Source organism: Salmo salar, chromosome 01 (assembly GCF_965601325.2).
Source record: "Salmo salar chromosome 01, fSalSal1, whole genome shotgun sequence".
In the NCBI taxonomy this organism is placed as follows: Eukaryota; Metazoa; Chordata; class Actinopteri; order Salmoniformes; family Salmonidae; genus Salmo; species Salmo salar.
This window is the reverse complement of record NC_138291.1, coordinates 161,328,686-161,400,774: the sequence shown is the minus strand read 5'-3', so window position 1 is coordinate 161,400,774 and position 72,089 is coordinate 161,328,686. Positions and strand designations below refer to the sequence as shown.

The 72,089-nt window shown below is 43.3% G+C and overlaps 2 protein-coding genes across 5 annotated transcripts; one reads left to right on the top strand and one right to left on the bottom strand.

The window, feature by feature from the left end:
• Positions 1-113: 113 nt before the first annotated feature.
• Positions 114-8,118, top strand: acty (Beta-centractin). Its single transcript, NM_001165405.1, is given in 11 exon segments — positions 114-244; positions 1,785-1,849; positions 1,966-2,041; positions 2,130-2,255; positions 2,498-2,622; positions 2,729-2,945; positions 5,207-5,299; positions 5,449-5,623; positions 5,737-5,798; positions 5,947-5,987; positions 6,071-8,118. Coding segments are annotated over 11 exon segments (1,131 nt in total). The 5' UTR covers positions 114-196; the 3' UTR covers positions 6,174-8,118.
• Positions 8,119-26,628: 18,510 nt separating this feature from the next.
• Positions 26,629-70,643, bottom strand: LOC106567981 (neuropeptide Y receptor type 1). Of its 4 annotated transcripts, none has more exons than XM_045692164.2 (9): positions 70,484-70,643; positions 55,401-55,501; positions 54,796-54,875; positions 53,896-54,015; positions 39,209-39,800; positions 38,806-39,047; positions 37,345-37,491; positions 36,578-36,794; positions 26,629-27,726 (listed from the first exon to the last, which is right to left on the bottom strand). In XM_045692164.2, exons 5-9 carry the CDS (start codon positions 39,515-39,517, stop codon positions 27,511-27,513), a joined length of 1,131 nt encoding a protein of 376 aa, XP_045548120.2. In that variant the 5' UTR covers positions 39,518-39,800; positions 53,896-54,015; positions 54,796-54,875; positions 55,401-55,501; positions 70,484-70,643; the 3' UTR covers positions 26,629-27,510. The 4 variants fall into 4 exon arrangements, with proteins under 4 accessions (XP_045548120.2, XP_045548121.2, XP_045548122.2 ...); XM_045692165.2 differs by having other exon boundaries at positions 54,796-54,872; XM_045692166.2 differs by having other exon boundaries at positions 53,896-54,875.
• Between the last annotated feature and the right edge of the window lie 1,446 nt (positions 70,644-72,089).

Genomic DNA, 72,089 nt, shown 5'->3' with positions numbered 1-72,089 from the left:
GCCATTGGCTGTTGCCAATGTCAGTCTACTCTAGAGACAACCGCATACCTACTGGGTTGGGTTGTGATCAACGCAAGCAGCAGCGACCACTGGTCTGAAACCAGAGGACAGGGCGTTATTTACATGATTAAAATATCAAATAGGCAAGATTGTATCAAAGGAGTAATAGAAACATATCTTAAACAATCAGTTCGTCATGGAGTCCTATGACATTATAGCTAACCAGCCGGTTGTGATCGATAATGTAAGTATGATGTCACTCATCCACACCCTTGCCTAGCTAACGACTAGCAAGGGAGGTTAGCTAGCTAGTGTTGTAGGCTTTGATCGAAGATTTTTTATAACTAAACCAAGATAGGCCACAGGCTGTCGTTTCCAATGGAAACAAAGTCATAGTGGGCAGAGCCAAGTACGAGCTAGCGAGATCCTATTGGCCTGTTCTAGCACACATCTGCATATTTCCGTCAGGGAATGCCTATTCTGAAGTGCGCGTGTGCAATAACTCAATTCGCCTTTGCACCCCTTCTAAACGCCATTTGTTTTTACTTTGGCAAATGGGAAAGTCTACAACAGATTCTAGTTTTGGGAAAAGATAACTGTATTGAGATCAAATGCTTAATCAATAGGACATTTGCATAATGTTTGCCAAAATCCATCTTCTCCCACTGCCCGCCACTGTGCTTCCTCTCACTACCATATTTGGTAGTGAGTGGAAACGCCAAGCGGATGATTCCCATTTATACATCCGGTGAAATATCTGTCTTATTGTTCTAGCTGTGCTTTGATAGCTGACATTACTGAATACATTGTACTAGCTGACTATTCATCAATATATTCCAGTTGCGCTTAGCCAGCTCTTTCCACGTGCACCTCGTGTTGTAAAATGTCTCTTTGTCAAATATGTATGTTGCTGTGTGTGCTGCAGAATCAGCCAACGTTAGTTAGCCAGCTTACGTTGTTATTTTTCATCCAAACACTGGTTTGCCTGTATCGTCTCCATCATATATGTTCTGTTCTGGAAGAATAACTATCTAGCTAGATTTAAATGACACATTCACAGTTAACGTCAGGCACTAGCTATGTAACTAGCTGCAACACCGGCTAGAAACAGTTGTGTCGCCGGGAGACAAACTCCACCTTGCGAACGGCTAGCCATCTATGCGAAATGCGTTGGCCGAGAAAGAAGTTAGCTATTGCCACCTGTCACTGATTATGCGCACTACACTAGAAATAAACTACTTAATTCCAAAATGAGCTTCTTTGTTAAATAATTGGTCCTGAATGAGTGTAGCGGACCTTACAGGTGATAACTGTTGTTGTCAACATAATACTGCCTGTGTCATCTGTTGCCCTGTTATGAGCCCAGAGGCCTTTCATGGGCTAATGTTTTACTCAAACCCTTATAACTATTAATTATAAGGAAACACTAGGCATGTTAAAGCCCAGTGATGCTGCCATAACCCAGCAGATAGGTGCTGTCTCAGACAGAGTGGGATAATGCCTTCCGCTGCCTCAGGCTGTGTCTTATGACTCAACACACACGAGGAGTGTTAATTGTGGTGGGTTGGGACAGACAACTTAAGTAGTAATAGCTTGATATGAATAACTTTCTTTCCTGTCCTATCTCTCCTAATTTTCCCTCTACCTCCATCTGTCTCGATTCCCACGGGGGGCCAGCACAGAAAAAAAAAATGTATGAAATGTATGCATTCACTACTGTAAGTCGCTCTGGATAAGAGCGTCTGCTAAATGACTAAAATGTAAATGTAAATGTCTCTCCCCAGGGTTCAGGTGTTGTCAAAGCTGGCTTTGCTGGAGACCAGATCCCCAAATACTGCTTCCCCAACTAGTAAGACCTCCTTTATTTGTACCTATCCTACATCAATAAGACACAGCTGTGATTCAGATCGATAACATACATGGGGTTGTTTTTAACTGTGTTGTGTTCTGCTGTGTGTGATCCAGTGTGGGCCGTCCCAAGCACGTGCGCGTGATGGCAGGAGCCCTGGAGGGGGACCTCTTCATTGGACCCAAAGCAGAGGTAGGCATCATACCATAGCCTTACACACACACTATGAAGGGGCCTGTTTCAACAAGCCTCTAACCCTTCTCTTATCCCTCCCTCCCAGGAGCACAGAGGGTTGCTGTCAGTAAGGTATCCTATGGAGCATGGTATAGTGAAGGACTGGAACGATATGGAGAGGATCTGGCAGTACGTCTACTCTAAGGAACAGCTGCAGACCTTCTCAGAGGAGGTGGGCTCTCCTCTCACTTCCTTATTCTCCTCCTCCCCTTTTCCTGTCTCTAATCTCCTCACTGTGTGAACAGTTAACCATTGTTGTAAATGTTAGGCTTCTTGATTTATTGAATTGTATAAAAAATTATGGATGTTGTGAGTGTGTGAAAAGTATTTAACAGACAAGGGAGCTAGTATGACTAAGAAAGCGATTTTCAGCCTTCTGGCTCGCATGCTAACTGGATCTGTCTTCCCTTCCAGCACCCTGTCCTGCTGACTGAAGCCCCTCTGAACCCCAGTAAGAACAGGGAGAAGGCGGCTGAGGTGTTCTTTGAGACCTTCAACGTTCCCGCCCTCTTTATCTCCATGCAGGCAGTCCTCAGTCTGTGAGTACGCACACTGTTTGTGTGTTTGTGTACATACCGTGTGTGTTAGTGTGTGCAGGCACGCTTTTGTGTGTTTGTTATACTCATGCCCCTTTTTCTGGTCCAGCTATGCGACAGGGCGTACCACAGGTGTGGTGTTGGATGCGGGCGACGGGGTGACCCATGCGGTGCCCATCTACGAGGGCTTTGCCATTCCCCACTCCATCATGAGGGTGGACATCGCTGGAAGGGACGTGTCCCGTTACCTCCGGCTGTTGCTACGCAAGGAGGGCTATGACTTCCATACCTCCGCAGAGTTTGAGGTGGTCCGCACCATCAAAGAGGTAAGGGACGGACAGTGTGTGACCTAACTAGAAGAAAATGAAGGGCTCAGTAGGAATTGCTGTCAATTAGGACTGGGCGATATGGTTTAAAAATCACATCTCGATTTTTTTCAAACTTATGGGTGATTCACAATATATGTATCTCTATTATAATAAAAAAATAATGTTCTCTCTAAATAAGCATTGTTGTACAATTAAAGGTAAATGCACTGCATTTCAAACAGTCAGCAATAATCTAATGAATTCAGGGCTTGTGAAGTTATACCTAGGATAAATGTAAGCCTTCCACAACCATAAGACACACTAATAATTATTTATCAAAATAATTCAACCTGCTTTTTAACATTTTTATAATCACTGATCCAGCTTTCAAGTCTGTCTATGAAATTGCCCTTTTTTGTTGCAAATGTAACCAGAACCATGCATAATGCACATTCACTAATAATGACTAACTTCTTAAAGAAGCCATTAGGCTATAGAACATTAACACAGGACTCATCAACAATCTCTCCAGCCCACGTGCTAGTGATTAGCCAGCTAATTTTATATTTCAAGTTTAGCCAACTTGGATGTATTTGCTAGCTAACAAGGCTAAACAGTTGAATAGTTGTAAACACACCCTGCTGTCCGTCTCCAGCTGTTTGAACAGCGTGCTAGCATGTCCACTTTGTTCACATGCTTTATCTTGGTCAGGTCGCAGTTGTAAATGAGAACTTGTTCTCAACTTGCCTACCTGGTTAAATAAAGGTGAAATAAAGTAAAAAAGTGGTCTACCTTATTTCTCAGAATGACAACGAGTTGCCAATTCCTTATATAATTGCGTTTTATGCTTATTGCACATTTATAAAACACAGACTAGAAAGTATAAGACTTTGTCTATAATGCTGCTAGCGGTACTGCAATGCCACGAGCGACAAACTGAGCCTTTTTCCACAATCAATGTTCATTGATACTCCTGTTTTAGTAATGTCTGCTCTCGCAATGTGAGGAGTTGAGACATAAAAAGGGCATCGTCAGAAAGGTTAACTTGTCCTTTATTACAGTTAAATAATGTCTCAATGTGTTTCAGTGTCCATATGACTGATTCTGTTGGACCAAACCTCAAATTGAAATAGCGATTTCAAACCGCTTGTCAGAGAGACAAGCGGGCTTATTTTCTTTGGGCTTATTTTGGACCTAAGTTTGTCATCTGACTTTGGGACAACGACTCCCATTGTTAGGGCAGAGACATGAGCATCTCATCATTATATACAGATCTCTGGTGTAAATGGGGAGGTGCACACAGCACAGGAGGAGCAAAAGAGACGGGGCCAAAAATACAACACGAGAACAAGCGGACAGAAACGCTCATAAAGACAAAATGCGATACAGGCGTTTGGAATATCGCAGAAAAACATATATTCAAATGAATCTAATTACCGTAAATTCCGGACTATAAGCCGCAACTTTTTTCCCAGCTTTGAACCTCGCGGCTTAAACAATGACGCAGCTAATATATGGATTTTTCCCGCTTTCAATTTTTTTTTCTCCAAAATAACACATTCTGTGACATGCTCAGTTTTTTGGCGGCATGAAGCTTTCATTAGACCAATGAAATTGCCGAACGGGTTAAGGTCAAACAACTTTTTTGTTTACTGTTTAGATTAAATCGAGCGCTCTCAAACTTCCCATCATTCTGATTACGGTAGTCATTTTGTCACCCTCATCATGGCAAAGACACGGAGAAATGCATATGATGCAGCTTTCAAGTTGAAGGCGATTGATCTGGCTGTTGGAAAAGGAAATAGAGCTGCTGCACGGGAGCTTGGTCTTAATGAGTCGATGATAAGACGTTGGAAACAGCAGCGTGAGGAATTGACTCAGTGCAAAAAGACAACTAAAGCTTACTGCTAATTTTTTTATTTTTTGTTACAAGCCGTGTTTCGTTAAAGCCTATTTATTTTTGTTATAAGCCGTGTTTCGTTAAAGCATATTTATTTTTGTTATAAGCCGTGTTTCATTAAAGCCTATTTATTTTTGTTATAAGCCGTATTTCGTTAAAGCCTGTGTAAAGTTCATTTGTTTCAATGTACCGGTAGGCACCTGCGGCTTATAGACATGTGCGGCTTATTTATGTTCAAAATATATATATTTTTTAAATTCAGTGGGTGCGGCTTATATTCAGGTGCGCTTAATAGTCCGGAAATTACGGTAATTGAATATATTGGCCAGCCTAACTGTCAATAGGGCTGTGTTGGTAATGTGTGTGTTTCTGTCCTCAGAGAGCCTGCTACCTGTCCCTGAACCCCCAGAAGGATGAGACTCTGGAGACCGAGAAGGCCCAGTACACCCTCCCCGACGGTAGCACGCTGGATGTGAGTCAAACACCACACACACACACACACACACACGCACACACACACACACACACACCTTTGTTTTATTTTGAGGGACTACAAACATCAACATCATCATCACTCTGACACCCAGTTGACCCTAACTCTGACCTCTGCCCCCTGTCCAGATTGGTCCAGCCAGGTTCCGCGCCCCAGAGCTGCTGTTCAGGCCAGACTTGATTGGAGACGAGAGCGAGGGGATACACGAGGTGCTGGCCTTCGCTATCCAGAAGTCTGACATGGACCTCCGACGCACACTCTTCTCCAACATCGTACTGTCTGGAGGATCCACACTGCTCAAAGGTTACACACACACACACACACTGACCAACAACAACTAATACTAGTGTGTTGTGAAAGTGGGTGTTTTCTCATGTGGTTTAAGGCTCCTTAGCTAACAGTCTTTTCTGCTGCAGGCTTCGGGGACAGGTTACTAAGCGAAGTGAAGAAGCTCGCTCCCAAAGACGTTAAGATCAAGGTACAGTAACTAATGACCCAACTTTTCACCTCTTCTTGGCCAGAGCTCAGCATGTTGCTATATGAGTCTGTTTTTAGCATGTGTGGGCAGGATGTCTCCTCAGCAAGTCCCTGCTGACTTTCTGTCTCTCTCTGTGTTTCCTGTCCAGATTTCCGCCCCTCAGGAGAGGCTCTACTCCACGTGGATCGGGTAAGAGATCACCACACAGACTCACTCTCACTCACGCATCTCTCTATTCCCTAATCCCTCTCTCCTCTCCTCCCTCTGCGTAGTGGCTCCATCCTGGCGTCGTTGGACACCTTTAAGAAAATGTGGGTCAGCAAGAAGGAGTATGAGGAGGACAGAGCACGGGCCATCCACAGGAAGACCTTCTAACACCGCTGCCCTTAAACTGACCTCAACATGACCTATCTGCCCTGTGCTGCCCCAACCTGTCATGACACTACCCTCCAATGCTCCTGTATTTGCTCTGTTGCCCCACATTACTGATTTGCCCCAACATCTGGAACTATCCCCACAGCCCAAAGTCTGCCCCAGTCTCCCCCTCTCCTTAAGGCCTCCCCCATCCTCTGGCCAGGGGACTTTCCATATACTCCCTCCCTCAATTCAGCATGCCTTCTGTTACCAGCCATGTGGGAGAGAGCAGGGTGGCCCTTCAGGCAAGCCTGTGGCCCTCTCACCTCCTCCCTCCTCACACACCCAGGGCTGCTGGGCATCTGACAATACTGTGGACTGTTCTTTCTGTTCTTAAAGGGGCAATGCTATACTCTACTCAACCCTGAAGTATTTATATTAGTCTCCTATCTACCCTGCCCTGTACGATACCTTGCATCATATCATCCAATGACAAAGAAGGTTAATGTTTTTCGATTCTGTAAGAATTCCATTCCAAACCGAAGAGATTGATTAAATTTTTTTGCGTTCTTTACAGTTACAAATCACCATGTTAATGTCAATGGTTGAATTCGCCATTGTTTTATTACATTCTTTGTTTCCATTTGTTGAATTAGATGGTGTTGAGGGTCAGGGTTAGGATAGTCTGCTACAGGAATAGATCATGCTACTCTCTGTAGATGGGTAAAGAATACCACTGGGTTTTACATTGGCTCATCAAATATTCAAGGAATTCATTGGAAAACATTCAAAGAACTTCTCTTTCCACCAACCCTCCCACATGTGTTCTTCAACAATGACTAATGGACATGCTTAGATGACAGCAATGTTTAACGCTTCCTTATGATGTGTAAAGTATCTCCATTCAGCTAGCTGTGTTTTTTTTCTCTTTGTTTGAAAATGACATTAGTGGAAATGGTTTGATAACGAAGGACGGGTGAGATGTATCCTGCTCACTCGGTACCAAATCCAACGGTGGGATTTCAACTTTAAATAACCATTAGATGACCATTGCTATTTCTAAATGACCGTTTAAGATATAACAGTTAAACTTTGGGACCAGTTGAATGGGACACTTGAATGCCTTGTAAAGATTAAACATGACAAAGTGCTGTCCATAAAACATGTTAGTGTTCTGTACTGCACAGAGAGACTGATCTGAGAGCTGTATGCCTGGACAGGATCATCTCTGAGGAGGTCCAAGTCTCCACTAACCATTGATACAGGTTCATATTTAATAATCACCTTTCTGGTTAACCTTCAGATTGATGAAGGCTTATCTGATCCTAGATCTGTGGTTATGGGCAGCTACAACCTGGAGTGATCTCTGATCTCAGTGTTAGTCAAGGGTCAGGCACTAGCTGAATATTGGGTGAAAGGCCACAGAGATCATCGTTTTATTTCTCTCCAAAGACTCCATATTTGGCTCCATTTAAAGGATGGTGGAGATCACCTGTTAAATGTTCCCTGTGAGTTCTTTTAAAACACCGTAAGTGTATGGGTTAGAACATTTGAGAGAGAGCTAGGTTTAGTTGCTATAGACTGTAGTAGGACCATTCTCATAATAAGCATGTAGAAGCACAAGATGGTGGATTATTATCAGTTAGTTTTCTACCCTCTATTCCCCCCTCGTGTACCACTAGAAGTCTGGGTGTTATTATGGCTAAGCTGATTTCCCTACGTCTCAGTGGCAGTAAAGGGGTTGTGTCCAAATCTGCGTCCGCCTTGCTCCTGTGCCCTGGCACCGGAAAGTCCACTTCAGATTCTGGGTGTTTTTTAAAAGGTTCTAAACTTCATCAGCCTTGTGTACAGTGGACCGCTTTTCAAAACGTCAAAAAATCAAATAAATGTACAATACTGTTTATTCAAGTGTTGCTTTTACTTTTCATTTTGTAAATTCAGTATAATAAATAAGTTAATGACTGCTGTTAGGTCTCTGGTCTTTGTAATTAATTCATCTTTATGATAATCATAACCAACAGGATGCTATGAATTGTTTCATACCCACTTCAGTTACACTCTGGTGACTTTGGTCACATATTAAACTAACTTATAAAGGCTTTATAAGGCATTCATTCAGAAGTACTACACATGCTTTACAATGAAAGCCATACCACATTCATAAGCAAGTCATATAAGATAAACTGAGAATGCTCTTGGGATCTTTTCTCGGTCACTCAATAAGAACATCACTATCGTCTGCTGGCTGGATATTACGGTTGAAGTTGATAGCACCATATTGTCTATGTTGGCAGAAATCCACTTTCCAAAAAGCAGAGAAGAATATAGGGGGAGGAGTTTACTCCCAAGTAGCTGTGTATAGCCTACCTGTGCAAAGGAGAAATTAAAACTTTAGCTTATTCTGTAGATTTCCTGTGCAGTGTGTTCTCGAAACGTTGTGTAGATACAGTATGTGTGTTTTATAGATTTATGGAGTAGATCCTTGGGGATGGTTGTTGGGGACACACTGTGATTCTATTCACCCATGATGATGGCCTGAAAAAGCAGAACATTGATGAGTTTCTCCAAGCAGGGAGTCAGGACCTCCAGCAGCTTGTAGAGAAATGTGGGAGCAGGTACCAGGTCCTCAACATTTAGGACAGGGCCCATGGTACTCAGGTTCCAGAGCTGCTGGAGCAGGTACCAGGTCCTCAACATTTAGGACAGTACCCATGGTACTCAGGTTCCAGAGCTGCTGGAGCAGGTACCAGGTCCTCAACATTTAGGACAGGACCCATGGTACTCAGGTTCCAGAGCTGCTGGAGCAGGTACCACATCCTCAACATTTAGGACAGGGCCCATGGTACTCAGGTTCCAGAGCTGCTGGAGCAGGTACCAGGTCCTCAACATTTAGGACAGTACCCATGGTACTCAGGTTCCAGAGCTGCTGGAGCAGGTACCAGGTCCTCAACATTTAGGACAGGACCCATGGTACTCAGGTTCCAGAGCTGCTGGAGCAGGTACCAGGTCCTCAACATTTAGGACAGGACCCATGGTACTCAGGTTCCAGAGCTGCTGGAGCAGGTACCACATCCTCAACATTTAGGACAGGGCCCATGGTACTCAGGTTCCAGAGCTGCTGGAGCAGGTACCAGGTCCTCAACATTTAGGACAGGGCCCATGGTACTCAGGTTCCAGAGCTGCTGGAGCAGGTACCAGGTCCTCAACATTTAGGACAGGGCCCATGGTACTCAGGTTCCAGAGCTGCTGGATCAGGTAGAGGAGATGGTGGTAAGAAACAGAGAGAGATTCTACAGCAGTCAGACCTACCAGGAGGCGGAAGACCAGGTCAAAGAGATGGAGGGAAAGATCTAGAGAGAGGAAGAGGAGAGGAAACAAAGGGAGGAGTGGAACTTGAAAGAGAGGCTTGAGGAGTTGCAGGACTCTCTGATACAGATAGAGTGATCCAGGAGCATGAGGGAGATATTAGTACACTCAGTGAAAGAACCACTGAACTGGAGAGACAGGCGAAAGAAGAGAGGGATGATGTAACGGTCGTCGTACGTAGTGGACCAAGGCGCAGTGGGTCAAGTGCTCATAGTGACTTTTATTGAACACAAAATTAAACAAATGATCGAACGAACAAATCAAATCATTAACAATGTGAGATCAAAAGTGGCCGTCTTACTATTTCAGCAGTGTCATTTTTTCTATTTGTATAAGTGGTTATGTTACATGTTGAAACTTGAAATATAAGTATCTCTACAGTGAAGGATTTATTAGTAATTCATTTATTTATGTTGTCATGCATAGTTTATTAGTTCAAAGAAACCCTTTAATAATGAGTGATTTGAATGACACGTCCATTGTGAATTTACTCCCACATTAACAATCAGACTCCCAATGACAACCACCACCTGAGATGGCTATTATTGCAATAAAGAAAATAAACTTAGTAAAGAGTCAGTGGGAATTTCTTGTCTTGAATGATTCAATCTCAGGAGACCAGAGGAAGTTATGGAGCATCAGCCTGAATGGAGGTGTCCATATGAATGACAGGTGAGGAGTTAAAAAGAATGCAGTAACCTTCTCTGGCCACTAGATGTCCCTGTTTCACCACCAGAGGAGCAGGAGGAACCATGAGGAGTATAGGAGCAGGAGAAAGCTACAGATAACTGCGAAAATAAAGGAAACACCAACATAAAACATCTCAACAGGGCGTTGGGCCACCACAATCCAGAACAGAGTCAATGCATCTTGGCATAGATTCTACAAGTGTATGGAACTTGGAGGTATACGACACCATTCTTCCACAAGAAATTCCATCATTTGATGTTTTGTTGATGGAAAACGCTGTCTCAGTCACCGCTCCAGAATCTCCCATAAGTGTTCAATTGGGTTGAGATCTGGTGACTGAGACAGCCAATGCATATGGCTAACATAATTTTCATGCTCATCAAACCATTCAGTGACCACTCATGCCTTGCGGATGGGGCGTTGTCATCCTATGGGGGCATAGCCATGGTAGCCAAAATAATGACCTGCCCAGCATTTTTATACATGACCCTAAGCATGATGGGATGTTAATTGCTTAATTAACTCAGGAACCACACCTGTGTGGAATAACCTGCTTTCAATATACTTTGTATCCATCATTTACTTGTGTTTCCATTATTTTGGCAGTTACCTGTACACTAACTGTGGTTGTCTCGATTCTTCTATGAGGAAGAGAGATAGGAAACCTGTTTTCTTTATCTTCTATATGGTATGTTTGCTCTCAGCTCATTGAGCCCAAAGGGACAGATATTAATACACATATCAGTCGAGGGCCACCGTAGTGTAGGGACAGTTCGAGTGTTAATGTGTATGTGTGTGTATCTGTATTGTGTTAACACAGTTGCTATGCAGTTATCTTTGCTGTGGCATTGTGTGCGTGACTGTGTGAATGTCTCCTGCCCAGATCCCCAGTCACCAACACACAGAGCACAGAGAGAGAAAGTTATAAAAGAGATGTGATACCAGTGGTTGGCATATACACTTTCACCTGGCAGTGTGTGTGAGTGTGTGGGCATGCCTGTGTCTGCTTGTGCACATGGTTTTGTGAGTGTGTGTGTTTGTGTGTGTGTGTGTGTGGGGGGGGGGGTGTAAGGGTGTGTGTGTGTGTGGGGGGGGGGGTGTGGATGTGTGTGGGTGTGTGTAAGGGTGTGTGTGGGTGTGTGTGGGGTGTGGGTGTGGGGGTGTGAGTGTGGGTGTGTGTGTGTGTGTGGGGTGGGGGGGGGCTGGTGTGTGTGTGTGTGTGTAAGGGTGTGTGTGTGGGGTGTGAGTGTGGGGGTGTGACTGTGGGTGTGTGTGTGGGGGGTGTGAGTGTGTGGGGGTGTGACTGTGGGTGTGTGTGTGGGGGTGTGTGTGGGGGTGTGTGTGGGGGTTGTGAGTGTGTGGGGGGGGGTATGTGTGTGAGTCACAGAAAGGATGATGGCTCATAATAATGGCTGGTATGGCGTGAATGGAATGGTATCAAACCATGTGTTTGATACCATTCCATTAATTCCGTTCCAGCCATTACTACGACCCCATCATACCCAATTAAGGTTCTACCAGCCAACTGTGGTGTGTATGATAGTGAGAGTGTAGGTGTGTGTCTCCCCCATGGTGTTGCTATGGTATTTATGGAACAAGAGAATATAAATAGAGAGTATAAATAAAGTACTAGTCTGGCACGTCTCTGATGTTTTCTGTCTTTATTTGGAAGGAAAATAAAATAATGAATAATGGATGAGTTATCAAGAGATAAATGAGGAGAGAGCAAAATGTGGGGCCAGGGGAAAGAGAAAGCAAAGAGGAGGGTAGGGGGAGGGGAAAGAGAAAGCAAAGAGAAGGGGAGGGGAGGGGGAGGGGAAAGAGAAAGCAAAGAGGAGGGGAGGGGGAGGGGGAGATGGAGCAAAGAGGATGGGAGGATAAGTGGAGGGGGAGAGGGAGCAAAGAGGATGGGATGATAAGGGGAGGGGGAGAGGGAGTAAAGAAGATGGCAGGATAAGTGGAGGGGAAGAGGGAGCAAAGAAGATGGGAGGATAAGGGGAGGGGGAGAGGGAGTAAAGAGGAGGGGAGGGGGAGAGGAAGTAAAGAGGAGGGGAGGGTAAGGGGAGGGGAGAGGGAGCAAAGAGGAGGGGAGGGGGAGAGGGAGTAAAGAGGAGGGGAGGGTAAGGGGAGGGGGAGAGGGAGTAAAGAGGAGGGGAGGGTAAGGGGAGGGGGAGAGGGAGCAAAGAGGAGGGGAGGATAAGGGGAGAGGGAGTAAAGAGGAGGGGAGGATAAGGGGAGAGGGATTAAAGAGGAGGGGGGGATAAGGGGAGGGGGAGAGGGAGTAAAGAGGAGGGGAGGGTAAGGGGAGGGGGAGTAAAGAGGAGGGGAGGATAAGGGGAGAGGGATTAAAGAGGAGGGGGGGATAAGGGGAGGGGGAGAGGGAGTAAAGAGGAGGGGAGGGTAAGGGGAGGGGGAGTAAAGAGGAGGGGAGGATAAGGGGAGAAAGAAGAAAGTGAAGTCAAGGAAATTGCATTGCATCAGTTATTGCTAGGTTTCTCTCTCTCTCTCTTGCACCACACGTGAGGAGGAAAGGACCACTGAAATGTATAAAAATATCAAGGACAGAACACACAAACAGGACAGAGTAACACCCTAACACACACACACACACACACACAGTAATCTGCTCCCAGGAGTCTCTCAGATCTGCAGCAATTACATAAGAGGGAACAAAAACTAGCAGGTGGCAACAATCTCTCAGACATGATGATCCTGTTTCTTTAAGCCCTGACTCCTCTCTCATCCTCCTCTGACCTTATGTGACATTACAGCAAAAAAAGCAGAGACAGAGAGATGGGAAGTGGAGAGAAGAGGGGAGAGGGAAGGATAGGAGATGAGAGAGGAGAGGGAAGGGGAGGGGAGAGGAGAGAGGGGAGTAGAGAATAGGATAGGAGATGAAGAGAAAGAAGAGGAGAGGGGAGCAGAGGATAGGAGATGAGAGAGGAGAGGGGAGGGGAGGAGAAAGGAGAGGAGAGGGGAGGAGAGGATAGTAGATGAGAGAGGAGAGGGGAGGAGAGGATAGGAGATGAGAGAGGAGAGGGGAGGAGAGGATAGGAGATGAGAGAGGAGAGGGGAGGGGAGGAGAAGATAGGAGATTAGAGAGGAGAGGATAGGAGATGAGAGAGGAGAGGGGAGGAGAGGATAGGAGATGAGAGAGGAGAGGGGAGGGGAGGATAGGAGATTAGAGAGGAGAGGATAGGAGATGAGAGAGGAGAGGGGAGGAGAGGATAGGAGATGAGAGAGGAGAGGGGAGGAGAGGATAGGAGATGAGAGAGGAGAGGATAGGAGATGAGAGAGGAGAGGGGAGGAGAGGATAGGAGAGGATAGGAGATGAGAGAGGAGAGGGGAGGAGAGGATAGTAGATGAGAGAGCAGAGGGGAGGAGAGGATAGGAGATGAGAGAGCAGAGGGGAGGAGAGGATAGGAGATGAGAGAGGAGAGGGGAGGAGAGGATAGGAGATGAGAGAGGAGAGGGGAGGAGAGGATAGGAGATGAGAGAGGAGAGGGGAGAGGGGAGGAGAGGATTGGAGATGAGAGAGGAGAGGGGAGGAGAGGATTGGAGATGAGAGAGGAGAGGGGAGGAGAGGATAGGAGATGAGAGAGGAGAGGGGAGGGGAGGAGAAGATAGGAGATTAGAGAGGAGAGGATAGGAGATGAGAGAGGAGAGGGGAGGAGAGGATAGGAGATGAGAGAGGAGAGGGGAGGGGAGGATAGGAGATTAGAGAGGAGAGGATAGGAGATGAGAGAGGAGAGGGGAGGAGAGGATAGGAGATGAGAGAGGAGAGGGGAGGAGAGGATAGGAGATGAGAGAGGAGAGGATAGGAGATGAGAGAGGAGAGGGGAGGAGAGGATAGGAGATGAGAGAGGAGAGGGGAAGAGAGGATAGTAGATGAGAGAGCAGAGGGGAGGAGAGGATAGGAGATGAGAGAGCAGAGGGGAGGAGAGGATAGGAGATGAGAGAGGAGAGGGGAGGAGAGGATAGGAGATGAGAGAGGAGAGGGGAGGAGAGGATAGGAGATGAGAGAGGAGAGGGGAGAGGGGAGGAGAGGATTGGAGATGAGAGAGGAGAGGGGAGGAGAGGATTGGAGATGAGAGAGGAGAGGGGAGGAGAGGAAAGGAGATGAAAGAGGAGAGGGGAGGAGAGGATAGGAGATGAGAGAGGAGAGGGGAGGATAGGAGATGAGAGAGGAGAGGATAGGAGATGAGAGAGGAGAGGGGAGGAGAGGATAGGAGAGGATAGGAGATGAGAGAGGAGAGGGGAGGAGAGGATTGGAGATGAGAGAGGAGAGGGGAGGAGAGGATTGGAGATGAGAGAGGAGAGGGGAGGAGAGGATAGGAGATGAAAGAGGGGAGGAGAGGATAGGAGATGAGAGAGGAGAGGGGAGGAGAGGATAGGAGATGAGAGAGGAGAGGATAGGAGATGAGAGAGGAGAGGGGAGGAGAGGATAGTAGATGAGAGAGGAGAGGGGAGGAGAGGATTGGAGATGAGAGAGGAGAGGGGAGGAGAGGATAGGAGATGAGAGAGGAGAGGGGAGGAGAGGATAGGAGATGAGAGAGGAGAGGGGAGGAGAGGATAGGAGATGAGAGAGGAGAGGGGAGGAGAGGATAGGAGATGAGAGAGGAGAGGGGAGGAGAGGAGATGAGAGAGGAGAGGGGAGGATAGGAGATGAGAGAGGAGAGGGGAGGAGAGGATAGGAGATGAGAGAAGAGAGGGGAGGGAGGGGAGGGGAGGGGAGGGGAGGGGAGGGGAGGGGAGGGGAGGGGAGGGGAGGGGAGGGGAGGAGAGGATAGGAGATGAGAGAGGAGAGGGGAGGAGAGGAGATGAGAGAGGAGAGGGGAGGATAGGAGATGAGAGAGGAGAGGGGAGGAGAGGATAGGAGATGAGAGAAGAGAGGGGAGGGGAGGGGAGGGGAGGGGAGGGGAGGGGAGGGGAGGGGAGGGGAGGGGAGGGGAGGGGAGGATAGGAGATGAGAGAGGAGAGGGGAGGATAGGAGATGAGAGAGGAGAGGGGAGGGGAGGGGAGGATAGGAGATGAGAGAGGAGAGGGGAGGAGAGGATAGGAGATGAGAGAGGAGAGGGGAGGAGAGGATAGGAGATGAGAGAGGAGAGGGGAGGAGAGGATAGGAGATGAGAGAGGAGAGGGGAGGAGAGGATAGGATAGGAGATGAGAGAGGAGAGGGGAGGATAGGAGATGAGAGAGGAGAGGGGAGGAGAGGATAGGAGATGAGAGAGGATAGGAGATGAGAGGAGAGCTCAAGTTTCTCTTGACTCATGTTGATCTATTCGTCTTAGAAAGAACAGACAACCACAGAGATACAGGTTGGACTCTTGTATTCAAACACATTTACAGAACATTACAGAAATATCAATATGGAAATTATAGTAGGAATCAATGAAGAGGTCACAGGCTATATCTGCTTGAGGCTTGCTACATAGATCAGAGAACAGAAGAAGAGACAGAAAAAAGAGAAAGATAAAAGGTTTAAAAAATAGAACGTCTGGACTCGTTAGAGAAGATCTAGAGGGCGATGTTTACAGGTTGTACTATCCAGTGATTGGCCATCGGCTCAGAGACATGAATCACCTCACAACATCGCTAACGAGCTCCGGTAACGGTTACCCTGGAATCCAGAGACCATTCTGAACAATCATATTCCGGAGCAGACAGAAATAGTTCTCAAAGAAAACATTTCCAGATTGAGAGAAATTATCATTCAGTTCAATAATCAGTTGAATCACATATCACCGTTTTTGTTTAAAGTGCATTTCAACATAAAAAACTGCCCTTAAATCTGCGGTACAGACACAGTGAAAAGCACCCCCCCACCCCCACCTCCACACACAGACCAAATCCATTTTCCAGATCCATTTTCCAGTCTTGTAGTCATGTCCAGCACACTGTAGGGTCATTAGATGTCTGTGTTTGTTGTACCTGTAATCTATGTGAGGGTCCCTGTATATATAGTGTGTGATCATTAGTGAGGTCAAACACACTTAGGGTGGTGATTATGCACACACACACACACACACACACACACACACACACACACACACACACACACACACACACACACACACACACACACACACACACACACACACACACACACACACACACACACACACACACACACACACACACACACACACACCATTCATAAATGCATGGTTATAAGTGTTCAAACACACATTAGTTGATGATTTTGTATGTTATCACTCATACAGCCTTAACCACCTGTTGTCTACGTTTTGTGTGTGTGTGTGTGTGTGTGTGTGTGTGTGTGTGTGTGTGTGTGTGTGTGTGTGTGTGTGTGTGTGCATGTGTCAAATTGGCCAGTAACATGCATCAGCCTACTAAACACTCCTCTACAACAGACATTTACATTTACGTCATTTAGCAGACGCTCTTATCCAGATTGACGCATTCACCTTATGATATCCAGTGGAACAACCACTTTACAATAGTACATCTATATATTTTTCGGGGGGGGGGGGGTTAGAAGGATTACTTAATCCTATCCTTGTCACGTCCTGGCCAGTATAAGGTTAATTGTTTTTGTAGTTTGGTCAGGACGTGGCAGAGGGTATTTGTTTTATGTGGTTCAGGGTGGTGTGTTTTGTTAAAAGACTGTTTGATTTAGTAATTCCGGGTTTTGGTTTATGTTTAGGTATTTCTATGTGGAGTCTAGTGAGTGTATGTCTATGTTTGGTTAATTTGGGTTGGGACTCTCAGTTGAAGGCAGGTGTTGTCTATCTGCCTTTGATTGAGAGTCCCATATAGTAGGGTGTGTTTGTGTTTGGTATTTGTGGGTGATTGTTCTGTGTTAGCCTTGTGCCTTGCAGACTGTCAGTGAATCGTTCGTTTTCTTGTTTGTTGTTTTGTATTCGTTTTGAAGTGAATAAATGTTCAAAATGAACAATCACATACCTGCTGCGTATTGGTCTACCTTTTCTGATGACGATTTCGTTATATCGTCCTCCGACGAAGAAATCCCTGACAGAATCACCCACCACTCAAGGACCAAGCAGCAGAGGAAGGAGCAGAGGGAATTCGAGTTGGACTGGCGGGAGAAGTGGACCTGGGAGGAAATTCTGGACGGGGCCGGACCTTGGCACCAGGCTGGGGATTATCGCCGCCCGCAGTGGGAAATTGAGGCAGCCAAGGCAGAGAGGCGGAGGTACGAGGCCATGGACGCGCTGAGGGAGAAGCACGAGAGGCACCCCCAATAATTTTTTTGGGGGGGGCACACGGGTAGTTTGGCTAGGTGTAGGAACAGCCGGAAGCCAGCTACCCGTGGTTATATGGAGGAGCGTATGGGGTGGAGAGCGCCATGTTTCGCTGAGGAGCGCACTATCTCACCCATACGCACGCACAGTCCGGTGCGCGTTGTTCCAGCCCCTCGCAGGTGCCGTGCTAGAGCGGGCATCCAGCCTGGTAGGAGGATGCCTGCGCAGCGCATCTGGTCGCCGGTACGCCTCCGAGGACCAGGCTACCCAACTCCCGCTCTACGCACAGCTACCATCAGGCCCCTGCACAGCCCAGTCTGCCCTGTACCAGCACCCCGCTCGTACAGGGCTACTAGTTCCATCCAGCCAAGACGGGTTGTGCAGGAGGTAAGATCAAGACCGACTGTGCGCCTCCATAGCCCTGGGTTTCCAGCTCCTGTCTCTCGTGCGGACCCGGAAGTGCGTCAACCCAGTCCGACTCGTCCTGTTCCCGCTCCCCGCACTAGCCTGGAGGTGCGTGTTCATAATCTGGTAAGCCCAGTACCAGCACCACGCACCAGGCTACAAGTGCGTAAACCCAGCCTCACCAGTCAACAGTCATCAGAGCTGCCCGCCAGTCAACAGTCGTCATCAGAGCTGCCCGCCAGTCAACAGTCGTCATCAGAGCTGCCTGCCAGTCAACAGTCGTCATCAGAGCTGCCCGCCAGTCAACAGTCGTCATCAGAGCTGCCCGCCAGTCAACAGTCGTCATCAGAGCTGCCCGCCAGTCAACAGTCGTCATCAGAGCTGCCCGCCAGTCAACAGTCGTCATCAGAGCTGCCCGCCAGTCAACAGTCGTCATCAGAGCTGCCCGCCAGTCAACAGTCGTCGGAGCTGCCCGCCAGTCAACAGTCGTCGGAGCTGCCCGCCAGTCAACAGTCGCCGGAGTGGCCAGACTGCGCTGAACTGCCGGAGTGGCCAGACTGCGCTGAACTGCCGGAGTGGCCAGACTGCGCTGAACTGCCGGAGTGGCCAGACTGCGCTGAACTGCCCCGAGTTGCCAGACTGCGCTGAACTGCCCCGAGTTGCCAGACTGCGCTGAACTGCCCCGAGTTGCCAGACTGCGCTGAACTGCCCCGAGTTGCCAGACTGCCCTGAACTGTCCCGAGTTGCCAGACTGCCCAGACTGTCCCGAGTTGCCAGACTGCCCCGAGTTGCCAGACTGCCCAGACTGTCCCGAGTTGCCAGACTGCCCAGACTGTCCCGAGTTGCCAGACTGCCCAGACTGTCCCGAGTTGCCAGACTGCCCAGACTGTCCCGAGTTGCCAGACTGCCCAGACTGTCCCGAGTTGCCAGACTGCCCAGACTGTCCCGAGCTGCCAGACTGTCCCGAGCTGCCAGACTGCCCCGACAGCCTGGAACGGCCTGAGCCGGAGCCACCTCCAGAAATAGGTGGGTTCGGGAGGGGGGGTGTAGCACAGTGCCGTCGTTGACGGCAGCCACCCTCCCTCCCTTTAGAAAAGGGGAATTTTTCTTTTGGTGTTGCTTGGGGTTATTTTTTGTTAAGGTGCTTCCGGGGTTAGCACCTTTAAGGGGGGGGGGGGGGTACTGTCACGTCCTGGCCAGTATAAGGTTAATTGTTTTTGTAGTTTGGTCAGGACGTGGCAGAGGGTATTTGTTTTATGTGGTTCAGGGTGGTGTGTTTTGTTAAAAGGGTGTTTGATTTAGTAATTCCGGGTTTTGGTTTATGTTTAGGTATTTCTATGTGGAGTCTAGTGAGTGTATGTCTATGTTTGGTTAATTTGGGTTGGGACTCTCAGTTGAAGGCAGGTGTTGTCTATCTGCCTTTGATTGAGAGTCCCATATAGTTTGTGTTTGGTATTTGTGGGTGATTGTTCTGTGTTAGCCTTGTGCCTTGCAGACTGTCAGTGAATCGTTCGTTTTCTTGTTTGTTGTTTTGTATTCGTTTTGAAGTGAATAAATGTTCAAAATGAACAATCACATACCTGCTGCGTATTGGTCTACCTTTTCCGACGACCATTTCGCAATATCGTCAGAAGACGAAGATAAGTGTGACAATCCTAGGTATTCCTTAAAGAGGTGGGGTTTCAGGTGTCTCCGGAAGGTGGTGATTGACAGAGTGAGGTGTCATGGGGCACCAAGGCAACAGAAAGGAACGTCACATCACAGACAGAAATACAGACATAACATCACAGTCACACTGCTAGTTTGCACCTCTTCTTTTCACATGAATAAAAATAAATGGAAACAAAAACAGACATAAACCCTGATTCTGTCATCACCTAGCTGTAAAATGGCTGCATGTGTGTCAGTGTGCCTATGTGTTACTGTGTGCCTGTGTGTCAGTGTGTGTCAGTGTGTGACTGTGTGTCTATGTGTTACTGTGTGTCTATGTGTTACTGTGTGTCTATGTGTTACTGTGTGTCTATGTGTGACTGTGTGTCAGTGTGTGTCAGTGTGTGACTGTGTGTCAGTGTGACTGTGTGTCTATGTGTTACTGTGTGTCTATGTGTGACTGTGTGTCAGTGTGACTGTGTGTCTGTGTGTGTCAGTGTGTGACTGTGTGTGACTGTGTGTGTCAGTGTGTGACTGTGTGTCAGTGTGTGACTCTGTGTCAGTGTGTGACTCTGTGTCAGTGTGTGACTCTGTGTCAGTGTGACTGTGTGTCAGTGTGTGACAGTGTGACTCTGTGTCAGTGTGACTGTGTGACTGTGTGTCTGTGTTACTGTGTGTCTATGTGACTGTGTGTGACTGTGTGTCAGTGTGTGACTGTGTGTGACTGTGTGTCAGTGTGTGACTGTGTGTCAGTGTGACTATGTGTCAGTGTGTGACTGTGTGTCAGTGTGACTATGTGTCAGTGTGTGACTGTGCGTCAGATTGTGACTGTGTGTGACTGTGTGTCAGTGTGACTATGTGTGACTGTGTGTCAGATTGTGACTGTGTGTCAGATTGTGACTGTGTGTCAGATTGTGACTGTGTGTGTGTGACTGTGTGTCAGTGTGACTGTGTGTGACTGTGTGTCAGTGTGACTATGTGTGACTGTGTGTCAGATTGTGACTGTGTGTCAGTGTGACTGTGTGTCAGTGTGTGACTGTGTGTGACTGTGAGTCAGATTGTGACTGTGTGTCAGATTGTGACTGTGTGTGTGTGTCAGTGTGACTATGTGTGACTGTGTGTCAGTGTGACTATGTGTGACTGTGTGTGACTGTGTGTCAGTGTGACTATGTGTGACTGTGTGTCAGTGTGACTATGTGTGACTGTGTGTCAGTGTGTGACTGTGTGTCAGATTGTGACTGTGTGTCAGATTGTGACTGTGTGTGTGTGTGTGTGACTATGTGTCAGATTGTGACTATGTGTCAGTGTGTGACTGTGTGTCAGTGTGTGACTGTGTGTCAGATTGTGACTGTGTGTGTGTGTGACTGTTTGTCAGATTGTGACTGTGTGTCAGATTGTGACTGTGTGTCAGTGTGTGACTGTGTGTGACTGTGTGACTGTGTGTGACTGTGTGTCAGTGTGTGACTGTGTGTCAGTGTGTGACTGTGTGTCAGTGTGTGACTGTGTGTCAGATTGTGACTGTGTGTGTGTTTAGCCCTTGGAGTTTAGGGTTTAAACAGTATCTTGCTGGCAAGGAAATCATCCAGAGATGTCGAATCAAATTTGTCATGTCGAGTTGCTGTGATGTTTTGGGGCACTAAACACCCTCTCATGGGAGTTGAACAGCTGGTGAGAGCAGTCCTATCTCCTGTGTGTGTGTGTGTGTGTGTGTGTGTGTGTGTGTGTGTGTGTGTGTGTGTGTGTGTGTGTGTGTTTGCCCGTGTGTAGTGTTTACTCTGTGAAGTTTGTTGGAAGTGCATACACTATAATGATATATATTCTGAACAATGAATTTCAATTCCGGATTTCTTATTTAGACATATGAACATAAACAACAACTATGATGCCGGGGCATTCCCAGCAAATGAAAATACCATGCTCAGATTCCAAATTAAGTCTCTGATTTAATTATTTGCATACAGGGCCAGTTTTGTTGCAAACAAGACTAACATGATTTGGCATTGGAGGAATATGATAAGATGAACACATAGGCCTATCTCTCTGTCCATTATTAGCCTGTCAGATGAACACATAGGCCTATCTCTCTGTCCATTATTAGCCTGTCAGATGAACACATAGGCCTATCTCTCTGTCCATTATTAGCCTGTCAGATGAACACATAGGCCTATCTCTCTGTCCATTATTAGCCTGTCAGATGAACACATAGGCCTATCTCTCTGTCCATTATTAGCCTGTCAGATGAACACATAGGCCTATCTCTTTGTCCATTATTAGCCTGTCAGATGAACACATAGGCCTATCTCTTTGTCCATTATTAGCCTGTCAGATGAACACATAGGCCTATCTCTTTGTCCATTATTAGCCTGTCAGATGAACACATAGGCCTATCTCTCTGTCCATTATTAGCCTGTCAGATGAACACATAGGCCTATCTCTCAGTCCATTATTAGCCTGTCAGATGAACACATAGGCCTATCTCTCTGTCCATTATTAGCCTATAATTTCGGTAATTTATGTGGCATTAAAAAAATATTCTGCTAATATGTAAAATTATGGACAATTGCATGAACTGTTTATAAAAGGTATTTTTTTCTTGGACCTGCAAATACAATGATAGATTCATGCAATGCTTTTACTATAAAGGAGATATTTCATTTACATTTTAGTCATTTAGCAGACGCTCTTATCCAGAGCGACTTACAGTAGTGAATGCATACATTTCATACATTTTTTTCTCCATACTGGGCCCCTGTGGGAATCAAACCCACAACCCTGGCGTTGCAAACACCATGCTCTACCAACTGAGCCACATGGGACTATTTCCACCGCTACGCTTGTCCATGGATGTCTGCAAACCCACAACCTTCTGGCCCGCAGCCTTATACGCTATAAAAACCTCTTCGTTGCAATGTAATACTTACAAGACGAAAAATGAAAACTGCATATCTAAGGCTCTGGTCTGTCCATGAAGTGAGGGTAAAAGATAGACATGTTCTCTGCTATCCACATTGTTTAATTGTTATTTTGGGTTTAGGGGAGGGTCACTTTTTTTTTCAAGCGTTCAGGGAGGGTTTAGGTCATATATATTTTGATGAAGGGAGGGCCTCCATTTTCATTTCAGAAGTCAGATTTTCTCCATGTAACCCTTATTATAAATAACATTCACTCCCTTACATTTAGAATGCTCAGGCAGGACAGAAATATGGTCCAGTTCACACACCTACCAATATAACCCATTGTCATCCCTACTGCCTCGGATCTGTCGAACTCACTAAACACAAATGCTGCATTTATAAATGTCTGTTTTGGAGTGTGCCCCTGTCTGTCTGTATAAAAAAAAAGGAAAGAAAAAAAGAAATCCGTGATGTCTGGTTTGCTTCATGAAATGATGTATAGCATTTACTTTAACTTTTAACTTTTAATTAAGTATGACAAATTTGTTATTTTTCCACCACTGTCCTTAAGTACATTTAAAACCAGATACTTACATACTTTTACTCAAGTAGTGTTTTACTTGATGACTTTCACTTTTACTTGAGTAATTTTCTATTAAGGTATCTTTAGTTTCACTCAAGTATGACCAAAGCCTACTTTTTCCACCACTGATTTACGGTAGTAGCGTTTTTTCATCCTTATAACTATCTGTGAACATTTAGACTCTCTTCATACATTCAGATTCCTATATGTTATCCTGAAAGCCCAATCACCATGACATTAAAGAGTATTGGAGCTATGTGAGTATGTGATCTAGGAGTATTGAGCATCAATAGCATGACCAGATAGACCGTAACATAGTCAACATGATGTGACCCTCTGTGTATCACTCCTACTTCAGTGGTGAGTTCATATATGCACTAGTCTACTGTTGTAGTTCAGCACTCAGGGCCCAGGGTTGTTTCTGGACATACCATAGCTAACACATTAGCATGTAGCAGCATACATTTTGATACATGATTGGCTCTAGTTAAGCAGGAAACTGCCTGGGGCTAAGAGCCAATCAGGCCTTACTGCCCGGGGGCAGGAGCCAATGAGAAGGGGCTGAGGTGATAATATTGTGAACACACAGCTAAGAGGGTCTGCACACACACACACCACAGCTAATTAGCTAATGATAATTTCATACACGAGGGATTTGTCATTTTTATTAGGATCCCCATTAGTTAACGCCATAACGCTAGCTAATCTTCCTGGGGTCCAACACCAATTAACAAGACATTACAAACAATAGGGTTGGACCATTAAAACCAGGCAAATTTAAAACAAAAACACTCCACATCTGAAATTACAGATGCACAAAATCAAGTGGGATGTCAGAGTCTTTGCAGTTTCAACAAAAAATGGAACACAGAAGAAGAAGAATCTGCCTCAGGAACCACAATGAAAATATAGTTTTTAAATATAAAATCAGATATGAGATATATATGTTATTTGGTTTACATCATTTCCACAGTTTTGTACAATCATAAAGTTGATGTGGATTCATGATGAAGATTTACAGTAGGCCAGCCAGACAGTCGGCCACCCAGACAGAAATACAGTAGATCAGCCAGCCAGATAGCAAACCAGGCAGCCAGCCAGCCAGCCAGATACAGTAAACATTAGACCAGCCAGCCAGACAGCCAACATGCCAGCCAGCCCCTCGGCCACCCAGACAGATATACAGTAGACCAGCCAGCAAGACAGCCAGTAGACCAGACAGCCAGTCTGCTCTGTGATCTGTCTGCAATGCGTCAGCAGCACCAGGGACTCCCTCTCTCAGCCAGACACAGCTGTCAGTCACCCTCTAGCCCCTGGCTCACTACTGGACACCCAGCACCAAATGGTCGCTCTCTCTCTCTCTCTCTCATTGGTGAATAGCTTATAGATTTTTCTACTGTTGTCACAGAGAGACAGTGACTGAGAGGAAGGGCTGTCAGTGTCAACAGGGTTATTCTGACGTTAGAGAGACAGCTGTCATATAAGCTTCAAGTTCAATTGCGTGCACATCCCTGACAACCTGAAATGGTTCCTTCACACAGACAGCGTGGTGAAACAGTGCCTCTTCAACCTCAGGAGGCTGAAGGAATTTGTCTTCACAAACTTCTACAGATACTCCATTGAGAGCCACCCTGCATTGAGAGTCTACCCTGCACGTTAGAGACTGCTGCCCTATGTATATAGTCACTGAACACTGGTCACTTTAAAAATGTTTACATACGGTTTTACACACTTCATATGTATACTGTATTCCAGTCAAGGCTCATTCTATATAACTACTGCTGTACATACTTTTTCTATTCATATACTGTTCATATACTGTCCATACTGCCTATACACACCGTTTTAGATGTATATATATATATATACACACACAGTATATACAGTACCAGTCAAATGTTTGGACACGCCTACCCATTCAAGGCTTTTTCTTAATTTGTACTATTTTCTACATTGCAGAATAATAGACATCAAAACTTTGAAATAACACATATGGAATCATATAGTAACCAAAAAAAGTGTTAAACAAATCAAAATATGTTTTATATTTGAGATTCTTCAAAGTAGCCACCATTTGCCTTGATAACAGTTTTGCACACTCTTGGTATTCTCTCAACCAGCTCCATGAGGTAGTCACCTTGAACGCATTTAAATTAACAGGTCTGCCTTGTTAAAAGGTCATTTGTGAAATGTATTTCCTTCTTAATGCATTTGAGCCAATCAGTTGTGTTGTGACAAGGTAGGGTTGGTATACTGAAGATAGCCCTATTTGGTAAAAGACCAAGTCCATATTATGGCAAGAACAGCTCAAATAAGCAAAGAGAAATGACAGTCCATCATTACTTTAAGACATGAAGGTCAGTCAATCCGGAAAATGTCAAGAACTTTGTAAGTTTCTTCAAGTGCAGTCGCAAAAACCATTTAACCTTTATTTAACTAGACAAGTCAGTCAAGAACAAATTCTTATTTACAATGACGGCCTACCCAGGCCAAATCCTAACCCGGACGATGCTGGGCCAATTGTACACCGCCCTATCACGGCCAGTTGTGATATAGCCTGGACTCGAACCAGGGTCTGTAATGACGTCTCTAACACTGAGATGCAGTGCTCTAGACCGCTGCACCACTCGGGAGCTCGGAAGCGTGGGAACCATCAAGCGCTATGATGAAACTGTCTCTCATGAGGACCGCCACAGGAAAGGAAGATCCAGAGTTACCTCTGCTGCAGAGGATACGTTTGTTAGAGTTACCAGTCTCAGAAATCGGCAATTAACTGCACCTCAGATTGCAGCCGGAATAAATGCTTCAAAGAGTTCAAGTAACAGACACATCTCAACATCAACTGTTCAGAGGGGACTGTGTGAATCTGGCCTTTATGGTCAAATTGCTGCAAGGAAACCACTACTAAAGGACACCAATAAGAAGAAAAGACTTGCTTTGGCCAAAAAACACGAGCAATGGACATTTGACGTGTGGAAATCTGTCCTTTGGTTTGATGAGTCTAAATTTGAGATTTTTGGTTCCAACCGCTGTGTCTTTGTGAGACGCAGAGTAGGTGAATGGATGATCTCAGCATGTGTGGTTCTCACGGTGAAGCATGGAAGAGGTGTGATGGTGTTGGGGTCCTTTGCTGGTGACACTGTCAGTGATTTATTTAGAAATCAAGGCACACTTAATCAGCATGGCTACCACAGCATTCTGCAGCAATACGCCATCCCATCTGATTTGCGCTTAGTGGGACTATCATTTGTTTTTTAACAGGACAATGACCCCAAACACACCTCCAGGCTGTGTAAGGGCTATTTGACCAAGAGTGACGGAGTGCTGCATCAGATGACCTGGCCTCCACAATCACCCGACCTCAACCCAATTGAGATGGTTTGGACCGCAGAGTGAAGGAAAAGCAGCCAACAAGTGCTCAGCATATGTGGGAATTCCTTCAAGACTGTTGGAAAAGCATTCCAGGTGACTACCTCATGAAGCTGCTTGAGAGAATGCCATGAGTGTGCAAAGCTGTCATCAAGGCAAAGGGTGGCTATTTGAAGAATCTCAAATATAAAATATATTTTGATTTGTTTAACACTTTTTTGGTTACTACATGATTCCATATGTGTTATTTCATAGTTTTGATGTCTTTACTATTATTCTACAATGTAGAAAATAGTAAAAATAAAGAAAAATCCTTGAATGAGTAGGTGTTCTAAAACTTTTGAACGGCAATTTATATATATTCCGGACTTTGACATTGCTCTGATATTTCTACATTTCTCTCTTTATTTATTTTAAGGGATTTGTGTCTTTTGTTTTGCATTGTTAGGTATTACTGCACTGATGGAGTACCAAATATAAGCATTTCGCTGCAAAATATGTATATGTGGTCAATCAAATTTGATTTGATTTTGATTAGAGCTCAAGGTAGCCCTGAGTTCAGAATTGACTGTCTGACTGACTGACAGTCTATCCATCTTTCTGACTGGCTTGACGACAGCTTAACACCCCAGGATGATGACAATCTCTGGTGAAGACAGTTTTCTGGGGACAAGCTGAATTAGCTCAGAAATACATCATCACCATTGAAACAGAGCCCACGCATCCCTGGTTCTGTCAGTCTCTTTGCCGCAGTCTCTCCAGATGTTTGCTACCTAGCGTAGCTGCATGTGTGCAATCTGTCCATGAGCTGCTCTGTCGATTAGCTGTATAGATCTGTTTGTTTGCTTTTAGCGAAGTGCATTCTGTATACTCTGCAGGGCCTGCGATGCTTTGTATGAATTCAGAAATCGACCGATCTCTATGGAGACTGGGGCCAACCAGCTTTGTCTTTGACTGTCAGTCCAGCTGCTTAGTTCCACTTTCTCTCTCTCTCTCTCTATTAGCGTTAGCGGCTCTCTATTGGTTCTGTCCATTGGGGCGTTCTGTCTGTTAGCTGCTTGCTTGATATGAACTTTACCCTTGTTGTTTACATCCTGTCTGACAGCTGTACACACTACACAATGTCCATTAGCTCTTAGCCATTAGCATTAGTCACTAGCTCTGTCGGCTATCTGTTAGCTGCATATGCTAACACCGGGCTCAGCCCGTGGTGGCGGCGCGATGCTCATTGACCCTGCCCGGTTCAGCATCGACATCTTGGTGATCCCCTCGCTGCCAACGGTGGAGAGTGGGAAATTCTCGTAGCTCTCTGGCGCCCCCAAGCCACAGTGGCAGCGCTGCAGCTGGGCCTTCAACTCCCTCTGGAAGTTACTGTTCAGGAAACCGTACACCTGTGTGTGTGTGTGTAGACAAAGTTTAAATGCAGAGCACCAGCACTTAATATGTTTCTAATGACATTTACATTTCCAACATTTTAATCAATACAGTTGAGTTCAGTTCAGTTCATTTAAATTCAATTCAGTTAAGTTAAATTAGATTTTATTTCATTTCATTCAATTCCACTCCACCCCACTCTACCCCACTCAACCCTTTCAGGCTTTTCTTGAGGAATTCTCCCAGTCCCTCTCTGTAAATGTTCTGGGAGAGAGAGGAAGGCAGCTAGCACTTCCACATCACTCAGCTACCCCTCTCACTACTGCTACCCTAACCTTCTGGGAAAGAGAGGAAGGTAACTAGCACAACACTCTCACTACTGCTCTCAACCTTCCGGACTGTTCGGACAGATGGAAGACATGCTTTTCAAGAGCAAGAACAAAGACACAGCATCTTGTGGCCTGCTTTTAACTGGGAAACTACAATCAAAACTGGACCAAATGTGGAAAAAAAGAGAACCAACCACAGCCCCAGGACCGTAGAACTGGGATACGAAGGAACAAGCGCCCCTTGCACAAAAGAGTTGAGAAAATAGCAGAGAAAGAGAGGTGATACATGGATTCTAAAGCATTCATTTTTGGGAATGTAAACAACTGCAAACAAACTGTAAACAAATTGGTTACTCAGTAGACCATCTTAGTTACCAGGGCCCAGATTCACAAAACACTTCTTTCACAAAAACTTAAGAAGCTTCTTAAGAAAAAAAAAGAAAACTTCATAAGATAGTTCGTAAATGCAATTCCTCAACAATATCTTAAGATTTTCTTACAAACTTCTCAAATATCCTATTACGAATCTTCATAAGATGTTTGTTGCTAGGCAACCGTTTTAGCTAGCTATCTAGCTAGCAGTGGCAATCATGTTAGCATATTTCCTACTGAGATTACTGTTCTAAACATGTTCTTGGGTTTAAAATAATCAATACTGAAACTTTCAGATGAAGTTTGTGAGTGAATTAAACATGTTCAATTGCTTTCATGAGCTTTTTCTCTCACTGCCCTGAGTTTTAGACAAGGGTTTAGCTATCTTTGAATTAAGGACAAATCTAAAAACGTTATTTTCAATAATCATCAATAAACTTAAGCTTAAGGAGAAACATAAGAAATAGCACAAGAACATTTCCAATAACCTTTTTGAGGAATAGCAACTTTGCTTTACTTTTTTCGTAAGTCTATAGTTCAGGAAAAAATGGCAGTTAAGAAGAAATTTCTTCTTAATAAGAAGGTTTTATGAATCTCGGCCCAGGAAATCTGCACCTGGCTTGTTGATTTTAAAACAGGCATTTCAAACAAAAACAACTCAAACAAAAACCAAAACAATAACAATGGAACTATCAGCAATAGTCCCAGTCGGTATTCAGGTAATAATGAATTCCCCTCGACCACGCCCACAAACCAACAGTCTTTCCTATTGACCCCCATTGTAAAATGGGCAACTTCCCTGTCGTTTTTTTTGTTATACAGAAATAATAAAACATGCCGAAAAGCTGCTGTGTTCAATGTGCATGTAACCAAGTCAAAAATCCCGACCTATGGTTCGCAATGCTCCCACATAGGGAAATATAGTGTGAGAAGACTCCTCTGGATTCAGGCTTTTCAGTATGGCAAAGTGGGAAATGTTGGGACGCTGTGTCCAACTAGGCTAAAACATTTAATCAAAGTAAGACATTTAACTTGTTTAGTACAGTCCGTTTGTAACTCTGCTCGCTACTTGTAGCTGTATAGTCTGTTTGTAACTCCACTCACTACTTGTAGCTGTATAGTCTGTTTGTAACTCTACTCACTACTTGTAGCTGTATAGTCTGTTTGTAACTCTACTCACTACTTGTAGCTGTATAGTCTGTAACTCCACTCACTACTTGTAGCTGTATAGTCTGTTTGTAACTCTACTCACTACTTGTAGCTGTATAGTCTGTTTGTAACTCCACTCACTACTTGTAGCTGTATAGTCTGTTTGTAACTCTACTCACTACTTGTAGCTGTATAGTCCGTTTGTAACTCTACTCACTACTTGTAGCTGTATAGTCTGAGTTGTAACTCTGCTCACTACTTGTAGCTGTATAGTCTGTTTGTAACTCCACTCACTACTTGTAGCTGTATAGTCTGTTTGTAACTCTACTCACTACTTGTAGCTGTATAGTCTGGTGAACTCCACTCACTACTTGTAGCTGTATAGTCTGTTTGTAACTCTACTCACTACTTGTAGCTGTATAGTCTGTTTGTAACTCTACTCACTACTTGTAGCTGTATAGTCTGAGTTGTAACTCTACTCACTACTTGTAGCTGTATAGTCTGTTTGTAACTCTACTCACTACTTGTAGCTGTATAGTCTGTTTGTAACTCTACTCACTACTTGTAGCTGTATAGTCTGTTTGTAACTCTACTCACTACTTGTAGCTGTATAGTCTGTTTGTAACTCTACTCACTACTTGTAGCTGTATAGTCTGTTTGTAACTCTACTCACTACTTGTAGCTGTATAGTCTGTGTTGTTGGTCTTGGCTAGCTTAATGTTCTGGTCGGTTGCTAGCTAGCACTCACATGGCTGCTAGCAGTCATGAAAAGTGGCATAAGAGAAGCACTACAATATCATGTTTTTCTAAGTAGTGAGAACGCTAGGGAGCAGCCATTGTTGAAAGGTAATCTTTAGACATGTTGTGCTTTTCTTAAATGTAGTTTTATAATCGACTTAAACAAGCAGACAACAAGAAAATTGTATTTGAAAAAGGTCAAGTTTTTGCTGTGAGCCAATGAGGTAACTACAGGTTGTTTTCACCACAGGTGTGCAGGTTTGCGAAGTTCTATCTAATACCGACTGGGTCTATAGCAAGAGCAGTAGCAACGGAACCTTCAGCAGCAGTAGAAGTCTCACCATGCCTGTTTGTCTATCCACCATCTGTGACATCAGGACATTCCAAAAGGTGCCACAAACTGAAGCAATAAAAGGGAAACCCCAGATACATTACTTGGCCACTATGTGCATTTGCAAAACACATGAACTAACCTCCTGTGTTTTACCAGTTGCCCAACGACATGGCACTCTGCCCTATGTAGACACTAAAAATACATAACAAAAAGGGGCATTGGAAAAGGGAGGCAGATTCAGATTTTGGAGGACCAGGAGAAAGAAAGTGAGATCAGGTACCTCACAATAAACATATACCTGAATGGGACAGTATTGGTTCAAGGGAGTGAATGAAGTTGTGGTCCACACCTTTGTAGCCAGATTTTTTACACTCAAATATGTGGTGGAAGCAGAGGGAAAAAATGACCAGTACCTGATCAACATTACAACATCACAAGCAAGTTCCAATGAACCCAATGAACAAAGACAGTGAACAAAGACAGAGAGGACATGGTCAAAGAAATGGTCAAATCATCACCTAAACCCAATTTCATTGTGGCGCAGATGAGAGGCAGCCTCTCCCAGCTAGACTCAGAACTTGTTAAAAGTTAAAAGATCAAGTCCTGGACCACCTCTCTACCAGCACTGACGTAGAGATGGAGCAGCTGCGTGACCAACTCTGCCAGGTGAAGAATGAACACAGACGGTTGATAGAAAACCTGACATCAGAGAGAAAGAAAGGAAATGACAGAAGAACTCTCTGAAATGAAGTTAGTGACAATGAGAAAAGTAGAGGAGATCAAGGAGGAGATGGGAAAAGAGCTTTTAGAAGTAAAAAAGGACCTGAAGAACAGAGGACACCATGCAGTCTCTGAAGGAGCAGCTAGCCAGGGTCACAAACCCCAGCCCACCTCCCACCGTGCTCCACACACTCATCCCCACCAGCTCTCCAGGAGATCCCTCTCCACCCAACACCAACCTGTCTCCTCCAGGAGATCCCTCTCCACCCAACACCAACCTGTCTCCTCCAGGAGATCCCTCTCTACCCAACATCAACCTGTCTCCTCCAGGAAATCCCTCTCCACCCAACACCAACCTCTCTCCACCAGGAAATCCCTCTCCACCCAACACCAACCTATGTCCTCCAGGAGATCCCTCTTCACCCAACACCAACCTCTCTCCTCCAGGAGATCCCTCTTCACCCAACACCAACCTCTGTCCTCCAGGAGATCCCTCTTCACCCAACACCAACCTCTGTCCTCCAGGAGATCCCTCTTCACCCAACACCAACCTCTCTCCTCCAGGAGATCCCTCTCCACCCAACACCAACCTATGTCCTCCAGGAGATCCCTCTTCACCCAACACCAACCTATGTCCTCCAGGAGATCCCTCTCCACCCAACACCAACCTCTCTCCACCAGGAAATCCCTCTCCACCCAACACCAACCTATGTCCTCCAGGAGATCCCTCTTCACCCAACACCAACCTCTCTCCTCCAGGAGATCCCTCTTCACCCAACACCAACCTATGTCCTCCAGGAGATCCCTCTCCACCCAACACCAACCTCTCTCCACCAGGAGATCCCTCTCCACCCAACACCAACCCTCCTCCTTCAGATCCATCTCCAACAAATAACAACCTCCCTACCACCTCTGCTAGCTCAACCAACACTCCCACCAACGCTCCAAGAACAACCTGGGATTGTGACTACAACGGAAACATCTATGGGAATAGAACTACTACCTGACATGGAGGTGAGAAAAATATGGTGCCCCACAACCTAGAGTACCCTCAAAATAATTTCAGAGGACAGTTTAATAGGAGCGAAGACAATAAAAATCCACACTGGAACGAACGACCTAAAGAACATGAGAGGACATGTGGCCCCAGCTATGGAAGAAATAGCCAATATGGCCACAGAGATATACCCATCTGCAATAATTATAATTTAATCTCTTCTCCCACGCTGCGATGTGCCATTCAATATAAGTTTAGAAAACAAACTCAGAGCTCTCAAGAAAACGTGCACTAAGATCTAATGTCTTTTTGGCATACCACAAAGACATCCACCCTCACCTCATGCAAGACCACACCCACCTAAACTGGTGGGGTGTAAAAGTCTTAGCAAAGGTGCTAAAGTACATGGCCAATATGCGAAGAAAGACTAAGAGCATCCAGCCTATGGGAAGCCAGCAAATAAGAACATCACACCCAGAGAGCCCAGCTCTCCACCCAGAGACCCTCACATAACCCAGAGAGCCCAGCTCTCCACCCAGAGACCCTCACATAACCCAGAGAGCCCAGCTCTCCAACCAGAGACCCTCACATAACCCAGAGAGCCCAGCTCTCCACCCAGAGACCCTCACATAACCCAGAGTCCAGCACTCCACCCAGAGAGCCCTGCTCTCCACCCAGAGACCCTCACATAACCCAGAGAGTCCAGCACTCCACCCAGAGAGCCCAGCTCTCCACCCAGAGACCCTCACATAACCCAGAGAGCCCTGCTCTCCACCCAGAGACCCTCACATAACCCAGAGAGCCCAGCTCTCCACCCAGAGACCCTCACATAACCCAGAGAGCCCAGCTCTCCAACCAGAGACCCTCACATAACCCAGAGAGCCCAGCTCTCCACCCAGAGACCCTCACATAACCCAGAGAGCCCAGCTCTCCACCCAGAGACCCTCACATAACCCAGAGTCCAGCACTCCACCCAGAGAGCCCTGCTCTCCACCCAGAGACCCTCACATAACCCAGAGAGTCCAGCACTCCACCCAGAGAGCCCAGCTCTCCACCCAGAGACCCTCACATAACCCAGAGAGCCCTGCTCTCCACCCAGAGACCCTCACATAACCCAGAGAGCCCTGCTCTCCACCCAGAGACCCTCACATAACCCAGAGAGCCCTGCTCTCCACCCAGAGACCCTCACATAACCCAGAGAGTCCAGCACTCCACCCAGAGAGCCCAGCTCTCCACCCAGAGACCCTCACATAACCCAGAGAGCCCAGCTCTCCACCCAGAGACCCTCACATAACCCAGAGAGCCCTCCACCAAGAGAAGCCAGCACTCCGCCCAGAGAGACCCTCACATAACCCAGAGAGCCCAGCTCTCCACCCAGAGACCCCCACACTCCACCCAGAGAGCCCTCCACCAAGAGAAGCCAGCACTCCACCCAGAGAGCCCTCCTCCAAGAGAAGCCAGCACTCCACCCAGAGAGCCCAGCACTCCACTGAGTGTGACTATTGAACAAGTTGAAGAAGTTGAACTTCTAGCAGTAACATTGGATGGTCAGTTATCATGGTCAAGTCATATTGACAAAGTTGTTGTGAAGATGATGAGAGGTATGTCTGCGTTGTTCTGCTTTCTGCGTTTTTGACACAAAGATCAACTGTACTAGGTTCAGGCTTTGATCTTGTCCCATCTTGATTACTGTCTAGTAATATAGCAAAGACAGACCTAGCAAAGCTGCAGCTGTCTCAAAACAAAGCAGCACACCTTACCCTGAACTGCAAACATAGAACTAACATCAACAACATGCATGACAGTCTTTCATGGTTGAGGACAAAATTACTACTTCTCTTCTAGTCTTTTTAAGACATTTGTGTGTTGAAAATGCCTAACCACTTGTATAATCTATTTGCATACACTTCAAACAGACATACAGTACCAGTCAACATTTTGGACATTACATTTACATTTTAGTCATTTAGCAGACGCTCTTATCCAGAGCGACTTACAGTAGTGAATGCATACATTTCATACATTTAATTTAATGCATTTTTTTGTACTGGCCCCCCGTGGGAATCGAACCCACAACCCTGGTGTTGCACACACCATGCTCTACCAACTGAGCCACAGGGAAGGACACATCTACTCATTCAAGGGTTTTTCTTAATTGTTTAACTATTTTCTACATTGTAGAATAATAGTGAAGACATCAAAACTATTAAATAACACATGGAATCATGTAGTAATTAAAAAGTGATAAACAAATCAAAATATAGTTTATATTTGTGATTCTTCAAAGTAAACACCCTTTGCCTTGATGACAGCTTTGCACACTCTTGGCATTCTCTCAACCAGCTTCACGAGGAATGCTTTTCCAACAGTCTTGAAGGAGTTCCCACATATGCTGAGCACTTGTTGGCTGTTTTTCCTTCACTCTGTGGTCCAACTCATCCCAAACCATCTCAATTGGGTTGAGGTTGGGTGATTGTGGAGGCCAGGTCATCTGATACAGTTCTCCATCACTCTCCTCCTTGGTCAAATAGCCCTTACATAGCCTGGAGGTGGGTTTTGGGAAATTGTCCTGTTGAAAAACAAATGATAGTCCCACTAGCGCAAACCAGATGGGCTGGCGTATTGCTGCAGAATGCTGTGGTAGCCATACTGGTTAAGTGTGTCTTGAATTCTAAATAAATCACTGACATTGTCACCAGCAAAGCTCCCCCACACCATCACACCTCCTCTTCCATGCTTCACGGTGGCAACCACACATGCTGAGATTTACATTTTTTTACATTTTAGTCATTTAGCAGACGCTCTTATCCAGAGCGACTTACAGTAGTGAATACATACATTTCATCCATTTTTTTCCCCGTAGTGGTCCCTCGTGGAGATCATCCGTTCACCTACTTTGAGTCTCACAATGACACGGCGGTTGGAACCAAAAATCTCAAACTTGGAATCATGTGACCTAAGGACAGATTTCCACACCTCTCATGTCCTTTAGTAGTGGTTTCTTTGCAGCAATTCAACCATGAAGGCCTGATTCACGCAGTTTCCTCTGAAAAGTTGATGTTGAGATGTGTCTGTTACTTGAACTCTGTGAAGCATTTATTTGGGCTGCAATCTGAGGTACAGTTAACTCTAATGAACTTATCCTCTGCAGCAGAGGTAACTCTGGGTCTTCCTTTCCTGTGGCAGGCCTCATGAGAGCCAGTTTCATCATAGCACTTGATGGTTTTTGCGCCTGCAATTTAAGAAACTTTCAAAGTTCTTGATATTTTCCGCATTGACTGACCTTCATGTCTTAAAATAATGATGGACTGTTGTTTCTCTTTGCTTATTTGAGCGTTTCTTGCCATAATAGGGACTTGTTCTTTCACAAAATAGGGCTACCTTCTGTATACTACCCCTACCTTGTCACACACAACTGGTAGGCTGAAACACATTAAGAAGGATAGAAATTACACAAATTTACTTTCAACAAGGCACATCTGTTAATTGAAATGCATTCCAGGTGACTACTCAATGAAGCTGGTTGAGAGAATGCCAAGAGTGTGCAAAGCTGTCATCAAGGCAAACGGTGGCTACTTTGAAGAATCTCAAATAAAAAATATATTTTGATTTGTTTAACCCTTTTTTGGTTGCTACATGATTCCATATGTGTTATTTCAAAGTGTTGATGTCTTCACTATTATTCTGCAATGTAGAAAATAGGACAAATAAAGAAAAAGCCTTGAATGAGTAGGTGTGTCCAAACTTTTGACTGGTACTGTACATAACCCACCAGACACACCACTATGGGTTTCTTCACTGTACCTAAACCCAAAACAGATTTAATGCATCACTCAGTTATGTATATAGCCATGTCATCGTGGAATGCTCTGCCACCAGACGTTACTCAGGGAAAAAGTACGTTTAGCTTTAAAAACACAGAGCCTCTCCTCTTTCTAAAGATCTCATTTAACTGTATATAATAATATGAATATGTACATATGAATAGCGTGTAAATAATATTTTGGTTCTCTCTTAGTCGCTTTCCAATTTATAACTCTTATTTATTTTATTTGTTTATGTTTATTTGTTATTGTTATTATTCATTCTATTTAATGTCCTTGTCTATAACTGTTCTGCACTTTGTCATGTATTTGTATGTTTTATGTGGACCCCAGGAAGAGTAGCTGCTGCATGTGCAGGAGCTAATGGGGATACTAATAACCTAAACTAAACTCCACTCCACTCACCACAGGGTTGACACAGGTGGAGGCCATGGCGGTGAGGTGGCAGGCGGAGAACACAGCATCATGCTGGCAGGCGGGCAGCGCCTGGTGGTCCCAGTCGAATATCGTGTTGAACACATTGAGCGGCAGCCAGCAGAGGGCGAAGGCAGCAACGATGGCCGCCAACATAGCATTGATCCTCTGGGCTCCTCGGGCCTTCCGGCTCCGCTCCACCACGTCCCTGGATGGGAAAAACACACGAAAGGACTTTAGATGGGACTTACAGTATTCCACACTTTTCCAGTTACTTTTGTTTCTGTTTTCTTAGTCTGTTTATTTGTTCTTTGTGTATTTGCTGTAATTTTGTTTGATCAATGGGGGGCCACAGGAACGGACTAAATGGATGGGATTTAACCATACGTTACCAGGTACTTATTCATTTCATTAACATTTCTATTTACTCATTAACTGTTCATTGTCTATCCTCTTTGATGATCCTTGGACTATTACTCCACTCATTCATTTGTTTTATTCACCTATTCATCATTGGTCTCTCATTGACTACCATTCATTGACTCCTGTCCTGATGTATTACCTGCGTCTGAGTAGGCATACGATTATTTACTATTCACTGACTCATTAATCTGACAATTCTTTGACTGTCGTGTGTGTGTGTGTCTGTCTGTGCTTGCGAGCTTGCATGAGTGCATGTGTGTGTGTGCTTGTGTGCTGGCGTGAGTGTGCATGTGTGTGTGCATGCGTGTGAGTGTGCATGCATGTGTGTGTGTCACCTGCGTCGACGTAGGCGTAGGAATATACGTAGGTAGCAAAGCAGCACTAGTAGCAGAGGGAGGCAGTACTGGAACAGCAGCAGGGAGGTGGTGTAGGCCAGACGGTGTCTTTCAGTCGGCCATTTCTCCAAACAGATCACATGGTCTCTGAGGAGAGAGAGCGAGAGACAGAGAGAGAGAGCGAAAGAGAGTGGGAGAGAAGGATAGCAGGAGGGAGAAAGGGAGGGAAATAATGAGAGTGAAAGAGAGCAAGAGAGGGAGAGAGAGAGAGAGAGTGAGACCAAATTTAAGGAAAGCTTTGACTATGTACAGACTCAGTGAGAATAGCCGCCGTAGGCAGACCTGGCTCTCAAGAAAAGACAAGCTATGTGCACACTGCCCACAAAATGAGGTGGAAACTGAGCTGCACTTCCCAAACTCCTACCAAATGTATGACCATATTAGAGACACATACTTCCCTCAGATTACACATATACACAAAGAATTCGAAAACAAACCCAATTTTGTTAAACTCCCATATCTACTGAGTGAAATACCACAGTGTGCCATCACAGCAGCAAGTTGTGTGACCGGTTGCCTGTAACGCCCTGGCCATAGAGAGGGGTTTTTTGTTCTTTATTTTGGTTAGGCCAGGGTGTTACATTGGGTGGGCGTTCTGTTTATTTTTCTATGTTGGTTTGTTTCTTTGGTTTGGCCGTGTGTGGCTCCCAATCAGGCACAGCTGTAGTTCGTTGTTGCTGATTGGGAGTCACACATAAGTAGCCTGTTTTTCCTTTGGGTTTTGTGGGTGATTGTTTTCTGTTGAGAGTTTTTCCTAACAGGACTGTTTTGCTGTCGTTTTTTGTAGTGTTCTCTTTTTCAATTAAATATCTAAGATGAACACACATCCTCCCTGCACCTTGGTCTCATTACGACGACACCAGTTACATTGCCACAAAAAAAGGCAACCAGTGAATAACAAACCCATTGTAAATACAACCCATATTTATATTTATTTATTTTCCCGTTTGGACTTTAACTACTTGCACATAAAATTACATTTGAAATGTCTTTATTCTTCTGGGACTTTTGTGACTGTAATGTTTACTGTAAAAAAAAATGTTTATATCACTTTTGTTTATTATCTATTTCACTTGGTGTGGCAATGTAAACATATGTTTCCAATGCCAATAAAGCCCTTAAATTGATTTGAATTGAGAGCGAGAGGGGGGGAGAGAAAGAGAGAGAGAGAGAGAGAGAGAGAGAGGAAGGGAGAGAATGAAAGACAAAGAGAGTGTTCTGCGCTCTGCCACACTCACACGAGAGTGCTCTGAAATCAGAGTAGGTAGCCAGAGTGAATTTATGAACACACACACACACACACACACACACACACACACACACACACACACACACACACACACACACACACACACACACACACACACACACACACACACACACACACACACACACTCTCACCTGAAGGGGTTGGCGGGCAGGGTGAGGTTCTGGAAGGGGTTGTCGGTCAGAATGTTGTAGGACAGGAACGGGAGTGATATGAAGCAGGCGACCAACCAGGTGAGACCTACGGCCAGATAGGAGTGGCCTGCTGCTGGGGACCAGCCAGTAGGGTGCAGGATCAACTGATGGCGCTCCAACGCAATCAACACCAGGGAGAAAATAGACACCGTCACTGATACACACTGTACAAATGGTGTGACCTGATGGGGAAGAGAGGAGATATATAAGGGACAAGAGAGGGAGAGGGAGGGGAAAAAGGCACATTATGGACAGAAACAAACACTGCAAGGTTATCAAACAAAGACACAGGAACTCTGAACAAGGATCTTTATTTTTTGAAGAAAATTCCTTGTGATCTCACCTTGCAGAGTGCCTCCCCCAGTACCCAGCGGTCCATCAGAGTGTAGATGACGGTGACGGGTAGACACACCACACACATCAAGATGTCGGAGCAGGACAGGTTGGCGATTAAAATGTTGGTGACATTATGCAGTTCCTTCTGCCGCCCGATGATGAAAACCAGGCCCATATTGCCTAGCAACCCTACTGCGATCACCGTGCTGTAGGCCACGATGAGGAAGGTGGCTCCACTCACCGAGGGTGGACACTGGGCTGACTCTGACCAATCAGAGTTCTCCCAGACGCCAGAGGAGCTGCTGTTATTGGTCATGGTGGAAGAAGCGTTTTGGGGGCTGTTAGAGGGAGCTTACTGGCAGAGCCTGGGAGTTGATGGGGGGCTAGAGGGAGCTAAAGGGGGTGTAGAGGGGACAGGCTGACTGGGTAATCAGGCAGTTATAGTCCTTCTATACCCTCCTCAGTTCACTGATTGGTCGTCAAGATGTTAGAGTCGCTGTGATTGTCTCTCCGAGTCTGCTAATCACTCTTATTGGTTGAGCCCTCAGTCTGATGGAGACAATATGATTGGTTTGGCTCAGGAGGAGCAAAAAGTCTATCTGTAAAACAGGGAAGAGAATAGAAAATAATCTCAGTCTATCTACTGTATAAAATAAGAAGAGAATCTGTAAGAAAAGATCTAAAGATCATGAATAGAGGGAGGGAGTGGAGGAAAAGAGAATACAACTTAGAAGATATACGTACAAACGATGAGAGAAAATGTGAAAAGACAGAACAGAAGATGAGAGAATATGAGATTAGAAGAGAGGAGAGGACAAGAGGATCATTAAAAAGGAAATTAGAAAAAAGAAAAGAGGGAACATAGTTTAGATGAGGACAGAGAAGGTATGAGAAGGGAGAAGATTCGAAAAATGAAAAGGGGAAAAGTTGAGAACAAAAAGAGAGAATATGGGGAGAATTAATAAGTAGAGAGAGAAGATAATAAAGAGAGAAGAGGGGGAGAATTAATAAGTAGAGAGAGAAGATATTAGAGAGAAGAGGGGAAGAACTAATAAGCAGAGAGAGAAGATATTAAAGACAGAGGAGATGGAGAACTAATAAGTAGAGAGAAGATATTAGAGAGAGAAGATGGGGAAGAACTAATAAGTAGAGAGAAGATATTAAGAGAAGAGAGGGAGAACTAATAAGTAGAGAGAATATATTACAGAGGAAGAGGGGGAGAACTAATAAGTAGAGAGAGAAGATAAAGAGAGAAGAGGGGGAAGAACTAATAAGTAGAAGGAAGATATTAAAGCGAGAAGAGGGGGAGAACTAATAAGTAGGGAAAAAAGATAAAGAGAAGAGGGGGAAGAACTAATAAATAGAGAGAGATGGGAAGAACTAAAAAGTAGAAGGAAGATATTAAATAGAGAAGAGGGGGAGAACTAATAAGTAGATAGAGAAGATATTAAAGACAGGAGAGGGAGAACTAATAAGTAGAGAGAAGATATTAAAGAGAGAAGAGGGGGAGAACTAATAAGTAGAGAGAAGATATTTATCAAGGCACAAGGCGAGACCCAAACGCAGACACAGGAGGCAGCTAGTTGGAGTCTTACAATGTTTAATAATCCAAAGGAGTAGGCAAGAGAATGGTCGTGGACAGGCAAAAAGGTCAAAACCTGATCAGAGTCCAGGAGGTACAGAGAGACTCGTGGTCAAGGCAGGCAGAATGGCCAGGCAGGCGGGTACAAAGTCCAGAAACAGGCAACGGTCAAAACCAGGAGGATTAGAAAAAGGAGAATGCAAAAAGCAGGAGAACGGGAAACCGCTGGTTGACTTGGAAACATACAAGATGAACTGGCACAGAGAGACAGGAAACACAGGGATAAATACACTGGGGAAAATAAGTGACACCTAGAGGGGGTGGAGACAATCACAAGGACAGGTGAAACAGATCAAGGCTTGACAATATTAAAGAGAGAAGAGGGGGACAACTAATAAGTAGAGAGAGAAGATATTATTGCCAGAAGATGGGAAGAACTAATAAGTAGAGAGCGAAGATAGCAAAGAGAGAAGAGGGGGGAGCTAATAATTAGAGAGAGAAGATAAGAAAGAGGGAAGGGAAGAACTATTAAGTAGAGAGAGAAGAATTTAAAGAGAGAGGGGGGCAGAGGGGGGAGAAGGGGGGGCTAATAAGTAGAGAGAGAGTATAGTGGGGGGGGTGAGAGAGAGAGAGAAGGGGGATAACTAATAAGTAGAGAGAAGAAGATAAGAAGAGGGTGGAAAGGATTTCATTGTCCACTAAATATTAAAATGTCCACTAAATATTCATAAAATCTCTAGCCAGTGTTGAAGAGCTCAAGGAAAGATATTAGAGGAGGAGAGAGGAGAGGTGGATGTAATTATATCTGTCTCTCTTCCTTCAGGAAAGCAGCTCTCTGTGACAATTTCTACAGCTTCTCTCTCTCTCTCTCTCTCTCTCTCTCTTCGTCTCTCATTCTACCTATTATCTCTTTGTCTCTCTTTGTCTCTCTTTGTCTGTCTGTCTCTCTTCCCTCAGGAAAGCAGCTCTCTGTGACAATTTCTACAGCTTCTCTCTCTCTCTCTCTCTTCGTCTCTCATTCTACCTATTATCTCTTTGTCTCTCTTTGTCTCTCTTTGTCTGTCTGTCTCTATCCCTCAGGAAAGCAGCTCTCTGTGACAATTACTCCAGCTTCTCTCTCTCGCTCTTTCAATTCACTTCAATTCAAGGGGCTTTATTGGCATGGGAAACATATGTTAACATTGCCAAAGCAAGTGAGGTAGATAATATACAAAAGTGAAATAAACAAAAATGAACAGTAAACATTTAACATACAGAAGTTTCAAAAGAATAAAGACAATTCAAATGTATTTATCTTACTGTTCGTCTCTCATTCTATCTGTATCTCTGTCTCTCTCTCTCTTCCTCACACCAGTATAAGCATCTTATCATTTATTCTTCCTCAGAACTTTGTTTCATGTCTTTTAAATATTTTTTCCCAGCAGGTTGCACACATATATATATATATATATATATATATATATATATATATATATATATATATATATATATATATATATATATATACATATATATATATATATATATACATATATATATATATATATATATATATATATATATATATATATATATATATATATATATATATATATATATATATATATATATATATATATATATGCACACACACACACCCACATATATACACACACATAAACACACATGAAAACAAAAAACACACACACAAACAGAACAAAACCTGTTACACTAACAGAAAAAATGAGAGTAGATGTCTGTGTCATTTGCATGAGAGGGGGAGTGCAGCTCAGATGAGGTGTGTAGTCAAGCAATCAGCAATACACTGCCAATTAGGACAGGAAACAAACACACACATGAGAGAAGGAGAGGTGAAGGAGACTATAGAGAGACTGGGAACAAACACATACATTGAAACAGACACAGACTCACACACACTGCCTTCAAGTTAATAGTGTGATTATACAGCCCGTCTCACTGAATATTACTGGCTCCTCTGACGAGATTAAACATTAGAGACAAATGGCTTAATGTGACCCTCAAAGAATTGTGTGTCTGTATGTGTGTGTGTGCATTATATTAGTCTAGACAGTTGTAGTAGAATATACAACAGTATAACTATAGCTAGACAACAGAGAGTATATGTAGTAGAACAGATAGACGGTAATATTCTCTGATCTGGCAGCAGACAGGGATGTCTGAAAGCCCTGGCCTCTCTAAAAATACCAACACGCTCCTAGACACAGACTGACTGTGAATAACACACGCATTCATGCTTGAATGCACAGAAACACACACACACACAAGCATGTGCGAAGACACACATGCACACACACACACACACATGCATGCTTGGGTGCATACAAACACACACATAAGAATTTGCACTCACACACCTGCACACACACACACACACACACACACACACACAAAAGAGTGAACATTCCTCCCTCCTCATTTATCTGGTTCATACTCTGCTGTCTTCCTCAGGCCAGTGGCGTCCTGGTTTGACTAAGCTGTTTATTAAAACCACTCTGAAAGACAATATATCATGCTTATGACACCAGCTCATTGCCACAGACAGATATCAATATCACTAATCCGGAAAAACAACATTAATATTTATCTTCTGTTTAGCTAGTCTCCACTGGGCCATTTTACTGTGCTATGAATGTTGCTCACAAATGACCAGTCGCTTTCTTAATGAGTTAACTGCCTCTGCCCTCGGGAGCAGACAGTTAACCGCCTCTGCCCTCGGGAGCAGACAGTTAACCGCCTCTGCCCTCGGGAGCAGACAGTTAACCGCCTCTGCCCTCGGGAGCAGACAGTTAACCACCTCTGCCCTCGGGAGCAGACAGTTAACCACCTCTGCCCTCGGGAGCAGACAGTTAACCACCTCTGCCCTCGGGAGCAGGCAGTTAACCACCTCTGCCCTCGGGAGCAGACGGTTAACCGCCTCTGCCCTCGGGAGCAGACAGTTAACCGCCTCTGCCCTCGGGAGCAGACAGTTAACCGCCTCTGCCCTCGGGAGCAGACAGTTAACCGCCTCTGCCCTCGGGAGCAGGCAGTTAACCGCCTCTGCCCTCGGGAGCAGACAGTTAGCCACCTCTGCCCTCGGGAGCAGACAGTTAGCCACCTCTGCCCTCGGGAGCAGACAGTTAACCACCTCTGCCCTCGGGAGCAGACAGTTAGCCACCTCTGCCCTCGGGAGCAGACAGTTAACCGCCTCTGCCCTCGGGAGCAGGCAGTTAACCGCCTCTGCCCTCGGGAGCAGGCAGTTAGCCACCTCTGCCCTCGGGAGCAGGCAGTTAACCACCTCTGCCCTCGGGAGCAGGCAGAGTCGGTTAACTCATTATGAAAGCGACTGGTCATTTGTGATTAACATTTAATATCAACATCAAAGTAGACATCATGCTAAACTCCAAATCCCTGCAAGGTCCTGCACTTCATCTCTAAATGATACCTTTGCTAACAGGTGTTGGATTAATTTAAAACTTGCACAAGACAGTTGACAGAATTGTCAAATTTAAAGAAATGTAGCCAATTTATTCGTTACTAAATTTAGCTAACATTACATAACTAATCCAGAGATTCTTACATTTGCTTCGATTCGTCAGTCTCGCCCAGATCATCCTGGCATTTGTAGGTCTTTATGATAGTCACATTAGCAGCTAATTAGCATGGCATTATTTATTTTTAAATGCAGGCGGATATATTGATAAAAGTCACCTTGTCCTAAAGAGATTTACATTGTTATCAAAACGTCATGCCAGGCTAAACCTACGTGAAACACAGTGCTTATTTTAAGTGTTTCTAAAATCCCCTATGGGAAAAATGAATGGTGGAAATACTAATTGGAACCATTTCCCTGTTTGACCACTAGGTTTTAAGAGTATTATGACTCATACTGTGGTACTTTATTAGAGCAGCAGGTAGGGGTTGATGAGCTGCATGTGGCTGGTTTGTTATAAAAGGCAGAAAACAAAATCTGTATGAGTGTGTTTGGGGGAGGGATGTTGAGTCACTCAGTGGAAATAATTTATTCAACGGAAGACAATAATGAAGCAAATATCCTCCATCCATTGCCTCCAAAACTCCCAGCTGGGATAAACAACTAACTCACATACACACACACACACACACACACGCTAGCATTTGCGTCTCCACAGGCTTTCTAGTGTATAGGACACAGACTGTTTTCTCTCAAAGGGTAGAATACTGACTCTCCTCTGCTAGCGTATGTGTGTGTTTGTGTGTGTGTGTGTGCGGGGGGTGGGGGGTGAGCGTTGAGTGGATATAATTTATTCAACGGAATACAATAATCAAGCAAATATCCTCCATCCATCATCTCTCACAACTCCCTTCTGGGATAAACAACTAACCCACACACATGTACACGCACAGGCACCACACACACACACACACACACACACTAGCATTTGTGTCTACACAGGCGTTCTAGTGTATAGGACACGGAGTGTTCTCTCCTCCCCTCTACTCTCCTTTACTAACCCCTATTCTTTCCCTTCTCCCTTAAAATCTCCTCCCTTCTCATCTCCTTCCCTCCGCTCCCCTCTACTCCATCCCTTCCTCTCTCCTCCCCTCCCCCCTTTTCTCCTCTCCTTCCCCCTTTTCTCCTCTCCTTCTCAATCTATCCTCCTCGGATGAGTTGGACCGTAGAGTGAAGGAAAATCAGCCAACAAGTGCTCAGCATATGTGGGAACTCCTTCAAGACGATTGGAAAAGCATTCCAGGTAAATACCTCATGAAGCTGGTTGAGAGAATGCCAAGAGTGTGCAAAGTTGTCATCAAGGCAAAGGGTGGCTACTTTGAGGAATCTAAAATATATATGTTTATTTGTTTAACACTTTTTTTGGTTACTTCATGATTCCATATGTGTTATTTTATCGTTTTGATGTCTTCACTATGATTTTACAATGTAGAAAACAGTAAAAATAAAGAAAAACCCTTGAATGAGTAGGTGTGTCCAAACTTTTGACTGGTACTGTATGTCACAATACATGTTAACAATATGCGTTAACATACACTACATCACCAAGAGTATGTGGACACCTGCTTGTCAAACATCTCATTCCAAAATCATGGGCAATAATATGGAGTTGGTCCCCCCCTTTGCTGCTATAATAGCCTCCAATCTTCTGGGAAGGCTTTCCACTAGATGTTGAAACATTGCTGCGGGGACTTGCTTCCATTCAGCCACAAGAGAATTAGTGAGCTCGGGCACTGATGTTGGGAGATTTGGCCTGGCTCGCAGTCGGCGTTCCAATTTATCCCAAAGGTGTTTGATGGGGTTGACAAACCATTTCTGCATGGACCTAACTTTGTGCACGGGGGCATTTTAATGCAGAAACAAGAAAGGGCCTTCCCCAAACTGTTGCGACAAAGTTGGAAGCACAGAATTGTCTAGAATGTCATTGTAAGCTGCAGCGTTAAGATTTCTCTTCACTGGAACTAAAGGGCCTAGCCCGAACCATGAAAAACAGCCACAGACCAATATTCCTCCTCCAACAAGCTTTACAGTTGGCACTATGTATTAGGGCAGGTAGCGTTTTCCTGGCATCCGCCAAACCCAGATTCGTCTTTCGGACTGCCAGATGGTGAAGCGTGACATCATACCAGAGAACGCGTTTTCACTGCTCCAGAGTCCAATGGCGGCGAGCTTTACACCACTCCAGCCAACGCTTGGCATTGCGGATGGTGATCTTAGGCTTGTGTGTGGCTGCTCGGCCATGGAAACCAATTTCATGAAGCTCTCGACGAACAGTTATTGTGGTGACGTTGCTTCCAGAAGCAGTTTTGGAACTTGTTAATGAGTGTTGCAACCGAGGACAGATGATTTTTACGCGCTACGGCTTCAGCTCTCGGCAGTCTCGTTCTGTGAGCTTGTGTGGCCTACCACTTTGCGGCTGAGCTGTTGTTGCTCCTAAACGTTTCCACTTCACAATAACAGCCCTTACATTTAACTGGGGCAGCTCTAGCATTTGACGAACTGACTTGTTGGAAAGGTGGCATCCTATGACGGTGCCAGGTTAAAAGTCACTGAGCTCTTCTACTGCCATTGTAGTGCCAATGTTCCCTATGGAGATTGCATGGCTGGGTGCTCAATTATATACACCTGTCAGCAAAGGCTGTGGCTGAAATAGCCAAATCCACTCCTTTGAAGGGGTGTCCACATACCTTTGTATATATAGTGTATATGTAATGTAAGCATTATTTCAGTGATACTTGTAATCATGGTAATAAAACATTAGAACAAACAACACAAAACACTAAAAACGTAATTTAATCCTATTAATTTTATTTGTTTCTTAATTAAGGCATTTTACAGTTGTAAGCTGTTCCCACTTGTCATTTTGTTGCACCTGGGAAGCGCTTAATGATAGCATTTGTAGGGGAAAGCAACAACTAGAAGATAAAGAGCACATAGAACAGTTAGGGGTTGGGGTTGTAAATTTAAAAAAATATCATAAATGAAAAAACCTTTATGTGAAAAGCTAATCAGATTCTGTTGAATAAGACATCATTGACCATTAAATGCCCTATTTGCAATGATTCAATTAAGAGAACTCCATAACAGGGTTGAGGTAAATTTCTATTCAACAAATTGAAGATGTTAAAGTGATAGTTCCCTTTTTTACACCGTATAGTCAGTCAGATGGTTCCCTACCCTGAAAGTAGTCCATGGGCCAGGAAAAACTGTGATCCATGGTTCAGAGTTGTTTAAATAGCCACTATTAACTTGAGGGGATGTGGCCATAAACATTTTACTTTTTTCTAATTGACCCCATAACCCATATAGTTTTTTTTCTTAGCCATCTGACTATAAGGTGTAAAAAAGTGAACTTTCCCTTTAACATCTTCAATTTGTTGAATAGAAATTGACCCCAAGCCTGTTATGGGGTATTCATTTTTAAAGGGATAAAGCGAGATTTCGAGATCTAGGTCAGACAAACGAATGAATATCATTTTTATGTCTCTGCATGCAGTTTGGAGATTATTGAAGTTAGCATATCGTTAGTTTAGCACAAATGCTGGAAGTCTCCTGGTACAGCGGCCAGCTGATCGCAATGTTGCATCTGTCTCAATGGCGCTGCTAGTGTGCATACCGACGCCATAATGAGACAGATATGATGCTGCAATCTCTATACGCCAACGGGACAGAGATTGAGGAAGTGGATAGAATCTTGTCTCTTGTGATTATCAGTAAAATGAACACATTTGTAAAATCTTGCTTACTGTGTATAACTTTATCAGACTATAACTGACCAACCACCCAGCTTTGGAATAGTTAGAAAGTCTATTTCCCTGTTTTTGAGAGGAGGCGGCTACTGTGAAAGACCTCAAGTAATTGCACTAAGCTAAAAATATACTAACTTCAATCATCTCAAAACACACAGAGACATACAAATGGTTTCCATGAGTTTGTCAGACTCTGGGTAAGTAGAAAAACAACCTACATCTCAAAATTCGAAGTATCCCTTTTTGTCAGTGTCTACAATAATATTCACCATTCTTTCTGCCATGAGTAATTTATAAGTCATATTCTTTTTAAAACTATATCATGACAACACTGTACACTGTAAAATGCTTATTTGCAATCGATTAACAAAAACCTTCTCACAGTAATAAGCCACTTTTTCAGGATCCAATCTGTCTTTTTACTCCCCATCTTCTCCCCATTTAGCTTTGCCACCTAGAATTGTTCAAATGAAATAAGTTGAATGTTTAATAAATAAATCTCCAGTCCTAATGACACAGCCAGATATTTAAATTTCAGTTAGGTCTAAAGATAATGCGAAAGTATTCACCCCCTTGACAATTTTCCTATTTTGTTGCCTTACAACGTGGAATTTAAATTTTGTTTTTGCGGGGTTTGAATCATTTGATTTTCATACAGGCCTACCACTTTGAACATGCAAAATATATTTTTTTTATTGTGAAACAAACAATAAACAAGACAAAACAACTGGAAACTTGAGCGTGCATAACTATTCACCCCCCAATCTCAATACTTTGTAGAGGACATTTCTTTGTAGAGGACATTTCTCCAAAAAAGTGTGATCTTTGTCCCCATGTGCAGTTGCAAACCGTAGTCTAGCTTTTTAATGCTGGTTTTGGAGCAGTGGCTTCTTCCTTGCTGAGCGGCCTTTTAGGTTATTTCGATATAGGACTCGTTTTACTGTGGATATATACTTTTGTACCTATTTCCTCTAGCATCTTCACAAGGTACTTTGCTATTGTTCTGAGACTGATTTGCACTTTCCTCACCAAAGTACGTTCATCTCTGGGAGAAAGAACGCGTTCCCTTCCTAAGCGGTATGACAGCTGCGTGGTTCCATGGTGTTTATACTTGCGTACTATTGTTTGTACAGATGAATGTGGTACCTTCAGGCGTTTGGAAATTACTCCCAAGGATGAACCAGACTTGTGGAGGTCTACAATGTTTTTTTTGAGGTCTTGGCTGATTTCATTTGATTTTCCCATGATGTCAAGCAAAGAGGCACTGAGTTTGAAGGTAGGCCTTGAAATGTATCCACAGGTACACCTCCAATTGACTCAAATGATGTCAATTAGCCTATCAGAAGATTCTAAAGCCATGACATCCTTTTCTGGAATTTTCCAAGCTGTTTATAGGCAGTCAGCTTAGTGTATGCAAATTTCTGACCCACTAAAATTGTGATACAGTGAATCATAAGTGAAATAATCTGTCTGTAAACAATTGTTGGAAAAATTACTTGTGTCATGCACAAAGTAGATATCGTAACCGACTTGCCAAAACTATAGTTTGTTAACAGGTAATTTTGGGAGTGGTTGAAAAGCAAGTTTTAATGGCTCCAACCTAAGTGTATGTAAACTTCTGACCTCAACTGTGTACACTGAGATCATGTGACAGATCATGTGACACTTAGATTGCACACAGGTGGACTTCATTTAACTAATTATGTGACTTCTGAAGGAAATTGGTTGCACCAGATCTTATTTAGGGGCTTCATAGCAAAGGGGGTGAATACATATGCACGCACCACTTTTCCATAGTTCTTTAATTTTTTTTATTTTAGAAACAAGTATTTTTTTTTCATTTCACTTCACCAATTTGGACTATTTTGTGTATGTCCATTACATGAAGTCCAAATAAAAATCCATTTAAATTACAGGTTGCAATGCAACAAAATAGGAAAAACGCCAGGGGGATGAATACCTTTGCAAGGCACTGTGTGTGTGTGTGTATATACACACACACACACACACACACACACACACACACACAGTGCCTTCGGAAAGTATTCAGACACCTTGACTTTTTCCACATTTTGTTATGTTACAGCCTTATTCTAAAATTGATTAAATAAATAAAAATCCTCAGCAATCTACACACAATACCCCATAATGACAAAGGGAAAATATTTTATGTAGCAATTATTGCAAAAAAAACAAAAATACTGAAATACCTCAATACCTCATGTATTCAGACCCTTTGCTATGAGACTTGAAATTAAGCTCAGATGCATCCTGTTTCCATTGATCAACCTTGAGATGTTTCTACAACTTTATTGGAGTCCACCTGTGGTAAATTCAATTGATTGGACATTTGGAAAGGCACACACCTGTCTATATAAGGTCCCAGAGTTGACAGTGCAGAACAAAAACCAAGCCATGAGGTCGAAGGAATTGTCTGTAGAGTTCCGAAACAGGATTGTGTCGAGGCACAGATCTAGAGAAGGGTAACAAACATTTTCTGCAGCATTGAAGGTCCCCAAGAACACAGTGGCCTCCATCATTCTTAAATGGAAGAAGTTTGGAACCACCAAGACTCTTCCTAGAGCTGGCTGCCCAGCTAAACTGAGTAATCAGGGGAGAAGAGCCTTGGTCAGGGAGGTGACCAAGAACCCGATGGTCACTCTGACAGAGCTCTAGAGTTCCTCTGTGGAAATGGGAGAACCTTCCAGAAGGACAACCATCTCTGCAGCACTCCACCAATCAGGCCTTTATGGTAGAGTGGTCAGACGGAAGCCACTACTCAGTAAAAGGCACATGACAGCCTGCTTGGAGTTTGCCTAAAGGCACCTAAAGACTCTCAGACCATGACAAACAATATTCTCTGGTCTGATGAAACCAAGATTGAACTCTTTGGCCTGAATGCCAAGCGTCACATCTGGAGGAAACCTGGCACCATCCCTACGCGAAGCATGGTGGTGGCAGCATCATGCTGTGGGGAGACTAGTCTGGGTCGAAGATTCACCGTCCAACAGGACAACGACCCTAAGCACACAGCCAAGACAAAGCAGGAGTGGCTTCGGGACAAGTCTCTGAATGTCCTTGAGTGGCCCAGAGTATCCCGATCGAACATCTCTGGAGAGACCTGAAAATAGCTGTGCAGCAACGCTCCCCATCCAACCTGACAGAGATTGAGAGGATCTGCAGAGAACTCCCCAAATACAAGTGTGCCAAGCTTGTAGCGTCATACCCAAGAAGACTCGATGCTGTAATCCCTGCTAAACGTGCTTCACCAAAGTACTGAGTAAAGGATTTGAATACTTATGTAAATTTGATATCTGTTTTTTTTTATATTCATTTAAAAAATATTCTAAAAACCTGTGTTTGCTTTGTCATTATGGGATATTGCGTGTAGATTGATGAGGACCTTATTTTTTTTTAATCAAGTTTAGGATAAAGTTCAAGGGATCTGAATACTTTCCGAAGGCACTGTTTTACTGTACCACAGCTATGGATGTCAATTAAGGCAGCCCCACGCACCTCTCTGATTCCGAGGGGTGGGGTTAAATGGTGAAGACACATTTCAGTTGAATGCATTCAGTTCTACAACTGACTAGATATCCCCCTTTCCATTTTCCCATAGCAAAATGGACATTCTCATCAGAAACAGTGTTGGTTTGGGTGAGCAGCAACTAGCCTCTTTTCACAGGCGATGTATCTCCAGCTACTTGTTATCCTTAAATGTGCATTCTGAGATGGAGTCCCTCAAGAAATGACCCAATGTCTTTTGATATTCTTCAAACTGGGAAAGCTCCTCCCTCACCCCCAAGGCCGAGCCCCTCCAAGCCCTGATCTAAGGGCTTATGCCCCTTATAGTATTTCTAATTCTATGGTCTATACCAGGCCTGGGCAAAGGCCGGCCTGGAGGCCGTATGCAGCCCGCGACCTGATTCAATACGGCCTGCGGAATCATGCTCAGATCACATGAAGAATTTGCGATAGTAAAGTTTTGAAAAACGTATTTGTTATTTAATTCCCACCGCTTGTGGGACTTTTATTTTGATGGCACGTATAAATAACAACTGCACGAGGACAGAGTGACTGACAGGTTGATGTCACAGGAATATGTCTTCTGAGCAGAGGGCAAGTACATCGAAAGAGTTGCTTTCTCAGTTGCAAAGGGCAGTGGGCGGAGCCATTAAAGAATGTTTAATTGACTATGCAGCAAAACTTTGCCCCGAAAAGAAAGAGCTGTTGGAAAATGTTTCCCTGTCAAGACAAACAGTGACACGGTGTGTTGAGGACATCGCAGCAGAGAATATGGAACAACAGTTGAAAGACAAGGTAAAGGATTTCACCTATTTCTCCTTGGCCCTGGATGACAGCAGTGATGCACGTGACACGGCGCAGTTGTTGATATTCTTACAAGGCATAACCCCAGAGCTTGCTTCAGTGCATTCAATGAAGAGCACAACCACAGGGAAAGATATATTGGAGGAGGTTAATAAGTGTGTTGCAAAGCTGGGACTGACTTTTGAAAAGTGATTCAGTGGGGCCACTGATGGGTGCCCAAACTTGACAGGAAAAAACGTTGACCTTTTAAAAAGGATACAAGATGAAGTAGCTGAGCTGAACCCGGATCAGAAAATTATTTTCCTGCATTGCATTATTCATCAGGAGGTACTCTGTAAATGTGTTCTGAAAATGAGCCATGTTGTGGATACAGTCACTAAAGTGGTAAACTTCATAAGAGCAAAATCTTTAAACCACAGGCAGTTTGTCTCACTGTTGGAAGAGACAGTTGGGTCATGCAGATCTCCCCTACCACACAAACGTGAGATGGCTGAGTTTGGGGAAGGTTCTTAAAAGGATGTGGGACCTGAAGTCAGAGATTGCTGCAAATTAAAGGAAAATATGTGGATTTCCCTTAACTGCAATATACATTTTTAATTTTGCCTTCACCGTGGACATCATGGTCCTCGTAAATGAACTGAAATCCAAACTACAAGTGAAGGGCCTTTTTGCAAATCAGATGTACAGCCTTGTCAAAGCCTTCATGGGAAAATTACTCCTCCTGATCCGCCAAGTAGAAGCCAACAATCTCACCCACCTTCCGACACTATTAGCCTGTTCCCTATCAGATGACCAGCGGGAGAAGTTTACATCACTGCTGCGTACTTTGAACAGTGAGTTTTCTCGTAGTTTTGAGGATATCAAAGTGTTGGAAAATGACATGCTGTTGGTTTCCTCTCCTTTCACCTTCAATGTAGATAACGCTCCCACTGACCTGCAACTTGAGCTTATCGATCTCAATGAACAAAACTTTCCAAAGATTATAAGATGTTTGTACTGTTTGTGTCAACCTATGTATGTGAACAGACCTTTTCAGTGATGAAATATAACAAGTCAAGGCACAGATCATCTCTTACTGACTCTCACCTATCCTGCGCATGGTGACGTCAGAAACTATACCTGACTTCACTGCTTTAGTCAATGCCCATCAGAGACTTCACTCCTCACACTGATTGAGTAGTTTAAATGTAATGTTGAGCTCTCTCTTTTTCTTGTGTTTTTGTGCATACCCGTTAACAATAGTTCTGTCCGTGGTGCTGAATGCACAGTGTACTTTTCCCTCCGTGTAGTTCATTGATGTTTAATAATGAAAATACCTACCAAAAGGAGAACATGGATGTGGTTTATTTCTTTACATGTTAAAAAAGTAAAATAAGTAGCATATCTGGACATGATTTACAGTAGATATATCTGTCAACATAGTCATACACATAATGTATAATCCTGTAATATGATTCTGGCCCGCGATGGCAAAAATCTATTCTAATGTGGCCCTCCATGGAAAATAATTGTCCAGGCCTGGTCTATACAATCTCTGTACATACCTCTCAGGTTGCTTTTCAGCAACATGTCAACATCAAAAGCACCCAACAGCGCTCTTGCCATCTGTTGGCCTGGTTGCATGGCCGCCCTCCAGATGTTCTTTGGGACCATAACGTTTGAGCCTGGAAAACATTAATAATTCAGCCAGATGCTGTAAAAGACTAGAAAGTACTGTAAGTACAGTAACATAATACATCCTCTGTATTTAAAATAGACATGCTAGCTAATACTGTAAATTGACTTGTACTACAAAATAAACCTTCTCAGTATTTATCTTAAACTCTGATGATATAAAAGCTAACAATAATGTACTGTTTTAATGAAAATAAATGCACATATAAGGAGGTCTGTTTTAACCTTTAGCTAAATAAACCATAAACCAATGCAGTCATCTCAATACTGAGCAAGCTAACGGTGGCCGCTAAGCTAATAGCAACCCTATAGACTTGACAGGCTAGCGTTAGCGCATTTAGCTTAGCATTAGCATATCGTTTTAAAAAAAAAATACAACTCTGTAATATAGAACACTTGGATGGGGACATACAGGGCCTAGCAAATATAAATGAAGTAGAAAATAAACCACAGTATTACCTCAGATGAGCTATAAATCAATAAGTTCAAACTAAAATATTAGCTGGTGCCATTTCTTACGTTATCCTATGGGCTAGCCAAGCTTATACGCAAAACCCTGTCAACTCAATATCAAGATTGCTAACGGTTTTCACTCGATCAATTTACACATTTAAACTTTATAATTTCAACATAAACGGTAAGTATCACTCAGACAGCCATTTAGACTCAAACATTTTCTATAGATCATGTGCTTGTGTACACCACATACAGTACCTGTTTAACAGAAGAAAGAAAAAGGAGACAGGAGGAAAAACAGTTTGAGTTGTCACCATAAACGGTTTGAGTTGTCACAGACATCTTTCTTCGAGTGTTGTTGAGGGGAGGGGAGATGTTCATACCGCGCCTCCTGCTGGTGGCAATATGCATAAATGATTTCCAATGGAAATCCTTGGAGGATTCAGTCCAAAATAATAGTGGATTACAACCATACTGCAATCATTGATTACAACAATAATATATAAACCATGTTTTAAATACAATGTGATGCCATAACCTTATGGGCAGCCACAACTATAGTGTATGAAAATAAACAGGTTTCTGTGCGTTTTCAAAACTTGTACATAAACAAATTATAAACCTACAATAGTTGTCTACGCCATCTCAATCTAATCTCAAAATGAGAAGGCAAGTATCATCTAACCAAAAGGTTGCTGGTTCAAATCCCCAAGATGACTTAGTAAAAGATCTGTCAGTGTTTACTTGAGCAAGGCACTTAACCCTAATTGCTCCTGTAAGTCGTTCTGACTAAGATGTACTTGACTATTGCACATGTTATTTCCTCAAGTTTCTAACTGTAGTTATATTATCAAACAACAAATAATAATAACTTCAAATTTTTTTATGAAATTCATTACATATTAAATTACATATTTACACTTTTGTTAATCCTTTTGAGGCCTTGTCTTCATTCAGCTTTGACATAACTATCTTCAGATCCTCCCTCTTTTTTGCAGCCACATTTCTTCACAACGTACCCTTTTAGAAAATAAAGACAAGCACAACCAAAGACAGGCACAAGAGACAACCAATTATAAGCCGTTAATTAATAATCTGCTAACAGAGGTCACATAAGACAACACAGAAAAACATTTGATAAACAATGAGGATGACTACATTCGGGATTGTCAAAAACAGTAGATAACAACAATCAACTACTTCCTGTTTTGCCTTCTTCTGCGGTCGCGAAAAGCCGGTGTAGTCTGGTTGTAGTGTTGTGACTACTAATTTACTACTAACATCAAGTAGTAAAAACTGTACCTGATTACTATTAAGAAAGCCTGTTTAATAAAGATAATATGAACTATAAATAATTAGGTGGGTGCTTATATTTGTCCTATTTCATGTACAAGTGTGTATTATGCCGCGCCTGTGTAGTAAAGCTGTAATGTTTTGACTATTTATTTACTACCATCAACCAACATCAAACAGCAAAAACCTCTACCTGAATACTACAAAACTCTAGTTGAGTAGTGCATAAACTACACATTCACAACACAATCCCTACGAGTCTCTACATAGTCACTACTGCACGAATAGGTTTTGTGTAGTAATTCAGTAGTACTTTAGGCAGCCTGAAATAGGTAGACCGAAATACAGTCTCAAATGACACTCTCAAAATACTACTTTCTGCTTGAACCTTATTCCCCATACAGTACACCACTTTTCACTTTAGGCATATTCCCCATATAATGCGCTACTTTTTACTATATGGGGCAAGAGGCCATGTGTACTTCCTGGTGCTTCTTGCTACTTCCTGTACTTTTACTATGATGTAACCCTTCTAATACTTCTTTATGTTAATCCAGCATAGTCTGTAGTGGCCCTCTTACTGGAAAACACAATTGTACAGATGATGTAGTAGATACAGGGTTGAGATGACAGAGCAAGATCAGGGGAGTCAACTGTGTGTGTGCGTGTGTATGTGTGTGTAGCTAGGGTTAGGTTTAGGGTCAAGGTTAGGTTTTTGGGTTAAGGTTAGGGTTAAGCTAAGTGTTAGGGGTTAGGGAAAATAGGATTTTGAATGGGACTGAATTATGTGTACCCACAGGGTCAGTTATACAAGACTGTGTGTGTGTGTGTGTGTGTGTGTGTGTGTGTGTGTGTGTGTGTGTGTGTGTGTGTGTGTGTGTGTGTGTGTGTGTGTGTGTGTGTGTGTGTGTGTGTGTGTGTGTGTGTGTGTGTCATATTCATAGCATATTTGTCCTGATTGAGTTTGACTGTCTTTCACATCTGATCACTCATCCCACTGTGACTCTGCATAAGAGACCATTCTTTATCTTTAAACATACACACACAAACACACACACACACACACACACACACATATCATTTACATAATTCAGCAGACTGAGGACAGGCTGCTCAAGATCAAACCAAATATTTGTCAACAACCTAACCCTCTCTCTGACACAGACACACACACAATCTCAGCAGCACTTTTCATCTAGCCCCTCTAATCAGGGATGATTCAGACCTGTGCCAAGTGATGTGTAGTCGGTAAGGTAAAACGTTAAGAAGAAATGTTATTTAAGCTAACATGATTCCCTATTATACATGACAGACAATCATATCTGTTTTTATAGAATAGTACCCACTAGAACAGGCTCCAAGTGAGTTGACGCTCTAGTCAATCAGTCTGGCGTTTTCTGTATTGGCATTAGTGATCACTGTTTTACAGTCTGTGTTCATAATGGCTGCTCAGTGAAATGATCTGCCCTGATTTTTCATAGATGCTTGCTAAAAAACTTCGATGAGAAAGCCTTCCTTCATGACCTGGCCTCTGTAAATTGGTATTGAATCAGCTTGATCCGCTCTGTCGAAGACGTTTGGACCTTCTTTTTTGATAATTTCAGTGGTATTGTTAACAAACACGCCCCCATAAATAAAATGAGAATTGAAAACATGTTTAGCCCCTAGTTCGACCATGATCTGGCAGAGTTACTCCACCTCATGAATTTCATTTGGCGAAAGGCTCGGCACATGCATACTCAGGCTGACTGGCTCTTGTTCAGGCAAATGAGAAATAAGTGCACTCAGGCTATCCGGAAGGCCAAAGTTAGTTACTTTAAGGAACAGTTCTCTCTCTGTGGGTCTAACCCCAAGAAGTTCTGGAAAATGGTTAAAGATCTGGAGAATATACCCTCCTCCTCACAGCTGCCCATGTTCCTTAATGTTGATGATGTGGTTGTTACTGACAAGAAGCACATGGCTGAGCTCTTTAATCACCACTTCATTAAGTCAGGATTGCTATTTGACTCAGCCATGCCTCCTTGCCCATCCAACATTTCTCATCTCCCAACCCTTCTAATGCAACTACCCCAATAATCCTCCCTTTTTCTCCCCTGCCCCGCTACAAAGTTTCTCCCTGCAGGCGGTCACTGAGTCCGAGGTCTTAAATAAAGGACCGTGGCTGCCTTCCAAGCAATGGGAACCTCCCCAGAAAGGAGAGACAGATTAAAAAGGTCAGCGTTTGGCTTGGCGATGATAGGGGCAGCAACCTTAATGAAGAAACAGTCTAAACCATCTGACCCAGATGCTTTGTTGGGGTCAAGTTTTTAAGGAGCTCCTTTAAAGGGGGAGATCAAGCTGATCCGAACTGTTATAGGCCAATTTATATTTTGTCTTGTTTATCAAAAGTGTTGGAAAAACTTGTCAATAATCAACTGATTGGCTTTCTTGATGTCTATAGTATTCTCTCTGGTACGCAATCTGGTTTCCACTCAGGTTATGGATGTGTCACTGCAACATTAAAAGGTCCTCAATGGTGTCACCATTGCCCTTGATTCTAAGCAATGTTGTGCTGCTATTTTTATTGACTTGGCCAAAGCTTTTGATACAGTAGACCATTCCATTCTTGTTGGCCGGCAAAGGAGTAATGGTGTCTCTGAGGGGTCTTTGGCCTGGTTTGCTAACTACTTCTCTCAAAGAGTGCAGTGTATAAAGTTAGAACATCTGCTGTCTCAGCCACAGCCTGTCACCAAGGGAGTACCCCAAGGCTCGATCCTAGGCCCCATGGTCTTCTCAATTTACATCAACAACATAGCTCAGGCACTAGGAAGCTCTGTCATCCATTTATATGCAAATGGTACAGTCTTATACTCAGCTGGCCCCTCCCCGGATTTTGTGTTAAACGCTCTACAACAAAGCTTTCTTAGTGTCCAACAAGCTTTCTCTGCTCTTAACCTTGTTCTGAACACCTACAAAACAAAGGTAATGTGGTTTGGTAAGAAGAATGCCCCTCTCCCCACTGAAGTGATTACTAGCTCTGAAGGTTTAGAGCTTGAGGAAGTCACCCCATAAAGATACTTGGGATGAGGGCTAGATGCTACACTGTCCTTCTCTCAGCACATATCAAAGCTGCAGGCTAAGGTTAAATCTAGACATGGTTTCCTCTATCGTAATTGCTCCTCTTTCACCCCAGCTGTCAAACTAACCCTGATTCAGATGACCATCCTACCCATGCTATACTACGGAGACGTAATTTATAGATTGGCAGGTAAGGGTGCTCTCGAGCAGCTAGATGTTCTTTACCGTTTGGCCAAAAGATTTTCCACCAATGCTCCTTATAGGACACATCACTGTACTTTATACTCCTCCGCAAACTAGTTATCTCTGTCTACCAGTCACAAGACCCACTGGTTGATGATTATTTATAAAACCCTCTTCGGCTTCCCTCCCCACTATCTGAGATACCTACTGCAGCCCTCATCCTCCACCTACAACACCCATTCTGCCAGTCACATTCTGTTAAAGGTCCCCGAAGCATCCCTGGGGCGCTCCTCTTTTCAGTTCGCTGCAGCTAGCATTTACTTTTTTTTTTAAACATTTTAGTCATTTAGCAGATGCTCTTATCCAGAGCGACTTACAGTAGTGAATGCATACATTCCATTTCATGCATTTTTTTGTACTGGCCCCCCGTGGGAATCGAACCCACAACCCTGGCGTTGCACACACCATGCTGGTGCTGCAAAAACCATGCTCTACCAACTGAGCCACAGGGAACTAGCGACTGGAATGAGATGCAAAAAACACTAAAATTTGACAGTTTTATCTCCATCTCCTCATAGACACTCTTACTGACAGTTGTGGCTTCTTCATGTGATGTATTGTTGTCTCTACCTTCTTGCCCTTTGTGCTGTTGTCTGTGCCCAATAATGTTTGTACCATGTTTTGTGCTGCTACCATGTTGTGCTGCCACCATGTTGTTGTCATGTTGTGTTGCACCATGCTGGGTTTTTCATGTGTTGCTGCCATGCTATGTTGTTGTCTTATGTCTCTCTTTATGTAGTGTTGTGGTGTCTCTCTTGTCGTGATGTGGATTTTTTCCTATTTAAAAAAATATTGAATAATTTAATCACAGCCCGCGTCCCTGCAGGAGGCTTTTGCCTTTTGGTAGGCCGTCAATGTAAATACAAATTTGTTCTTAACTGACTTGTCTAGTTAAATAAATGTTACATTTTTTTTTAAGTTCCACATATGCTGAGCACTTGTTGGCTGCTTTCCTTCACTCTGCGGTCCAACTCATGCCAAACTATCTCAACTGGGTTGAGGTCGGGTGATTGTGGAGGTCAGGTCATCTGATGCAGCACTCCATCACTCTCCTTCTTGGTCGAATAGCCATTCCACATTCTGGAGGTGTGTTGGGTAATTGTCCTGTTGAAAAACAAATGATAGTTCCACTAAGCGCAAACCAGATGGGATGGCATATCGCTGCAGAATGCTGTGGTAGCCATGCTAGTTAAGCGGACCTTGAATTCTAAATAAATCACAACAGTGTCACCAGCAAAGCCCCACACCATCACACCTCCCCCTCCATGCTTCACGGTGGGAACCATACATGTGGAGATCATCCGTTCACCTACTTTGCGTCTCACAAAGACACGGTGGTTGGAACCAAAAATCTTTGCACTCATCAGACCAAAAGACAGATTTTCACCGGTCAAATGTCCATTGCTTGAAGGCCCGATTCACGTAGTCTCCTCTGAACAGTTGATGTTGAGATGTGTCTGTTACTTGAACTCTTTGAAGCATTTATTTGGGCTGCAATCTGAGGTGCAGTTAACTCTAATGAACTTATCCTCTGCAGCAGAGGTAACTCTGGGTCTTCCTTTCCTGTGGCGGTTCTCATGAGAGCCAGTTTCATCATAGTGCTTGATGATTTTTGCGACTGTACTTGAAGAAACGTTCAAAGTTCTTGAAATGTTCTGCATTGACTGACCTTCACGACTGAAAGTAATGATGGACTGTCGTTTCTCTTGGTTAGAGCGTTGGACTAGTAACCGAACGAGGTAAAAATCTGTCGTTCTGTCCCTGAACAAGGCAGTTTACCCACTGTTCCTAGGCCGTCATTGAAAATAAGAATTTGTTCTTAACTGACTTGCCTAGTAAAATAAAAATGAATAAATAAAAAAGTTGAGCTGTTCTTGCCATAATATGGACTTGGTTGAACCGTCCCACCTACTCAACAGCCACTTTTTTCCTGTGGCGCGATTTTCAAAACCTTAAAAATCCTATTACTTCAATTTCTCAAACATATGACTATTTTACAGCTATTTAAAGACAAGACTCTCGTTAATCTAACCACACTGTCCGATTTCAAAAAGGCTTTACAACGAAAGCAAAACATTAGATTATGTCAGCAGAGTACCAAGCCAGAAATAATCAGACACCCATTTTTCAAGCCAGCATATAATGTCACCAAAACCCAGAAGACAGCTAAATGCAGCACTCACCTTTGATGATCTTCATCAGATGACAACCCTAGGACATTATGTTATACAATACATGCATGTTTTGTTCAATCAAGTTCATATTTATATCAAAAACCAGCTTTTTACATTAGCATGTGACGTTCAGAACTAGCATACCCCCCGCAAACTTCCGGGGAATTCGCTAACATTTTACTAAATTACTCACGATAAACGTTCACAAAAAGCATAACAATTATTTTAAGAATTATAGATACAGACCTCCTCTATGCACTCGATATGTCCGATTTTAAAATAGCTTTTTGGTGAAAGCACATTTTGCAATATTCTAAGTACATAGCCCAGGCATCACGGGCTCGCTATTTAGACACCCGGCAAGTTTAGCACTCACCATAATCATATTTACTATTATAAAAGTTTGATTACCTTTTGTTGTCTTCGTCAGAATGCACTCCCAGGACTGCTACTTCAATAACAAATGTTGGTTTGGTCCAAAATAATCCATCGTTATATCCGAATAGCGGCGTTTTGTTTGTGCGTTCCAGACACTATCCGAAATGGTAAAGAAGTGTCGCGCGCATGGCGCAATTCGTGACAATAAAATTCTAAATATTCCATTACCGTACTTCGAAGCATGTCAACCGCTGTTTAAAATCAATTTTTACGCCATTTTTCTCGTAGAAAAGCGATAATATTCCGACAGGGAATCTCCTTTTCGGCAAACAGAGGAAAAAATCACAAAGGCGGGGGCGGTCGGGTCACGCGCATAAGCCCAGAGTCCCTTGATCGGCCACTTGAGAAAGGCGATAATGTGTTTCAGCCTGGGGCTGGAATGACGACATTCTGTTTTTTCCCGGGCTCTGAGAGCCTATGGAAGACGTGGGAAGTGTCACGTTAGAGCAGAGATCCTTAGTAAAAGATAGAGATGGAAAAGAAGTTCAAGAAATGGTCAGACAGGCCACTTCCTGTAAAGGAATCTCTCAGGTTTTGACCTGCCATTTGAGTTCTGTTATACTCACAGACACCATTCAAACAGTTTTAGAAACTTTAGGGTGTTTTCTATCCATATGTAATAAGTATATGCATATTCTAGTTACTGGGTAGGAGTGGTAACCAGATTAAATCGGGTATGTTTTTTATCCAGCCGTGTCAATACTGCCCCCTAGCCCTAACAGGTTTTAACCTAATAGGGCTATCTTCTGTATACCACACCTACCCTGTCACAACACAACTGATTGGCTCAAACACATTATGTAGGAAACAAATTCCACAAATTAACTTTAACAAGGTACACCTGTTAACTTCTTTGGGATAGGGGGCAGTATTTTGACATCTGGATGAAAAGCGTGCCCAAAGTAAACTGCCTGCTACTCAGGTCCAGAAGCTAGGATATGCATATAAGTTTCTAAAACTGTTAAAATAATGTCTGTGAGTATAACAGAACTGAAATGGCAGGCGAAACCCCGAGGACAAACCATCCCAAAAAAAAAATGAAAATCATCCTACCACTGATTTCAATGACTGGCACTTTTATAATAGGGCGAAATCGTGCCCGAGTGCAGTTCCTAGGGCTTCCACTAGATGTCAACAGTCTTTAGAAAGAGTTTCAGGCTGTTTTTTGGAAAAATGAGCCAGAAATTGTAGTTTTTCTAGGTGGCTCCCATTTTGGCTGTAGTGTTTCCAAGCGCGTGAATGAGAGCACGTTCTTTGGTATTTTTCTCCGGTAAAGACAATAACGATTCTCCGTCTTAAATTCGATCGTTTATTTGCGTATTAGGGTACCTAAGGTTTGATTATAAACGTTGATTGACTTGTTTGGATAAGTTTATTGGCAACGTTTGGGATTCATTTTGTATGCATTCTGATGGAGGGAAACCCGAGTGGATTATTGACTGAAGCGCGCCAGCTAAACTGAGTTTTATGGATATAAAAAAGGACCATCGAACAAAAGGACCATTTGTAATGTAACTGGGACCTTTTGGAGTGCCAACAGAAGAATATCTTCAAAGGTAAGGCATATATTATATTTCATTTGAATTTGGCGCTCTGCAATTTCATGTCAAAATTGGACACTAGTGTCCCACTGATCCGCAAGAAGTTAAAACCTCTTCAGCGTCTCATCCCGTCAGCGGGATCAAAATCCAGCGAAAAATCATATCGCCATTAGCATAACAAAATTTAATAATTTGAAAAAAAAAAAACTTTTTTTTTGTTCATTTTATAGATACACCTCTCCTGAATTGACCCACGTCGTCCGATTTCAAAAAGGTTTAACAGGAAAAACAAATCATTAGATTATGTTAGAGGAGTCCATCGTAAAAAGCAGCAACATAGCCATTTTCCGACCAAACACATGCATCACAAATAACCAAAAAACTGCTAAATGCAGCACTAACCTTTTACAAACTTCATCAGATGACACACCTAGGACATCATGTTACACAATGCATGCATTCTTTTGTTCAATAAAACCACAGTGGTTTCGAAATAATACTTTTTTTTCACATTTAGGTTCGTTCAAACATGTCAAACGTTGTATAACATAAATCTTCAGAGCCTGTTTCAACAAGAGAGCCAATAAGATTCGAGGGGGACGATTTCAATGTGTTTCAAAACGTTTCCAAAGGTGGGGGTAGACAGGGCCTCCGGCGTCATAATGGTGATGGCCCTCCCGCTGTGACCAATTTCCAACGCGTCTCATTCACTGAGTTTCGACAGTAGAAGGATCAAAACACTTTGTAAAGACTGGCGACATCTTGTGGAAGCAATAGGAAGTGCTCAATAAACGATATCTCACGGTGTGAATTATAGGCGACGACGTGAAGTTGAGTCCACAATTCAGAATTCCACTTCCTGGTTCAATCGGTCTCGGGGTTTTGACTGCCATATGAGTTCTGTTATACTCACAGACACCATTCAAACAGTTTTAGAAACTTTAGGGTGTTTTCTATCCACAGGTATTAATTATATGCATATCCTAGCTTCTGAGTCTGATTAGTAGGCCGTTGAAAATGGGCACGAATTTTTTCCAAAATGCGCTGTGGCGCCCCCTATCCTAGGGTAACGTCAAGAGGTTAATTGAAATGCATTCCAGGTGACCACCTCATGAAGCTGGTTAAGAGAATGCCAAAAGTGTGCAATAGCTGTCATCAAGGCAAAGGGTTGCTACTTTGAAGAATCTCAAATATAAAATATATTTTGATTTGTTTAACACTTTTTTGGTTACTACATGATTCCATATGTGTTATTTCATAGCTTTGATGTCTTCTCTATTATTCTACAATGTAGAAAATAGTAAAAATAAAGATAAACCCTTGAATGAGTAGGTGTGTCCACACTTTTGACCGGTATTGTATGCAGCCCTAAAAGTTGTGCGAGGCTGATAGAATATTTTTCTAAATGATTCACAGCTGTAATTGCTGTCAAAGGTGCTTTCACCAAGTATTACCTCTGGGCTGTGAAGACATACACAATCAATACATCTGTCACGTCCTGACCAGTAAAGGGGTTATTTGTTATTGTAGTTTGGTCAGGACGTGGTGGTGGTGTTTGTTTTATGTGGTTTGGGGTTTGTTGGGCTATGTACTTATGTAAGAGGGGTGTTTGTTTTATGTGTTCCGGGTTTTTTTGGTCTATGTTAGTGTATTTCTATGTTCAGTCTAGTCTATCTATTTCTATGTTTAGTTCATTGGATTGACCTTCAATTGGAGGCAGCTGTTCCTCGTTGTCTCTGATTGAAGGTCCTCTGTATAGGGGTGTTTTTGTAATGGGATTTGTGGGTAGTTGTTTCCTGTTTTGTGTCTGTGCACCTGACAGGACTGTTAGTGTCGTTCGTTGTTTTGTATACGTGATTTGTTTGTTTTTCCTTCTTTTGATTTAATAAAGAAGATGAGTATACACGTTCCCGCTGCACCTTGGTCCAATCCTTACGACGCCCGTTACAACATCTTAATTTATTTCTCTTTTGAAGATTTTCTGTAAATATTTCTTTCACTTTGAAAATGTAGAGTAGGTTGTGTTCATCGGTAGGAAAACAATATTTTTTAAATAACATTTTTAGGCAGGAAAATGTGGAGACTGCAAGGGGTGTGTGTAGACTTTCACTAGTGACTGTTAATTGTTTTTGATCTTATGCTACACAATGATATGTAATGTGCATTTTCTAAAAAAATCTAACCTGTAAATGGTTGGATTTATTGTAACCGTTAGTGAGAAGGCTGTTCCAGTTAACATATTGTAGGTAGTCTAACAACAGTACTCTCCTCACTGCTCTGACAGGCATTCTGAATGTAAGTTGTGGGTAAAATGGTGTTGAGTTTGACTCCATAGGAGTTGAATTAACTATTGTGATTATATTGTGAGAGTAAACATTATTCCAAATAATTTGCTGTAGAATACTGAAAACTGCATCGAGTTAAAATAGTAACAGATATTGTTAATTAATACTGACAGAGTGAAACGCAATGACGCAGAGTTAAATATCAACACTAAATTGAGCATGTTCAACTGTGAAAAAAATAACTCTGTTGCCAGAGTACGTTTTACCCTTCTTAGACTGGCACCAAATGTTATCTGTGGCAGAGTAAAATATTCTTCAATTAGAGTCAAATGTACTCTGTCATTTTGACTCTGTAAAGCCTGTAGCTCTATCTAAATATACCAGGACATCTATACCAGGCGGTGTCAGAGGAAGGCCCTAAAAATTGTCAGACTCTAGGCACCAAAGTCATTGACTGTTCTCTCTGCTACTGCACGGCAAGCTGTACCGATGCACCAAGTCTGGAACCAGCAGGACCCTGAACAGCTTCTACCCCTAAGCCATAAGACTGCTAAATAGTTAGTCCAGTAGCTATTTGGTAAACTATTTAACTATCGGCACTGACACTTTTTGGACTAACTTTTTTGACTCATCACAAACGCTGCTGCTACTATTTGTTATCTGTCACTTTATTCATAGTTATATGTACATATCTACCTCAATTACCTCGTACCCCTGCACATTGACTCCGTACTGGTACCATGTGTATATAGCCAAGATATCCTTCATTACTCATTATGTATTTATTATTATTATCACGTGTTTTACTTTTAATATTTTCTCTACTTTCTCTCTGCATTGTTGGGAACGACCCGTAAGTAAGCATTTCACTGATAGTCTACACCTGTTGTTTACGAAGCATGTGACAAATAAAATGTGATTTTATTTGATTTAAAGCTTGTGGCTCTCCAGGACCAGGAACAGGTCTAGAACTAAAGTAGCTTTAACTAAAGCGTTTTGCACTCCAAGACCAGGGGTTTAAACAGTAACGGGGAGAGTAGCACAACTGCTGCGGCCCCATCTAACCTTGTGTGTGTGTGTGTGTGTGTATGGGTGTGTGTGACACACATTATGTCAGATTCTAAAGAGCATTAAGTCAAAACGGCAGGTGAAATGACAGAGCAGGCTATTGTGGTCTGACTCTGTGACTAATGGCATAAACACACACATACACACACATACACAGAGAGACAAACACACACACACACACACACACACACACACACACACACACACACACACACACACACACACACACACACACACACACACACACACACACACAGAGATACACGCAGACACAGAGACACACGCAGACAGACACACACAACCTGTGATTTCCACTGCAGTTATTCCCTCCATATTCAGCAGTGTTAGCTGCTGTGTTATTGCGTAACACTTCATTATGTGTGTTGTTGGCCTGCTCTGGGAAATGTGCTGCTTTTACACTGTACATGTTATAATACACTGCCATTTGTTTCACTGAAAATGTGCTGTCTTCAACACTGTACATGTTATAACACATGCACACACACACACATGCACACACGGAGGCACACACGCACAGAGTTACAGGATGTCTGGTATTGATCCTTTCTCAGGAGTAACCTGGGTACACAGCACGCCTTGAACACTCGGCGTCTACCAATCAGAGCCAGGCGTTATCTACACTGATAAGAGCAGAACCCATTTAAAATCACAGCAGAGTGAGATACACACACACCGCGCACACACATACAAGTACACACAAACTCTCACACACACACACAGAAACACACACTTGTTATTTTTCCTCATAAAAATACCAACTATACAGATACATTTATTGGTTGTTTGGTTGGTTGATTTCCTGTCCTACCAAGGTCCATGAACTGAGGTGAGACAGACACAGCCACTCCTGGAGGACAATATGCTGGATAATAATTGAAAAGTATTCTGTGTCTCTGCCTTACAGCCTTTACCAGAGTTCTGCTGACAGACAAACCTGTCCTGATTCTTTATTTGATATCAAATTTAGCTACAATCATATAGGCCAGGGGTTCCCAAACTTTTTCACACAAGGCCCCCCTTCTAGCATTGGGGAACCTCCCCCTTCCCCGTGCATGTGAGCGCCACATCTATTTCTATGGGTACAAGCATGACTGTTCATGACACAAACTGTTCACATCCCTCTTGTTGGTGAAGAGAATTTTCCAGGTTTAAAGCTTCTTTCCTGCAATTCTACACATTTTGTCATGGGGTGCAAAGACAATTTTTCTGTTTTAAAGCACATTTTCTTGAAATTCTATACATTTAACCATGTCTAATGTGTATTAATGTTATATTTGAGTGACTAAAAAATTACAACAATATCTATGGGCTAAAAAAAAACAAAATAAAAAATGTTAGCTGACATGGGCTAGTTGACCTGGACAGTTCTGACCAGTTATAAATAGCTCTCTAAGGTATACAATGACTAACATGACAAGAGGAACTGATGATGCACTTCCCAATTTTGAAAAGGCACCTTGTGCATTCTACTATTACAACTAGTAATACCAAGTTTAAAGCCAGACTGAGTTCCTTTTTTGACCCCCTGCCAACCCCTCGCCCTAGGGAACACGCCCCAGAGTTTTGGAACCACTGATATAGGCTACAATAGTTTAGGCCTTCTGTAGCATACCTAAATTCTCGTAGGCTAACTACACTGCATAAGGTTAAATTATAAACGTTTTAAATTCATTAAACTGACAACAATCGAGAACTAAACAGATTACACTGAACAAACATTTTGCTACACTCGCATTATCATCTGCTAACAATGTGTATGTGACCAATACAATTTAATTTTCAAACAATTACCAATGATTTTCAAACTGTCAAATGGCTTCACAACAGAAAGGAGAGAAAGGAGAAAGAGCCCCCCCCTCCTCTCTCGCTGTGTCTCTCTCTCCCTCCCTCCCTCCCTCACACACACACACACACACACACACACACACACACACCACCAGGGGCGAAAATCTGATATCAACTTTGGGGGGGACAATTACATGAAATTTTCTCAAGAGCAATTCCTGAGGGGGACACCAAAAGTAGTGCTGTAACACATAGCCTACATTGTAATATGGTAAATGTATATTGAGGAACCAAAGAAATAAGGTGTTTGCCGTACTCCTAACTACCGGTACCCAAAACTACACAACTACTCACAACAGCAATACCATTGCCTTTAACAAATCTTAGTTCAGTCACCAGTTTAAGTTGAGAGTGGGGGTATCCATGGCATTTTCCAATTATGTTCCTATTTTACAAGTAAAAAAAATTGAGAACCTTTCATAATGTTGCCAAACAAAGACTCAACAAACTTACCTGAGACTCCCTGTCTCTGCCAGTCTGTCCCTGCATATCTGTCCCCAACTCTGCTGTCTGTGTGCCATCTGTTGCCTAATATGCCTAATGACATCATTGTGAAACATTTCCATTAGAATTTAATTTCTTTCTTATGAACATTTTATCAACTAGTCTTTGAGATATTAGGCTACTAGGGTTCTTACTTTGCGTTTTGGTGTACTGAAAAATACTCTGATGTCCGTCTTTTATTTTTCTGCCATTTTTCTACCTGGCTGGCTGGCTACACACACACACAGTGTGTAGGCTATTTACAGTAGGAGATGGGCTTCTATCATCTTATCTTTTATCATTCTATTTGGGCTTCGATCTAAAAGGTAGCTAGCAAATGTGAAACGGATTAAAATGACAAGAGTTGACAGCTGTATGAGTTCACCATTTACACAACATATGCTGCAACCTTTTGTAATTTTAATAGTTTGTTTCATATTGGCTGGCTTCCAACAATAGCTGAATTTGCAAAGCTAGCGAGCACCAATTCAGTTTCAGTGGTGTTTGCTATAATCTTTGCTACCCGGGTTAAATAAAATAAATAAATAAAAGTTCCCTTGCGACAATTTAGCTTTTGCAACGAGACCATTAAATATATTTAAGACAATGGTAGAAGAGAGTGTAGTTCTGTTCAGTTTGGACTTCAGTTTATCGCTAACCTTATCACAGGGACTTTGAAGCACTAACTTACATCATCTGCATGCTGATCTCGGAATAAATTGACGATAGCAAAGATTCCATCTTTGACGAGGCCACATAAATGGAATAGGTACTAGCTAGCTTAATAGTTCATATTTGCGCGCTAGCTCTGCATATTCAGCTAGTGTGTGTGCGCGATTGACTGGATTAACCTCACGTCAGTTACGTTCATTGAGTGCCTTTCAGACAGTAGATACGACCCCTCTGTTACCTTGCCAGTGGATCAAACCATTGTGAGGAAAAGGGTGGGGGGGTCGCAATCTTTTGAAACTTAAAAACGCGCTATTAAGTGTCTATAATCAGCACAATTGCTTTCATTGCGTATTATTAATATTATTTAAATTACATAGTTATGTTTCAGTGATATATTGGGGGGGACAAATCATATTTTTCCCAGGATGGGGGGGTCGTGTCCCCCCGTCCCCCCCGCGATTTCCGCCCCTGACACACACACACACACACACACACACACACACACACGCCGGTAATTCATCTTCCTTAGCGTTTGGTCATCGGTAAACCAGATCGCTGCATGCGATTGACGAATATTCACGTTTTACTGGAGTCAATAGGGTTCCCTCGCGCTGAAACATCTCTTTAACCCACACTGAATGATTAACAGCGTTTAAAAAAAACACAATATTTCAAGACAACAACTAGAATACTGAATAAACGGTAACATAACTGTATTCCCTCACTTTCTCTCTCCCTCACTCTGTCTCCTACATATTTATGGAATTGTTTTTTTTTTAATATGCGTAAAAGCAGAGGGACAATATCGGAGCACCAGAGCTAGACAACAAACATATTGAAGAATGAAGTCAAATGTCTGAGTGAGAGTGAGCGGAAATTTACCTTATGTTTATCTCTAAATGCTCAGCCAGTCACCTGCTGTATGTAGCCACGCGGACAGAACAGATGCGCGATCTCTCGTGTGAGATGTGTTGGTGCGTCTCTCTGCCGCCTCTGGGCTGTTCTGTGTGGAGGGACTCACAGCGCGGAAACGCAGCTTTATAACGAGAGGGGCATGGGGAGAAGCAGGGAGGGGAGAGACAGTCGACGGCGCGTCTTATCTTGAGAGAGAGAGAGAGAGAGAGAGAGAGAGAGAGAGAGAGAGAGAGAGAGAGAGAGAGAGAGAGAGAGAGAGGCGGGGGACGTCATTTGCGTAATAACCCACTGGTTGAATTGACATTGTTTCCACCAAAACATTTAATGTGAAAACGTTGAATCAACGGGGATTTTTTGGGGGAAGAAAGTCATCAATGTAAGGGAACTTTAAACATAAATCCATTGATATGGTGACATTTTTTGTTGATTTCACGTTGAATTCAGTTAGATGACAACTAGAACATTTAACGAATATTTAACATTCAATGATGGCTACCTGCCATGTATGTATCTAATAATCTCAGACATACAGACTGTAAAAAGACATGATGGCATGAGTCATCATATTTGTGCCCATTCTTCTCTTATCCAGAATAGACATCAAAAGAGGTTAACACAATAAGACGAGCCTTAAAGACATTTTCCAGAACTCTGGCAACTACACTGGGTGAAAAGGGACATATCAGGGGATATCTTTATCTATATACAGTATTTCCGGATGTCTGACATTTTAGATATAAGGACTAGATATGCTCCAGATACGCATGTCCTTCATTTCATTTACGGAGCTAGGATATTCTCCGTAATGGGATAGTTTCTTCATGGATTCAAACTGGACCTCCGAAATCTCCCTGCTAACATATGAGTCTGGGGTGATATCTGGGGTGAGATACGTTGAAGACACGCGTGCACCTGCTTAACGTTACATATTTGTAGAATATTTTAACTCCGGAAAGGGTATGTGTCAACATGCTGACATATCTAAGCCTTTATCTGTAGTCATTACCTGATCATATATGTATCCGCATATAAAAATATGCATCATTTCAAAAGATAGCCTTACATGACTTCATTGAATCATAGATATTTCAATGTCTCATCCTCGTATTTCCGATTGAAAATGGGCTAAATGTCCAGCGCCCAAATTATTTTACCAATTCAGGCGTTGAAAATCATTATGCTTCTTCACATGAAGGTGACATATTCAGTATACACATTGTCATATTTCATCCAAGATGCTATTTCCAAAGCACATCTCTGCTATTTCTGCTTTAAGGAAATGCAGCTTAGCTCCAATCACAACACATGTTTTCTGTAAAGAAGCAAACATATGCCAATCTTTGCGAAACATTTATTTAATTTATTTGACAGAAAATAAAAGTTGCACACCCTCAATCCTCCCGGCTGCCCTGTTTGTTATTATGGACGATGCGATGGGTGCAGATTGGGTCATCAGCGGCGGTCCCTCGCAGTCCAGACCCAATGTGGTGGTAGAGTGTTGGTCTGTGATCCACTCCAAAGCTGTCAATGCATAAATCATTAATCCAAATTGGGTCGATATTGCAAGACAATA

Excerpts from the sequence above, each read along its gene's own strand:
- LOC106567981 (XM_045692166.2), bottom strand. The coding sequence starts at position 39,517 with ATGACCAATAACAGCAGCTCCTCTGGCGTCTGGGAGAACTCTGATTGG. Across the intron at positions 36,795-37,344 it reads CTACGCCTACGTCGACGCAG|GGACGTGGTGGAGCGGAGCC; the intron begins GTGACACACACA and ends TTTCCCATCCAG. Across the intron at positions 27,727-36,577 it reads CCACCTGTGTCAACCCTGTG|GTGTACGGTTTCCTGAACAG; the intron begins GTGAGTGGAGTG and ends ACACACACACAG.